Genomic DNA, 72,089 nt, shown 5'->3' on the forward strand with positions numbered 1-72,089 from the left:
CTCCCTGGTTCATGTGAACGGCACGAGGCTGTCAGCCAGAATACTGCAGTCCATGTCCTGAGTGGAAGATTTATGTGTGTGTAGTTTGCTTTGCTTTGCTTTCACTCCCAGCCTTGTTAACTTTGGGGACCAATATTTAAGGAAAAGTAGTAATGGTTTGGATTTAAATATACTTTGTTTTATGTTAATCCTCCTTTAAAAATTACACTAAATGGTTCCCAGTCCATAGAGAGAATTTTTTCATATGTCAGTAATATTCTCTTCTAGTCCCTTTATCACATTTTTGTAACTTTACACAGTAGAGTCTACACACTGCACAACGCATAATTAGTCTACACAAAGGTCATTGGCGCATATGAATATGAAGATTCCTGCACTGATATGCCTATTAACTGCCAGTATCTGGAGAAATTAAGTGTTTCTGGTAAGTTACGAAGAGCCTGAGGTGTGAGTCGTCTGTCATTCAGTGGATGAATCCAAATAGAACTAATGGTTATGACACTGAGCGCTTCTGTCCAGACATTGTGTCCAGCCAAGCACTTAATCAGAAAAGTTTCCGAGCCTCCAAAGGTGAAAGAAAGCCAAGTAAAGCAGAGGATTATTGCAATGAGTTGTTACATAAGAAAGTTTGCAAACAATCATCTCACTGCGTGGTGTCAAATACAAGCAGTCATTACTGCCGAAACATTCACCGCCGCACTCGAGCCTCTCTCAGGTCTGTCAAACTCAATCTCGTGTAGCTAAATCAGGCTATACGGGCTCATCCATTCATTCAGAATCAGGTCATCAACCACCCACGATGAGTCCCTCTCTGTCTGTCTTTTTTTTTTTTGTCTCGCGTCTCCCCGTTGTGACAAGACTGTGGACAGGTGGGTGTGCAGGTGTGTCCATTGATCCACAATGACAGGTGGCCTCTGAGCCTGTTGCCTGGAGACAGTGTCTTGGCAGGCTTGACAGGGAGGGCCAGCTGCACCTCAGGCAGACAAGGGACAGGCCAGACCCGGTGCCCAGGTGGCGTGACTGAGGAGAGGTCGGCGATTGCAATGTATCGTGAAATTATTTCTTAACAAGAAAAGGATTCCTGCAGCGCTTCGCATTTATCATGTGTGCATTTATTTGTCAGCAGGCACACAACAGACATTGAGCCAACGGACAAGATTTTTTGCAAGGAGAAAGGACAGACAGCGGGCTGATGCAGGATTTCAGTGGAAAAAGGTACTCAGTGAGGCTAAAAACAGCCCTTCAGAGAGCCTGGAATATCTCTGTCCTAATCCACATCCTCAACAGGAATGTAAAACAATAAAGGACCATTTAAATAAGTCTAATTTATGCCACATTTCCATGCACTTTTTGTTTTATATTGCTTTTCTCATTTTTGCCTCGGTACAGATGATTTGACATTGTAATAATGTATTTCCAGCTCGGCTCTTATTAATTCTATTACCATTCCCTCAGAATTAAACCATATCATGCAGGGAGACAGCCATTGTAGAGAGAAACAGAAGCTCCAGTGGACTATGATGCAAACACAGCTTGAACCTCTACAATATTCTACAATAGCATTCACTGATTTGGACTGGAGTGAAATTTAGTTCTTTAATGAATCTTTCATTTTTATCTTTCATGAATCACATCCCAAAGTCTTCACAGAAGATCCTGGTTTGATGGATCAGTGAGTTGATGTCTCGCTCACCCCTGGCGTACAGCTCGTCATCCATGTACAGGAAGTAGCTGATGTTCACTCCACTCCTGAATCTATAACTACATCCTTTCTTTGCAACGAAATGGCTTAAGGGGTTGCAGCCTGTGTAGCAAAGCAGCAGGTACAGTACATTACGTTGCTATACTCTACTGATGCTTCTCACCTTCTATGTTCACCCTACTTTTATCCTCCAGACTGTGCCCAACAATGCCATCATTGCCCACTGGTGCTGAAAGCAAAATCCTGCAAAAAAAAAAAAAACATGTCAGTGACATGTTTTTAAATTATTTTTTTTTATTATTATAGTTTTTGCCCACATTAGGAAGCATCTGCCTGCAATTTCTCTGTGCCTGTTTTGTATTATCTGTGCCTACGTTTTTGCACTCTAGCTTTTAATACATGCATTGCACCCAATGGGCAAGTGTCAATTAAAATAATCATGAACAAAATAAATAAATAAACATTGTTTTGATCTATCCGTTTTCTAAGCCTTGTGTAAAAAAAAAAATTAAAACACAATTGTTCCCAAAAGGCAGGCACATCTACACAGCAGGAAAGTGCCTGGTCTGCCAGATGGTTACCTTCCACAGTTATTCACTCAATGGCTAGATACATCTCAACCTGCTGGTGGTACCAAATCCTACAACACTGAGACCAAAACTCAAAATGGGCTGCAGCATAAATGGAAAATAACTGGAGATAGAGGCAAACACACCAAGGTCGTACACAGAATAAAAGTGCGAAATGCATTGTGGCACAAACTGTACTTTCAGTTCTTAGACCACAGTCTGAGGGAACAGTTACACACTCTTACTCCCAGTGGGAAGAAACTGTGTTTCAATCTGTTGGTTTGGGGCTTATTCTGAATCTCTTCCCAGAGTGGGGGGGATGGGTGATGTTCTGGATGGGAGTGATCCTTTATTGGCTTTTCTGTGGTTTCCTTTGGAGTCAGCTAGTGCAGATATCACCATGGTAGAGGTAGAGTTGCATTGATGACATGTTCTTCTGAACTCACTACACACTACAGGTCCTTTCTGTTCTCTCCTGTGCAGCTGGTGAACCATCAAATCAGTAGCTTCTCTACTGTTGATCAGTAGAAGCCAGTAAGCAGATGATGAGGAAGGTGAGCGTGTTTTAACTTCCTCAGGAAGTAAAGGCTTTTGTTTTCCCTTCCCCACCTGATCAGAGATGTATGTGGTCCAGATGAGGTCAGCTGAGATGTGAGTACCAAGTAACCCTAACAGCCCTCTATCCTCTCTACCTCCTGTCCATGTACACAAAAGTCAGAGTGGTCACACTGACCACTATAAATTTCTTGGTTTCTGTAGAGTTCAAGTCCAGGTTGTTGTGATAACCCCAGTCTGTGAGATGCCTGACCTCATCTCTGTGGGCTGTTTCATCATTGTCTTATATCACTCCTACTACTGTGGTACAGCCAGCAAATTTGACAGTGTTGTTGGTAGTGTGAATGAAGGAGCAGACATTGAGGGAAAGTGGGAAGTAGAGGAAGGGGCTGCAAACACACCCCAGTGGTATGCCAGAGTTTAGGTTTAGAGTGGATGACTTTCATCCTGACATCCTGTGGTCCAACTGTATAAAAAGCTGAGCTGAAATCCACAAAGAGTATTCGTACATGGGAGGGGGGGGAGGGGGGTTCTGGTCCAGGTGAGTAAGAGATGTGTGGAGAACTGTGTCTTCTGTTGATCCGTTTCTTTGAAACAAACTGTTGCAGGTCAAGGTCAGCAGTGATGACAGTGTTAGTGGAGAGAGAGGATGAGTCTTTTAAAGCAGTGGTGATGATTGGAGCTTGAAGCCAGTGTATCAAGGCATTTTACTGTACTTTTCTTCAGCCATTAAGACGGCAAAGAAATAAACAGCTGCAGAGATACTACAGAGCAGTCAACTTAAGTGTAGTGATTAAGATGGTATATGATTTGAATGTGTCGCTGTAAGTGTGCTCGTCCATCATAGTGTTTATGTATCTGTTTTACACTTTAAATATGTGATAAGTCTTATTGTTCTAAGAGGACTCTCTGTGTTTTGATCATTAAATGCTAATACAGGGAATCAGCAGATGTTTTTGTGTTTGTAATGTATCTGTGTAGATGATGGTGGTTTATGTTTCTGACACCAGGACAGTTTAATCTGCTGTGAAGGCTAAAAGTGAAGACAGATGCTTCTTTGATCTCATTCTGTCCTTCTATATTATTTGATATGATATGAACTCTAAATGAACTACATGTGCAGCATTGTTTACTTTGTTGTGTATCTAAGATGCCACTAGTGTGTAGTAGTGGTCCTCTGGTGCTAACATAGTATATTAGAGTTTGCTGATATTACTTCTTTCTAAAAATCTAGTTACATTTTGTCACTCTGCACTGCAGTTAGAACAAACTGAGTAATGCGCTCTTGCTTTTGTATTGTATCCTGGAAGTAGATCATTAAAGACTGTAGAGGGCTTGTTTTCTGTATGTAACAGAATGAATATTTAGTTTTTGTTTTGCACTGAGTGTTGTCTTGCTTTTATTGCTTGATCAGCAGCCAATCACCTCCCGTCTTCTTATTATAAACAGTTTCTAGCCGCTGTCTTAGTGTCTCCCTTACTCTCTCGCTCTCCTGTCTTCATTTTAAGTGGTTACCTTGGAACATTTTATTGAATTTAGGCCAGTTTATCTGTTCTTCAGGCCTATTTAGACAAAATGTCAGTGGTATGCATGTGCGCGCGACATCAAAGGTTTTGCCAATTTGATTACAATTTCAAAGCATTAAACAGTTTGCTGCTTAGAGTAAAACGTGTGTTTGTCTAATGAAATATTGCAGACACTTAAAAGTTAGTTAGTCAGGTGATTTTTTAAAAACGTATTCTTGCAAATGTTATTGTAAATGTTTTAACAACACTGGAAGGGGACCCTTTTTACCACTATGGATCATCTCCCATCTCTCATAGCCCATCTGGCCACAAGTAAACTCAGCACTGAGTCGATATTTACATATGAATAGATAAAAGCCCCCCTTTTACTCATTCTTTTATTATCATCAGTAAACTAACTTGTAAACACCTGTGGCTACTAATTGTAATGCACCTGAATGCCTTTTTGGTTGTTGGCAGTGGTTTGAAGTGAATTTTCCGTGGGTAGTATTCCCAGGTTATTTGTGCTGGAAAAGTCGCCATGAATCTGGGATGCTCTATTTTACAGTCATTGCTATTAATTCAGTGGTTTCCTTTGTGGTGAGGAATCAGATCGGCACAGCAAGACATTCGTGGAATAATGAAGTCAACTGAATATGTGGACAAAACTGCATGGTTGAGATATGCTCTGATGATATTATATATAAGTCTCTTTGAGCTTCTTCATCATTGTGAACATGTTCTTATTAAGTGCAGTGTGACAGAATATTATCAAGTAGCAGAATTATAGTTTTACCATCACAGAGGTGTTGGGAACATGTTGGGAAAATAATTTTAAACAGAAAGAAAAGGACCCAGTTTACTACCCTGTGGAACTCACATGCCACAGCAGGTGGGGTGTTATAAGAAGAGGACCTATTGGAGAAATACCAATATCACAGAAAGTAAGTTGCCATGCTGACCAGTGTGGTAGTTTAAAGCATCAAAGGATTAAAAAAAAACAACAAAAAAAAAAAACATTAAAATCGCTTCAGAATATCACCTATGAATAACAAAGATGACAGGGAGAGCAGATTATTTAGTTGGTTAGTGAGGCTTTTCTTTCTGAAATGTTGAAATTACTATGAGAAAGGTTATTAGACTGCTGTCTGAAACAACAGTCGGCTCCTCAGATTTAAAAAGTAGGGGTAATGTGAGCAGTTTTACAGCTGGAGGGAAAAAAGAAGCCTGATCCAGAGGATAATTAGATGGGGAAAAGAGGATATTTAGGCATCAGGAGAAGTCTTAAACAAATACACATTTTAATGGTAAATATTTCAGACATGACAATTTGTAAAAAATTTCAGGCAGGTCAATTTGTGTCATCTTAAAGACAACTGCTAGGAAAAAACAGGTAGGGCTTATTTAACAGATAGAGCAAATCAATCAATGAAAGTCCTTGTATTACTTTCAGCCTGAGTGACGAGAGCTTATCAAGAAAACTGAAAAAGTAATTTTCATCAGTGATGACAATAAGTGGCTGCCATGACGTTTTAGGTTCAGAGGTTCTTTGAGTATTTGCTTTTGGAAATAGAAAGCTTTAATACTGACCTCCCTGACCTCCACTGCTAGCTGGCTAAACAGTAACTAGGCAGCTATGACAGTTTACATATCTCACAAACCGCAAGGGTCAAATACATAATCCATTAGCATAGCATGCAATCAATGAAATGACCACAGTCTGACCACCAAAGGTGGAAAAAAAACTGCTGTAACTCCAAATACCAAAATTCAACCTTACTGTGATTGTATGGCATTTCTGCGCTGACGACAACATGTGTATACAGCCAGATCGGTGTGTGAATGCAGTTGCCTGTACACGCTGTTACACTAGAAGACTCACCTTTTCCCATCTGGTCTGTGATGTGAATGGCCAAAGTCCAGACGCAGTTCAGATTTGCCAGCTGTGAGCACCTCGAAGTGGCACAAGAAGCGCCATCTGTACCTGCTAATAGGAATGGGATGGGAGGTAATGTAGTGCTAAATAATGGTGCTGGGATACTTGGAATCCCCCTTCCCCCAAACCTCCCACCGCATTAAAGCACAATCACTTTTTCAAAGCAAGCAATAATGTGGCCTCATCATTTCGCAGGTCTCACTCTGTTTACCATGCTGCAGCTGAGGCTGGTAAAGTCGGGGAATATTGATGTTTTAATCAATCATCCAATCACTGTGTGAAGGTTCTAATAATGCAGTGTGCATTGTCTTGTATCTCATTAAGGTGGAAAGAGTAAATGTTTTTGTCTGACAACATCTGTGACCCTGATAATACAGTGGCAGCCTGTCTATACTGTCTTACACCCCGGTGCTTGTTGGTAAAGTCCTCTGAGACCTGAAAAGATTGAGAACTGTGTGTCTTCTATCGAGCTCTTCCTATCCTCTTCCTACGTAAATCAAAACCTAACAAATCAAAGGTAATTTATGCTTAAAATTGTGTTTCCAATCATTTCATAATTGAGCTCAGTATCTCCCAGTTCTCGCAGTTCAGGTTGTATTTACGCACCATTGTTTCCTCAAAGGATTTGTCTCAGTGGGGAGGCAATGCCTGTAAATCACAAATAAGAATATTTCATATAAACAAGGATTTTATGTTCTCATGCAACCAAATACTTCTGCTATGAGCCACCATTTATAATTTTCTCTTTTTATTTCTGCGGTAGGACTGCAGAAATAAAATATGCACTCACCAGGCATTTTATTAGCCCACCTGTTTAATACAAATATTCAATCAGCCAGTCAAATGGTAGCAAATCAACAAATCTAGGCACAAACCAAATAGGAAGGGAAGATGGTTTAAGTGATTTGGTACACGGCATGGTTGTTGGTCAAGTCTGAGTATTTCCACACAACTATCTCTGAGGTTTGCAGAGAATGATCTGGAAAAGAAAAAATATTCAGTGAGCAGCAGTTCTGTGGTCAAATATGCCTCATTGATGCCAGAGGTCAGAAAAGAGTAGGCTAACAATCAGGGTCTGCAGAAGAGCATCTCTGATCGTGCAAAGCATCAAACCTTGAACAGGTCAGTGACAGCAGCAGAAAACCACACCGAATGTCACCACAGCCTATCAGAGTTGACCATGTCCATCCACATATTACCACAGTGCATCAGAAGCCTGATGTTACATAATAATGAATAACTCATCCACAAAAAAAAATGTTATTTTTTTAAATAATGAAGAAGCAAAATACAGAATGCTGTTTCAGTGAGTCACTGTAGGTGTTGCCGACGGGCACATCTGTGACACAGTCAGTGTTTTTAAATGATGCTTAATGAAGAAAACAAAACAAAACAAATGGCCTTCAGTGCAGATTTCCTTCACCGAGCATATATGTATTGTGACTCATGGCTGGGGATAGCATATTGACATCAGCCACAGTATGATACTCTGTGCTTGTGGTCAGGATTTCAGTAAGACCACAGTGTCAACAACAACTGCCTGCAGCAAACACTTCTCCAAAGGTCACCACCGTACATGAGAAAGGTCGCCACTGTACAGCAGCAGCCTGCGGTTTGTTGTCATGCCTTTACATAATAGTTTATTATATGAAATATTATAGCATTCAGGGAAAACAAATCCTGGTCTGCTAAATGCAAAGAATACCCTGAAGTTCTACAGAAGAGAGTCCAGTGACAGTCACATGTAAATAACTCATTCACAAACCCTCCTGCATCTAACTTCATCTCAGAGTTTGTCCCACATTCTCAGACATATGTTCTTTTTCATGTCAGTAAACCGCAACAAAAAGAGTTTTATCTTCATATATTCTTTATATAAAAATATAGCTTTTCAAATCTGATTTGCAGATCTCACACAGGTTCACCTTTTTATGCTACATTAGCCTGCCTACAGTTGCATCTGCAAGCAGCTTGGCAACCCACCTCGATCTCAGCTGTTCCTCTTCAGTGTCTCGTCAGTGTCAGTGAATAATTATCTTCATTGTTTATTACATAGGTCATAAGTGTGATGTTTATTAGCCCTGTGACAGGCTCATGACTTGTCCCAGGTATGGCTTACATAACAGTTTGAAGCTAATGAGAAATTACTATGATAATGGTATAAGACAAGAGCATCGAATAACTACGATACTGTATGTTAAAAACTCAAGTGACAGTATCGAGCTTAAACTACTCGTGATAGTCGCCTTGAAGGAGATGCAAAGGTCTGTGACAACCACCAGCTGAGATGTGCAGTCTTTGCGGTTCTGGCCTGGTGCCACTGCCATATGCAACGTTATTTTTAATATATGGCATCATTTATCACAGGTGATTTTTTTAACCTGACCTCCTCCTCTGCTTTGTAAATGGCAATGTTCCCTTCTATAAATCCAGCCTTCATCTTGTTATGCTGCCATAAACCTGATTATGAAATTGTACATGGCAATAACAAAATAGCTGCCAGGGTTGGAACCTTTTCAATAAACATAAATTGTGAAAAAATAAATAAATAAATGCCTCTGGTCTGTGTCCAACCCCTGATCTGTGTACATTAAATAAAGTAAAGCTTTTAAAATCTGATTATTTTACAAACACAGTCTTTAGAAAGCTACTAATTCGAATGGGAGTACATGTAACTTAATGTGTATTATTCATTCGTCTCTGACCCTGAAGTCAGTTTATTTCAGAGCCCCTCCACACACACACATTCATCTCCATTAGAGTCAGTGAGGGGTCTGCCAAGCCCTTCGCACCTCTGTCAGTCCCCATACTTTGGATGACATTGAGCCCAGCAGTAGTCGAAGAGCTACAGGGGAGGTGAGGGTGACTCAGTGGGAGTCCTTGTGGTGTTGGACTCCTGTAACTGCATCAACTGCTACTACCTTTATGACTACAACTACTGCTTCCTCTGCTACTTCTGCTGTCCTGTGATTTGTCTTCTCTTACTGCTACAACTGCTGTACATCCCTGCTATACTACTACCACTGCATGAATAAATAGCTTTGCACTTTCACTAGCTGTAGAGATGGTTGCAAAGTGTAAAGGGGAGGCAGCTCCCCCTCCTCTTTACCCTTTCATCCACCATTGCCCATCAGACCCAAAGTCATCCAGGAAAGTGGAGGCCACAATTTTATTGGCACTTATGACCCACAGCAGACCTGCAGTGATCAACAGGGGGATGGACACTCCGACATGGCATGGCCAAGGAGGCCAGTGGACCATGGTAGCTTCATTAACACCGGTACATTAACTTTAAATCCATGCAAAACCACCCCCAGCCCCTGGATATCAGGTGAGAGGCCTCAGCTACAGCTTGTGAGGGTCAATCTGCAATAAAAGGCATCCGTTTTCACAGCCTGCGGCAGAGAGATTGGAGACCTCCCACTCCTATTTGAGCCATTAACTTCACCCTTTCATGGCAGACAGAGGGACTTGTGACTGAGCTCCCATAATCCCTGGCATTACCTTCACCTGACCTTCATATGCCCAAGGAAAGAGCAAGGATGTATGAAAAGATGAGTCTGCTGAAAAGAAGCTGCAGCTGTTGAAAGAACATTAGTAAAAGAGATATAGAGGGAGTATGTGTGATTTCCAAATTTGTGTTTTGGAAGGAAGTTACTGTGTTTCTGAAGGTCATACTGTAGTTTAATACATACAAGAAATTACCCCCGATATCTCTAGGTCTGTTCAGAGGACGTGGGCTTAACAAACAGCCACTGCATTTGTACTGGTCAAAGTTAGGATTATGGTTAAGTGTTACATAATGACTAAATGAGTTAAAACTGAATAGAAGTGCTCCCACAGTTTCACACTGTGCTGCTTTATCTAGTAATCATTATTCAGTATCTGCCCACGGGCCACACTTTAAGATAGTGGGGAAGTTCTGAAGGCTGTCGAAGTACAGCAATGGCTTTCTCTGAAAACTTTCAATAAATCTTTCAGCCCTAATGAAGACAATACCAGTCAGGTAGCTGTTTGGTTCACTGAAAATTAACTGTGGTCCATTTGGCCAGTCAGTGCAGAATGTTTGTACTGCTGAGAAAGCTGATATTTGAACTCTAGTTCAGCTCAATCAGCTTTCTTCTAAGCACACTCATTTGTTCATCACATGAAAACCTAAAAACAAACCCACCAAGCACTACTAATGCAGAGACATACAGGAAACCAAGTGATACATGCATGTAACTAAAGAGTTTCAGTTTATGTTCACAGAGAAAGAACATTAAACTTTTAATAATTTTAAATAATTTTTAAATTTTCTCTGCATCTGCCTCAGATTATCGCTACTGTCACTACACAAATCTCAGATATATAAGTTCTCCTGATAAGGGACACCAAGTCCCTGGTCTTTAAAGAAAAACGCTTGTTGCACAGTCGAGTTTGCCTCATCCAAGCATTGCTTTCTCGGACAGCTTGTTCTTAACAGACAATAGGTTTTACATTTCTGGTTGGGGGTGCTCTTGCAGTGTGGCCTGCAAAGCCAGCTTCCTCTCACTTAAGATGAGCTGCTCCTTTCTTTGTGGAAATGGGAAAGCTCTCTGAGGACCAGCTGGGCTCAGCTGCCTTTGTAGGAAATCAACCAGCCATATACCAAGGAGGTTAATGTTATTCGATTCAGTACTTCCCTTTCCATACTTTGTTTCAGCATCTCATGTAAGGGTGGCTATTTGTACCCTATTATTTTTTTAATATAATGTAATAGTGGCTGGGTTTGAATCCACCAGCTGCACCAGCTGGCCAGGACCTGTGTGTGGATGTTTGCTTCCTCACACAGTCCAAAGACATGCAGTTAGTAGAGTTCAGTTAATTAGTGATTCTAAATTGTTCACAGATGAGCAGTGGGGGGCACAACTTTAAGCCTTTAAAACAAAACTAATATATATATATATATATATATATATATATATATATATATATATATATATATATATATATATTAGGGGTGCAACGATACACAAAATTCACGGTTCGGTTCGGTTCGATACTTTGGTGTCACGGTTCGACTAATGTCAGGGTTTACAACACAGTATTGCACATTGCCCTTTGGTTGGTCTGCCACAGAGCACTTTGTTTAGTCTTGAATTCTCAAAGGGGAAAAAGGGAACATACTGGAAGAGGGCATAGAAATAGAATGAAAGACTAATTCAGTTGGGGCCCTTAAAGGGAAATATGGATGTCCTGCTGGGTGGATACTAAGAGTCCCTCAGCACAACAAAGCACTTTGAGTTCCAGTTGCACTGCTCACCTTGCGTTTACGCAGACAAATGGATATGCATTAGTAAAAAGGTGTGCGTGTGTTTGGGGCAGCGGTGAAGTCCTGGCTTGATACTTGTCGGCCTCGTCAGTCTAAGAATACAAATACGCTGCCTCTATTTGATTCCCAGAAACATTTTTTGGAATACAGAACCCGAAGAAATAAATGACATTTGGACATTTGCTCATCTTGTGACGTCTTGTGTTCTGTGCTCTTCTGCAGAGCTGTGAGGATTCATGTTCTGCATACTCTTGTTTTAGTACATGTGGATATATCTTTTTGTACATCTACATGCAATCTTCTGATTGCACTTGCAGTGCACTTGCACAGCGCAGTTGTCCCTGCATCAGCCCAGGAGCCTTCCAAGTTCACACCTTGTTAAATTCTTTATGGAGTATTTCTGACACTGAGATCAGAGTGACTGTGTTATCAAGAGCTTGACTTGTATCATATTGAAACTATGCCAGACTATAAACACATGCAATCATGTATTCTGTTTTTGTTTCCTTCACAGTATCAGGGTTAACCTTTGAATACACAATCAAATGTCATATCTGAGGCGTACACAGAAAAGGAATATCTGAATAGCTATCACAGAGCTGGATTCTTCTCTCTTTACAAATAGGACATCTATAATAGAAGCTGTGATAAATCTGCCCACCTACATCTATCCTTCATTAGTGCCGAAGGGGCTATAGCTGCTATTGATTTTGGTAAATATGAATGGAACAAAACTATACAGGGAAAAAAGCTCATGTCTCACTTGTGGCAGGTTCTTATCACTCAATTTGCTTCCTAGTTGTCTATTGCTAGAGATAACAAAACTACACTTATTCCAAACATCGCTTCTCTCCACAGAAACACCGAAGCAGTGTTAAAATGCAGCATACAGCTCAGTGAAATAGGAGCTTTGTGCACAGAAATGCTGGAATCCCCTTAAATATCAAATGTGGAAGCAATTCAACAGCTTCCCTACAAGACTTCAAAGAACAGATTTTCTATTTCTGTAGCATATTATTATCTAACACCTATTTACAAACACCATTTTGACATTTTAGTACATTGTATAGTTTAAGTGAAAAGTGCCCAAACAACCTGCTAGGCGGTATGTGCGCCCCCCCCCAATTCAGATTTTCCTAAGAATATTGTTTTTCAGAAGCTTGAAAAACTGCTTTTATGTAACAAAAATTTGTTGCATCATTTGAGTCACAGCAGTGCATAGCAATTCACTGAGCTACAGTACAATGTGTGTGCAATTGACAGAAGAGACGATGGCAAAAAGAGCAGAGCCACGGCACCCCCTGCAGGAGACAAGAGGAGAGGATTCATTTCAACCTCCTGTTAGCTTGTGCTGTAAAAATGTGTTTATCCTGGCATTAAAGATAATAAAAGCTAAAACAATAATTTGATCATGTAAGACAACAGAAAAAGGTCTGCATGTGCATAATGCCTTTAAACTGATACTTAACCTGCCATCGTGCTCCTGTTAGAAACCTGGTCATCTACAGGCATTCTTTGTTACTGTTGTATTACACAATGAAAGATTTGCTGATTATCCTAATGTCGTAAGAGCCACACTCTGTGTTACAGTGTGATAGTACTGTGCTCCAGTTGTTATTAAGATAAATACGCTGCACAGTGAAGACAAAAATGCCTAGTTACAAGCACAGAAAGCGCCTTTTATTGCATAAAGCGATACACACTTAAATGCCGGCACATGCTGACATTTGGAACCTCTTTGACACATTTTCAAAATCCTGCTGTCGACTGAAAATCTAAAAACTTCAGTGATTTAAAAAGACTTGTTACTCTAAAAGTACTATGTGTTCCTTTGTCAGACTTATGCTAGTCTCTCCCATCATTGCGTCACTTTTTCATTGGTGCAACAAAGGCAAATATGCCTGTTAACTCCAGGAGGCACGTAGGATTCACTTCCAACTTGGAGCAGATCAAAATCACAGAGGGTGGCATTCTACACATACTCTGTAATACTCGTGCAATCAATCATCTTTCTTTACCTCTCCTTCTCTGTGTCTCTCTTACATGCCCATCATTTGCAACCCAGCTCTGGCTTTGCAGGAACTTCTTCCATGAAAAAGTATGAAAGGGTATTGTTTGAGCTAAGCACGATGAATGAGAGATTGAATGCACCGCGGGGAGCTTTTGCTTACAGTACATGGACTAGAATAGCATCCAGGGCTCAGTAAGGCAGCACTAAACCGTATGTGTGCGGCACAAAGAGGGGAGTGGGAGATTCAAAGTGAGAGGTAATGATTTTTCCTCCTAGTGAGACACTGCCCCATACAGTGCTGACTAATAGAGAAGAGGAGATAAGAGAAGAATAAAAGGAGGGAAAGGGGGGAAATCTTTTTCTCTTCTAATCAGTCCAACTTTTAACCAGTCTTAAAACGTCTTTTGACTGATACAGATTAGTGAATTCGTTTACTTAATTAGTTCAGCGGCTTCATACTGTGCAGCATTCAGTTTCATGATTCTTCAAATAGCTTTAAAAGCTATAAGAAGACGAATAAGTTTCCCATGTGAATGCACTGGGCAAACATCATTTTAAATGTTTTGAAGGGTCATATTTTAACCTTCTGTTTTCCTAAACTAAACTAAGCAGTTAGTAAAGACTTGACTTTTTCTACCAACAACTTCCCAGCTGCCTAAAGAGAGCTTTACCACACGTTAAAAGAATCACTCAACTTCTAATATCATAAGCAAAGATGCCAAAAGCCGTTATTTGCATTTCTCAGTAATGGCAGCAGGATATTTGAATCCAGGTTATCAACAGTTATTATCCATACTTTTACAAATAGGATGCAGGTTTATAACCAAACTAGCATATTACCAGTGGCTCCAGGACTCCTACTCTTACCTTTCAAAACAATATATTGTAGCTGCCAATTGAAAGGGAACTATGATCTTTGCATAATCTCACACATTCAAAAAGAAACTTGAGTTTAAAAAAAAGCATTCATCAAAAGAAATTTCAGAATCTATCTTATGAGCTACAAATTAATTAAAAAAGACTAAGGAATGAAGGCATTCATGCTTTTCTGTGGTAACACATTTCAAGACCAGAATGTTAAAATTTCTGCAATTTGTATGAAACTAAGCAGTCTACATACTGAGGGGTCTGACACACTGACACTGTTGAATTTAAAATGTCTTTTGTAAAGAAGGCACAGGCTTTAATCAAGCTGTGTCATTCTGGAGGGTTTGCATGTTTACCCAGTATCTACCTGGAAGTCCTCTGTGTGCTGTTCCCAGTATTGTCAGGTCAGGTTCTTCAGAAACTCAAAATTCTCGTAGGTGAGATGGAATATAAATGGATTATTAGAAAGCCTCAGTAATCAAAGACTTCTGCTTTTACCTTTCATAAATCTCAATGATGTGGTTTAAAAGTCTAATTTCCCTCCAATTGGGGGAACAGCACATAACTGTTTTTTTCTTATTTTCTCTTGCACAATTTTATGTCATCTTGTCAGGTGCCACCCGCTGCAGATATGTATATGATGTCCTCTTCACCCCCATAGATAACTGCCCCATTTTGAAACCCACAAAGTCAACATTAGGAGTTTGGAGTGGTGGCAGAGGGGCATTTATCCGTTTCACTTTTTTTCTATTTGCTGATTTGTTTTGGTTTCATTCACACATGAGTTTTACTCACTGGTTAGGTTTCTGTACTGAAAACTATTTGGTTAGGTTTAAAAACAATGTGCAAAGAAACATTCATAATATTAACTCTGCACATTATAAAAGACTGACTTAGGGGTGACAGAGCATTCTCATCTATGATGTAACCATCAAAAATACAGCTTTTGTACAAATGAGCCACTGCGACAAAACAGCAAAGTTACACACTTGTAAAAGAAGCTGTGCTCTTTTATTGAGCTCTCAAAGGATACTGACAACAACACCAATATCACTGGAGAAACGAGCCTCTTTTAGTAAGCAAATAGCATCTGATAGGACAAAAGTATTGAAATTTGATCTCAGGTGGTAAACTGCATGAAGGAAGCTCAAAACTATGTCTTTACTACCCAAAACTTGTATGACTTTATATTAACCTCCAAGGTGAGGAATGCTTTGGGCTTAGGCAGGATTCACCTCCCAGATGAATGTGCAAGGCCCTGTCTGCCTCAACCAGCCGTGCACATTCGAGATCTCTGAGCTCGAAATCAATCCCACTTTAAATAGTGAGAGCAGCAGCTTGTATGTAGATTGTCTTTGTTGCGATTCATGGACTGCTTAAATTCCAGCACAGCCCCCTTTAACGCAACAATCTGACAACAATACAAAACATCAGTGCCAACATCCCAGCAACCCGTTTCTCAGTGTCACGCTCTGTTTAAACTTGATTTGCAGCAACATCTTCCTCTTGATGTTCACATTTGATGCTGCAATCCAGGGTTATTTCTCCCTAACTATAATCTATAGTCAAACTTTAATGCAACAAATGCACTCACTAAGCACCTGTGGTTGCTCCTCTCTGCTGGCTCTTCTCCATAGTGAAGCGTCAGCTAGTAGAACAAACTTTCCAGTATTAGAACCCACTCTGGCAGCATTAATGACGTCTCAGTTCCTTTAAATAATACTTTCTACAACAGTGGATGTGCATTCCATACAACTGAAATATTCGATGGCAGAGTGGAAAATCCACTGACTTCCCCAATAAGGTCTGAAACTTACACTGTCTTAAGATGAAAACCCACAAACAGAGACTACTACTAGTACTTACTCTCACCACTCTGCTCTTATACAACACCAAACAGAAAAACGTTCCCTCTAAGGAAGAAGAGAAAGAAAAAGGAGCACACACATAAAAAAATCTCTTAAAACATTTTGTTATCTCAGTTGTCCCTTCACCAAATCACTGAAGAACTACGGGAAAGAATATTGGAATCTTATGTTGCAGGTTTGTCAGAGAAAATCAAGAAAGACATTCCCAGTGCACTTCAGACCCAGCAACACCCTTTGACAAAATCTAGTTCATCACAGGGGCAAAACTCCCAAACACAACCCTAACAACACAGTGAATGCTGTGCAGTGAGATGTTTCTACATGGGAGAAACAAAACAGCAACTCCAGAAACTCATGGCATGAGATGTGATGGCTAACCCAAGTGGGTCGCAGATTGGATGTCCATTGTAAGCCCATGGTCACTTGGAACCCCCATAGCCCAAATAAAACCCATGTGGGGCCCACATACACGTGTTTGCTGGGTGAAAACCTACACATTCGTCTGGCACTAATAACCATTATTTGCATCATGCTCTCAGTAGGAGATAAAGTCAGCTTTATACTCATAACAAACACGTCAAAGTTAAACGTGTGAAACAGAAATACGTTTGAATGCTTTCAATGCCGTTGCTTTCTTTTGTTTGTATTTTTATACAGCATGCCAGTGGGGGTTACAGTGAGACTGAAAAGGCTGTAACCTTGGGGAGCCAGAAGTGGCAATGACAAAAGCTCAAAGAAAAACAAAAAAGAATGGCTCCAGTAAAAGAGTGACTGAGGCAGCTCGGGGAACTGGGAGATTTAGAAGCTCTTTGATCACTCATAAAGGTGTAGCTATCTAAGTAACTCAGCAAGACAGCTTTTAAAAAATCTGTGACTTTGACAGACATTTCAAGTGATGTGAACAAAGGCTGTATCTATTTCCATACCGCAAAATAACTCCCTGAATTACACGGTAAACACACCAGACAATAATCCGCACATTGCTTTGGGAGTTCCTTTACACTTGTTCAAAGCTGTTATTATTATTTTTGACCAGTGAGGCTGGCTGCCACTTTCTAAAGTTGCGGCTGCATAATTTTAAATGCATTAAAGGAGAGTTGTGTCAATCAGGAAAAATGTGAAAGTCATTAATATTTAGTCTTAATAAAAATAGTAAAATAAACTTGTTATACTAAACTTTGGTCCAGAGTGGACCCAGGGACAGATCATATAATAATAGTGGATTGCATTTATATAGCACTTTTCTAGACCCTCAAAGCGCTTTACAATTCCACTATTCATTCACTCACTGGTGGAGGCAGCTACAGTTGTAGCCACAGCTGCCCTGGGGCAGACTGACAGAAGCGAGGCTGCCATTTCACGCCATCGGCCCCTCTGGCCAACACCAGTAGGCGGTAGGTGAAGTGTCTTGCCCAAGGACACAACGACCAAGACTGTCCGAGCCGGGGCTCAAACCAGCAACCTTCCGATTACAAGACAAACTGCCAACTCTTGAGCCACGATCTGCATGAATCCTACTTGACTCCTCTTTTTTATACTGTAAGGCCACAAATTTAGGCTTTTTTGTAGCTGAAATCTGATTTGTAAAATATTGTAAATAACATACTGCACACTCAAGATTATTTTTTGTTAACCATTCCTCGCCGTCAGTCCCCTGACCGTGGTCGGGAGACACGAGGGGAGATGCTTCCTCCAGGGCCGAAGTTTGTCCTCCTTCGGGGTTAACTCCCTTCACTTTTGTGGAGTAGTGAGGCAGACAGAAATCAGCCGAGGCACCGGAGAGTACTGAAGAGATGAGGCTTTAATAACAGTACTGCACACTTTGGAAACACACTGCATAGCCTGTAGCCCGTTAGAACGCTGCTCCCGGTCGCCCTCTACCCATGACACACTCTCTCACTCTCTTTTTCCTCTTTCGCTCCCCGCGTTTCCTTCACGCGCATGCTCACACACACATTACATACACTCCTTACTGCACCCAGTCACACACAAGACAGCAATTCCTGCAACACTACCCCCACTCTGGATGGCAATTAAACAATAATTCCACTCCAGCATTGTAATGCATAAAACTGGTACACAATCCCCTTTACCACTTGGAGCCCACAGGAGATAAAAGTGTTAGCCATTACCGCATATAAGGTGAGGTATAGTATCAACGAGTGCACTTCAGTGACAAAGAGGTTGGCTCAAGTAAGGTGTACATACATGTGCAAAATAAAGCATTTCAAGTGCTGTTAAGTAGAAAAGAAATTACACAATTGTAACTATTACATGGCGACCGGGAATAACCAACTTATCCTAGCATCTAGGAAGGCACAAATACAAATGGATAAGTGCATGTAGATAACCCCGTAGGTCCTTCAGATACTTTTTTAAAAAAAATGTAAACACTGGAACAATGAAAAAAAAAAATAGCTACAATGGTTTAAAAGAGTTAACAGTATAGGAGGCTGAAACGATTTAAACTTGAACCGAATCTTCAGTCCTACTTGGAACTGTCCATGGTAGGTAAACCAAGTTAAGTGATCCACACTCCATACCGGTCTGGAGCTCTGCGCCGACGAGTTGGTCGCTGAAACTGCTGGCCCAGGTGGTCTGGCTCACCCACCACACCCCCACCATTCTCATGGTCTACATGGGAAGGGGACGATGGGACAACCACAACCAGAGCGGGATCAGCTGCAACTGAGACAGAAGGCTGAGAGGAGCTGGGGCCATTGCCAGTTGCAGTAGAGAACAGACTGTGCAGACCCAGATCACGGTCTGCTGAGTCATCTTCTAAAGCTGGTGGTGGGACCTCTGTAGGGGACCACTGATGAGCCTGATCAAGGACCCAGGTATTGTCCAGTGGCTCGCGGCAGCGATAATGCTTTAGCTGGTCATGGTGGACAACTTTCACTTTAGACCTTGGGTTCTTCTGGATCCGATAAACTAGGTCATCCAATTGTCCCAGGACAAAGAATGGTCCTTCATACGATGGGAGGAACTTTCTGACCTTGTTCTTGACGTGACGTGTTCCTTTGATGAGATACCACACAGGATCTCCAGTCTTATACTGTGTGTGGCAACAGTTCTTGTCATATTGCCTTTTTGCGCGCTTGACTGACTCACCCAGGGCTTCCCTGGCGATGAGGTGGGCCAGCTCCAGCCGCTCACGCATTTGCTGCACATACTCTGGAACTGAGGGTTGGTTGCCTGGATCAGGAGGTAGACCTGCGACAAGGTCCACTGGCTCACTCAGTTCTCGGCCAAACATCATGAAGTTCGGGGTGAAACCTGTAGCACTGTGTTTGGTCGCCCTGTAGGCCATAACAGCGTACGGGATCATCAGGTCCCAGTCCCAATGACAACGCTCTGCTGTGGAGGCCAGGATCTTCTGGAGAGTGGCATTGAAACGTTCAACCTGGCCATCTGACTGGGGTCGGAATGGCGTTGTATGAGTCTTATCTATGCCAAACAAACTGCACACCCCTTGGAACACATCAGATTCAAAATTGCGTCCCTGATCACTGTGTAATGCTTGAGGTATCCCGTAGCGGCACACCCACTCAGACGCAACGACCTCGGCAACGGTTGCAGCCCGTTCATCTGGGATAGGAAAGGCTTCAGTCCACTTTGTAAAGTAGTCTTGTATCACAAGCACATATCGGTTTCTGCGCTCTGTCTCATTCAGTGGTCCCATAATGTCCAGCGCAACGCGCTCCATTGGGGCTCCTACCCGGACAGTTCCCATCGGAGCTTGCGGTGTCTTCTGGGGTCGGGCCCTGGATGCACAGCTGGTACAAGTACGGCACCAAAGAGCGACGTCTTCCCTCATGTGATACCAATAGAATCGGGTTCGTAGTCTGGCCACAGTCCTCTCGACACCAAAATGTCCACCCACTGGCCCTTCGTGCATCTGGCCCATCACTTCTGGTTGTAGCTTACGTGGCAGTACGATTTGGGGATAGAACTGGGTCTCGTCAAGGCAGTAGAAGCGACGGACCAGAACTCCATCTCTGAAGTAGAGCCGTTTCCATTGAGCCCAGTATGTCTTAGTTGCTGGGCTGCATGGTGAAACAATAGTCCATGGGGGGCGCTCACTGCTGGCCTCCATCCAGGCGCGTATGGGTGCAATGTCTGCATCAGCGTCCTGGGCTTGGCTCAGCTCCCCCATGGTCCAACCATGAAACAGAGAAGCAGTATCAAGGGTTTTAGCCACATATACTTTCTCAGTCAGCTTTACAGTGTGTGTATTAGTGGACATGTTCTGGTGTGATATGTCTGTTCTAGTGTGAATTGTCTGTTCTGGGATGTCTGTGTTGATAGAAGTGTTTTGACATAAAATGTCTGACTTTGTAAGAGCAGTTTGGTCTAAAGTCTTTGTTTCTGGTGTGGTGGTGTTATGACTTACCCCCACTAGACACACCGCTGTAGTAGCCGGTTGTCCCTCCACCCTCACCGGACTCAGCAACAGGGAGCTGGTGTCAGAGTCCAACTCGCATTGAACTGCCTGATGACTGGTCCCCCCGAGATGCTTGGGGGGGTCCTGCACTCTGCATGGACAAGACTGGCGACAGGGTCTTCTGGAGAGGCTATCAGCATTGGTGTGCACTCGACCTGGACGGTGGATGATCTCAAAGTTGTACTCGGCAAGCTTCTCGAGCCATCGAGCTAATTGTCCCTCTGGCTCTTTCATTTTTGTTAGCCACCGTAGACTGCTGTGGTCTGTGCGCACTTTGAAAGGCCGTCCAAGGAGATACTGGCGAAAGTGGGACGTGAAATCCACGACGGCTAGTAGTTCACGTCGTGTGGTGCAGTAGTTTTGTTCAGTTCTTGATAGCTTACGACTGCCATATGCCAGCACACGTTCCACGCCCTGTTGCATCTGTGACAGCACCGCGCCGATGCCAGTGTCGCTGGCATCAGTGTCTAGTGTCATTTCTCCATGGTCAAGTGGATAGCCAAGAACAGGGGCAGAGGTGAGTCGACACTTCAGCTTGTCGAAAGCTGCTTGGTGCTCAGCATGCCACTGAAAATGTGCATTCTTCTTGGTCAGGTTGTGCAGGGGTTCGGCTATAGAGGCAAAATCTTTCACAAACCGGCGGTAATATGAGGCCAGGCCGATGAAGCGTCTGACCTCCTGGATGGACGTAGGTGTGGGCCACATCTGAACCTTTTGAACTTTGCTGGGGTCGGTAGCCACACCATGCTCGGATACCACATGGCCAAGATAAGCAACTTCGCGGCGAAAGAGGCAGCATTTGGCAGGTTTCAGTTTCAAGTTAGCTTGTTGAAGTCTATAGAATACCTGGCCAAGCCGTTGCAGCATCCCCGACACGTCCTTAGCCAGCACGATGATGTCGTCCAAGTAGACCAGGCAGGTCTCCCACTGCATGCCAGCCAGGACGCGGTCCATCAGCCGCTGGAACGTTGCCGGGGCATTGCATAGTCCAAATGGCATGACGTTCCACTCAAAGAGGCCTGTCCTAGTGCAGAAAGCGGCGGCCCTGCGTGCTCTAGGCGTCAGCTCAACCTGCCAGTAGCCAGATGCGAGGTCTAATGTGCTGAACCATCTGGCAGTTGAGAGTGTGTCCAGCGTGTCCTGGATGCGGGGCAGCGGGTAGGCGTCTGTTATGGTGCGGTCGTTGAGAGCCCTGTAGTCAATGCAGAGACGGTATGTCCCATCTTTCTTACGCACCATAACGATGGGCGAGGCCCAGCTGCTGCAGCTGCGTTGGGCGAGACCGCTCTGTAGACTGTCGTAGATCTGCTGATCAGCATTTTGCTGCTTTTCCCCTGCCATTCTTCGTGGATTTTGTTTGACTGGGGCACCAGGACGGGTTATGATGTCATGCTGCACAAGGCTGGTTCGGCCCAGGTCAGCAGGCCCTGTAGAAAACACATGTCCATAAGTGCAAAGCAAGCGTTTCAGTTGGAGCTGTTCATAGTCATTGAGGTCTGTGGAGCTCTGGGCATAGAGCTCCTGCAGGTGCAGAGGAACCACAGGAGGGCTGGTCAGAGAGTCTGCAGCTGGGGAGACCATGGAGGGTTCCACGGCCTCAGCTGGCTGGAGGAGCCCGGCAATGGATCCCGCCTTAATTGTTACTGCTTTATTGCCAAGGTTAAAAAGGCGAAGTGGGACAGCTTTAGAAGGCTGTGCGTTGACTAGGACTCTGGCGATAAGTACTTTGTGCTTCTCAACAAAACCTTTGGTGGGACTAAGCATCATGTCACCTCGAGCTGCTGCACCAGGATGCACGTTGCCTTTCACCATATACTCTTGCCCCGGTTCCACCACCACAGTTCTAGCTATTCTCACTGCGTGTGACTTTGTACTGGCTTCGGTTTGGTAGTAGAGCACCTCTTCACCGAAAAGGATGATGCGGCGTTTGCCAAAATCAAGACGTGCTTCAGCTTGAGTGAGGAAGGGATGCCCAAGCAGCACCTCATTTCCTGCTATATCTGCCACCAAGAAATCAACATCCACCTGTCGATTGTTGATATTGACAGGTATCTGGGCTTCACCTAGCACCGGCACGTCCCCAGGTCCCACACCAAGCAAGGTCTCAACAACTGAGGGCTGTAGTGGTGGTCTCACGTCTGGGTGGATGGAGTTGTAGTAGGGCAGCGGCAGCACGCTCCTCCGGGCTCCACTGTCCAAAACAGCACATACCTCCACTTCGTAGAGGCGCATGGGGATACTCATTTCTTGGCTTTGGCACTTAAGGTGGAGCACAGTGGGTTTTGGGCTGTCCCAAGGGCTACTGTTCAATGTTAAGGCCTTGGTGGTTTTGTGAGGGGAAGGGCACTGCTTTTGGACATGGCCCCAACCTTGACAGTTATGGCAGCGAACCCCACTCCTTTTAAAATTTCTGTGATTGTTCGGTGTTGTCGAGGGTGTGTGTGGGACAAAACGATTCGGTGAGGGGCTAGCTGCAGGTGCATGCTCAGCAACAGTCTCATCTCTGTCTTTTTCTCTGACGACGGCAGCTCGGGGCCGGCGTTCAGCTGCGTTACGGGCTCCTTGCTGCATGGCACTGGTTACATAAGATGCAGCCCTTTTAGTGGTTTCGTGTCGGTGGGCTATTTCGTATGCGCAGGCAAGCGTGGCTGGGTGCCTCTCTAGCAACTTCTGTACTATTTCTGCATCACCCAGCCCATTGGTGAAAACTTCAACAGCTATAGAGTCTTGTTCAATCTCTGCTCTATTACCATATGCAACAGCCACTTTCCCATAAATGTCATCTCTGAAAACATGCAGGGCCTCACCAGGTTTACGCACTCGCTGCCTCAGTTCTACAGCAACAGCAGCTGCATGGTCAGAAGAAGGGCCATGTGCAGTTTCCAGTTCGTCCACCAGGTGGCGGTAATCCCATTTGGATGAGCGGGGATTTCTGTGGATAATGGCCCCTGCTGCTCCAACTAGGCAGAATTTAAGCTGAGTTGTCATTGTTTTTTCTGACCAATAGTTGGCTTCAGCGCAGCTCTCAAACCTGTGCAGAAATTCCTTCCACGGTGTGGTGCCGTCATATTGGCCCGGACGTAGGGTGGGGACTCTCTCTCTAGTGTCACCGTCCTCTTCACTGTCAGATAGGGGCTGACGGGGCACACAGCGGGTCTTGCCTGGTTTCGAGCGGGGTTTATGCTGTGCAGTGATTTCCCCATAGCTAATGGCTTCATTAAGGCTACTGGAAGGCATACATTGCATGGGTGTATTTAACATTGCGTTAAACTGAGCCGGTGTGCTGTGTACAAAACTGTCCATGTGAGCGGAGGAAAATGGGTTTGAGTCTGGATAGTGGATTTTCATTTGGGGAGTAGGAGCTGGATAATAGTTCATGCTGCTGCCTGTGTTTCTCTCACGGCCGTAGCTGCGGCATTCAGCATCAACGAAGGGATTCGTGCGGGAAAACTGCGGCCGGGCAGGACCATCGGGCGGCGCGAATACACACTCTCCATTAGCGTGTGTGTTAGCACAACTTTCGGCACACAGGAATGGGTTCATATGTTCACATTTAGTCACAGCTCTGTCTCTGTTAGCTTCCCTAATGCTCGCGGCACCCTCGGAGACACTGGTCAGCGATATGAACGGGTTGGAGTAATTGGTCTCAAGTCCGTACTTTTCACGAGAATGGCGAGCAGCGGCCATCGCGAGTTAGCTTAGCTGCGGGCTAATACACTTGTAATTACAGTCACTCGGCTTTATCGTTAGCCGCTTTAGCCTGTCGGTTTTTCTCTGTGCTCACCACTTCTTTAACAACGTGAGAGGGTCCCTTCGTGGTCGCCAGTGTTAACCATTCCTCGCCGTCAGTCCCCTGACCGTGGTCGGGAGACACGAGGGGAGATGCTTCCTCCAGGGCCGAAGTTTGTCCTCCTTCGGGGTTAACTCCCTTCACTTTTGTGGAGTAGTGAGGCAGACAGAAATCAGCCGAGGCACCGGAGAGTACTGAAGAGATGAGGCTTTAATAACAGTACTGCACACTTTGGAAACACACTGCATAGCCTGTAGCCCGTTAGAACGCTGCTCCCGGTCGCCCTCTACCCATGACACACTCTCTCACTCTCTTTTTCCTCTTTCGCTCCCCGCGTTTCCTTCACGCGCATGCTCACACACACATTACATACACTCCTTACTGCACCCAGTCACACACAAGACAGCAATTCCTGCAACATTTTTTTTGTTCACATGAAAATCCATCATTAGACATTAAAGATGGAAATTGCAGTTCATGTTCTGTGGGCATGACATGTAGAAATAGGGAGTGATTAGTACACACCCAATGGGTGGTTGAAGCAGTAGGTAGTTAGCAGTGTTGGGACTAACGCGTTATTAAGTAACGCGTTACAGTAACTACGTTATTATTGTGGTAACGAGCACGGTAACTAGTTATTATGCCAAAATCAGGAACGCGTTAGTCGTTACTGGGATTTAGATAGGGTCGTTACTCGTTACTTCGTGTGGTGGCTATCGCGGAGCTTCCACAGATTCAGTAACATTAGCAAGTGGTGGAAGCCAGCAGGTGGATGAAGGAAAAGGGACGCAGAAGGAAAAGAGACCCGAGGCGGCCGCCGGTCCAAGTGTGAACTGAACTTCAGGTAAGAAGTTATGACCTGCAGTCTCTCTGGGTCAGATATGAACCAAGTTTAGGTGAAGTTTATTTTCGTTATTCTGACTTTTTCCGTACTGCGTGCTAGCTAGCATGACGGAGTTTCTATACAGCTGGGTGGTGCTATGAAGTTAATGATGTGGAACTTTATTTTGTTCATAAGTTATTAGAGTTGCCAACCGTCCGGTCTGGTATTCAGAGAAAATATTACGCGTTTCTTATTGAGGTGAAAAGGAACAGTTTGTCCCATAATTCAGCTACAATGAAAAAGACACAAAGCTGGAGTTATTCTGTGTTTACGCTGCACAGCTGCCTCTTCTTCTCTCATCCTCTCCCCCTCCCTCTCCCGTTTCTACTTCAATCATGAAAACTGATCAATGATCAGCTGATCGGCTCTCTTGTTTGTTTATCCTCACTTTGCGCCGAAAGAGGAAACCAGCCGATGTCGCGCTAAACAACAGCAGCACGTTTAAGCTTGATCAGCTGTTGTTAGAGTTTATTTAATATTAATTTCTAGTATCAGCTGATGTTTGCTGGAGCCACAGCTGCAAAAAAGCTGCTGGTCAGGATGTCGGTTTGGATATGTGGTGAGAGGGAAACATGAAGATGAAACCAGGAGATGTCCTTACTGAATCATCAGAGCTGAGCAGGTGATGGAGAAACAGGTTTACCTTTTAGGTGACATGAATGAGTTGAAGGGAAGTTACGAACTGTTTCTGAGAGACAAATAACACCAGGATCCTTTTTTAGGTAGCTGACAGCTGGTAACTGTGCAGGGGCGGGTCTAGCAAAGTGTTGCCAGGGGGGCATGTAGGGCATTAACAGGGAGAGGGGGGCACAAAGAAATACTTTTCTTTCTTATTCTCATTTAAAATGTCTCGCTTTTAAAAAATAATTATCTGAATCTTACAACAAACGATTGATAGATTGATGCATATATACCATCAGAACAGTGTACATCACTGTCACAACAGCGTTTGTTTTCATTCAAAGACTTTATGATTTTTCCTATAATGGCGGCCGGTCTCTAGTCAAAATGCCCGGGCCGATTTTTTGTCCCAGTCCAGCCCTGTATGCAGCTCATCTGCAGTCTGGTGTTACCTACATCTTCCTATTCAGAAGGCAGAATTTTAGAGTTCTGAGTACAATCAAAAGCACCACGACTGCAGTTTTTGTGTTGGATGTAAAAGGCGCACATGACGCTGTGACGTAGGCTAGAACCATGGCAGCAGTCAATGACGGTCCAGGCGTGGGATTTCTCTTGTGGAAATGTGCACATTATCTTTTCCTTTCTATTGGTAGGTGGCACAGTGCACTTGTGGCAAGTAAGCAAGCTAGAAGACTGGCAAAGTTATGGAAGAAACACATTAACAAGAGAATTCTGAGTAAAACCAAAGTTACTTTCCCTAGTAACTAGTTACTTTGAAAGTAACGAGTAACTTGAAGTAACTGAGTTACTTTTGAGAGAAGTAACTAGTAATGTAACTAAGTTACTATTTTAAAGTAACTTACCCAACACTGGTAGTTAGTAGTAGGACTGACATTTCAGAGGCAGGAGTGGGAAGTTTTGGCAGTGTAAAAGTCTCGGCCAGTCGTCTCGCCTCTGTATTTTGTCCTTGTACTTGTCGTAAAGTCTTCGTTTCTGTTGCATGATTCCCAGTTTGACTTTGTCCTGTTGTATTTTTTGGTCCTCTGTCTCTTGTGCCTTGTCTTACTTCCTTTGTTAATGTCTTGATAAGTTTCAGCTTTGCCCTGTTAACCTGGTGTTTCTGGTCTCTCTGATTAGCTCCTATGTCTATTAAAAGTTTCAGTTTGCATCGGTTCTTTGTTGAGTCATGCTGTGTTCCTGTTGTCCTCCCTACTGTGGCCGATTACTGTCTAGTTTATTTTCTGTTTAAAGAGTTGATCTCTGAAGTCTGGATTTGCAAATCTGCTACCTGCAAGTCATAAAGACAGCAGACAACACCTTTGCAGGTGTTTGTAACACTGATAATCTTTAAACTGTTTTCAATAGTAGAAGTGTTCAAAGCCAGCATTACAAATAAGAATTTACTTGAACTGTTATATAATGTGGAAACAATCTGGATTAACAAGGCTAGAAAGAAAAATGACAAAACTGCATTGAATGTATTGCACTCTTTGTCCCGGGCATAACATGTATGTTATGCTACTCATGATTGGAGGAAAAGATAAGGCAAGGCCTTCAGTCATCCCCTTTCTTTAAAAAATAAAGTCACAATAGAGCCTTTTCTCAAAAGACAAACCTGAACTGTAAATAAGGAAATAAAGATAACAGCATGCATTGGTAGCTACTGACCCATCATTCACACAGCTGTGATAGTCAAAAGATTCTGGACTTTTTTAATGAATCCGCTTTGCAAACACATCAATTTGATATTCAAAATGAAATAACTTAATAAGACTAAAAAAGAATGTGTATTATGAAATGGCCACCCATTAAACCTCCAGGATATTATTATTATTATTATTATTATTAACAACAACAACAGCTAGAAAAACTTCTTTGACAAATCAGTCTCCACAACGCTGAGTAAAGTAAGAAAATGTACTGAACAAGAATGTGTCACGTTTTGGTTAACGGACTCAGGCGCAGACCGGGAATCTTTACAGAGTTAACAATCAGTTTATTCACACAACAACACCAGGTGATGCTATTTACAACGTGCTGGAGGGAGGGGAGGGGGGTCCAGGGTTCCGGGGTATGTGAGGGGAAAGACGGGAATCAGACGCACTCCAAAGGCTCTCTCTCTTCACTCCCCACACTGGGGAAACACAAATCCACTCACTCGTCCACGGGATGACAGGCAGGCAGGGAAAAGTCCGGGAAAGATCTGTACACAGAAACTTTAGTTAGAGGCGAACAGACGGAAAGAACTCACAGATTCTGATTCTCAAACTACTGAGCGACTGACGCTGATAGGTCAACGATCCAGCGACAAGTGACACAGTGCTGCTGTCTTAAATCGGCCTTGTGATCATCCCGATAGGCAGCAGGTGCGTGGGCCAGGGGCGGGAGCCCATAATGAGCACCGCCCCGGCAGGTGAGAGAGAGAGAGAAAGAGAGAAAAAACATGTTGCCTAATACAGGATCAGCTGGTGAGGCACAGGGACCATGACAGAATGGGTTTAATGAGTCTCCACATGTCCTGGTACTATATGGGCTGAAGCTGGAAACATGTTGGAACTGATGGCCTTATAAAATAATTGCAAATGTAAGTTTATAAAATATAACACAACAGCACATCTGGATAATTTGAACAGATGTCTGGTGCATGAGAAGAAAAATGACCCGGAAACATTTTCAGTTCTATTCTTCCTGCCCTCTGTCTCCTTCAGTCTCTCTCATTATGTATTTTATATGTGAACTATTATTTGTTTTATTTAATTCCTATTTTATTTTGAAGGTCGGGTTCCTCAGCTGTCTTGTGTTGTTACTTCCTACATTTGTTTATTGTCCCTCGTTACTCCCCACTCTCTTTGGTTCCACCTATCCCCAGTTTATTTTCTGTGTATTTAAAGTCCTGTTTGTTGTTCTTCTTCTTGTCAGTCAGTCTGTGTGTCACCATGTGGTCTCTGTAGTTGTCATTCGTGTTTTCTTCTGCTTTGCTTCTACTGTTTTATTTCTAGGTAAGTATTAGCTTTCATTAAAACTGAGATCTGTATTTAGATCCTCAATATGATCAAATATCAAATGACAGTGGAAAAGACAATTACAGCATGTTTTTGTTCTCAAAGTGTCATTTTGGTGTTTTGTCTATGCCTCTAGCATCTCAGCGATTTGCATACGGTGGCCTTGATACAACAGTCGTGGCAATATGAGACACCAAGAGCACAAAGGCTGTGTCAGAAGGAATAGCTGTGGCATAAACTAGGATGTGGGCTGTGTAGGAGGGTTTCTGTTGTTGTTTTTTGGTGTTTGGTGAGTTTTAGGCACCAAAGCTTCTTCCCTCAGTTTTAGAAAAGGTCATACTTCACTGCATCAGTACTGTTGTCTGGCCATTTGGCTGCAGCAGACACAGATTTTGAACAAACGACTGATGTGAACTTGTTTATCATTTCTAGTGGCATTTCCATCCAGTAAATCCAAATCATACAGTGACTTCTTTTTTGTCTTTGTCATTTGGTGTTACTATGCGCTTTTCTCTTGATTTGTATATATTCCTCCTGTCTGTAATTTATTCCTGCTGTCTTAATATTTATATTTTATTCCCGCACAGTTGGTGAGGAGCACCCGCAATTTTATTATACAAAACTATAAAGTGGTATTCTGTTGTATTCTATTTTATTAAGAACAGATTGTTCCAATGTTTTAATTTTTCTGAGAATTCAGCTGAAACCAGTGAGAGATAAGCTAGTAAGCTGTTGATCAGATGAGTAAATGGTGAGTGAACGACCCCTTTCACAGTATTTTTCCCACCATTCTCTGGTTTCCCTGGGGGCATCAGTTAATTCCTTTTTGTGAAAGCTGGTGTGGGTACAAGGTGCTTTTAGTTCTGCAGTTTGATGCAACGGGCTATGACATCAGTGAGGCAGGTCTGTCACACTCTACTTTATTTCCACCTTGTGAAGAAGAAGTGTATTTGATCCCGAACGTCAGTCTTTTCCTAGCCAAGAAGTTTTTAGTGCCTAGACCTACAGTGGTTAAATAATAGACCTGTTTTGGCATTAAGGCACAAATACCAAAGGGCAAATGGGGAGGTGGAGATGGACAACATCCAACAAAACAATAAATAATGCTGTGGCATGAACTTTAACATTATTTAATAATTCACTTTTTAAAGTTTAGTTAAAAGTTTACGGTTTATGCTACAGTTCGGATACACAATCCACCTTAGTTTTCCGATCACAAGGAGACCATCTGTGGACCTAAGATCCCGGCTTGGAGAGTAGGGGTGGTGTACTTCAACAATATAGTTGGGATCGATGCCTCATGAAGCCAGATTGATGGGAGGGAAGTTTGGATGGATTTTCAGGCAACTAACAGACACTATACACAGACATGAAAACATTTTGCCAACACAAAGCAAACGACACTAAACATCCACTAGAGCTTCAACTACACTGGAAACTTTGCAGTGATTTAGCAACGATAAAAAGTGGAGCAAATTCACCAACTTCAAGGGACAACGGGTGAGATCATCACTATCGATGTGAAGTGGGTAGGACCCAAAATAAACTGTTCTCCATTTCTTCTCCACCGGCAAGCAATTGAAGCAACTACCATGAAGATACTATTGACTGACATATGACCTTTTAGTAAATACATAAGAGTGTTACCCAGGCAACCAGGGCCTGGAATGTCTTCAAGAAACCAGCCGCCAGTTTTGAAGCAATGCATGATGGGAAAATTGCTTCCAATATGGAGACAGCTTTATCCACTCTTATGCTCTTTGCTCAGTGAGTATGACTGATCAGCTGAGCGGTGATACCATGACCATGTGATTCTTTGGCTTGTAAGTGTAATAAAAATCCAAAATGATTTGGACTGAGCCACAAACTTCAGATGACCATCTTTGTGTTATCGGCAGGTAGAGTCTTCACAGCCTTCCTGTTAATCATCCTCTGAAACTGCAAATGGGAACCTCGTCAGACATGGAGGCACATCAACTGCCCTTTTTGTTCTGTCTCCGCTAACCAAGGAGACCTGGGCATCAAAGTTGGTCTCTCTGCAAAGTTCACATTTGCATTTTGTATGGCAGGGGCCACTTTCCTTTCCCAATTCCCACTGCTCTTCTGAGAGTCGGAGGGGAAAAGTGTGCACCAAATAAATGAGCTGTTTGGTAAGAACATTAAATTAAAACACATTATGTTTCACTTACATATGCTTCTCTGCAACAACAAAATGTGACTGAGCTCATTGTTAACATGATGAAGAATGTTGGAAACGAAATAGATCTTCCCTGAAACCCCTGATCACCTTTTAAATTTCAGAGCAAGGACAGAGTCATCAAGAATGGAAATTCATTCATCCTTGTATTTTTCCACCATTAGGGATACAATTCTAGCACACGGGTGAATATAATAATGACATATTATTGAAAAACATAGCAGGCTTCGACTTCACTGCTCCCAGAGAGTGTCTGGAGATTAGAAAAATGGGGCACAGACAATTTGCTCAAAAACAAAAAGAGATAAAACTGTGCAGTTTGCAGGTTAAGCAAGTGAGCCAAGAATCTGCCACTCCTTTTTGTTCTCTCATACCACACTGAGGATTTTATTCCCATCGCTCTGGCAGATGAAATACTGGGTGAAATATTGCAGGACTCCGGTAAGACAGGTGGCTCATTATCCACATCATCAACAAAGAGGGAGAGAGGAAAAACGACCACCGAGGTTTTAGCAACACCTCTTCCTCCTCAGAGGTTTCTTAATGTATGTAATTAGAAGCAAGGACAGAATAAGGAAATGCTAATGAGGCATCTCTTTTGGTTTTTTGATGTCTTTATGCTTATAGCAATGCTTTTTGCATTGTACAGTTAAAGGTTTGAAAGGTAAGGAAAAGGTCATCCTCGAAGATTTCTGGATACTATAAGCTCAGTTTTTCAAAATGTCAACATGCTGAACACTCCCTGCTGGTGGACGCCTAGTTTCTTTATTAAGTGGGAGAAAACAAGTGAGGATGAATTGCTTTGGAGAGATATGAAACTGTTGGGAATATTTGTGATGAATGAGCAATGATCCCTATGTAAATGGCAAGGACATTAATAAGGCGAGTGGGGTTTGGTAAAGGAAATGTGGGTTTTCATCTTGGTGATTTGAGTTAACCCAGTTACAGCCTGGTGCTTGAGGAATGATGTAGTTAGTGTTGCCACCGGAAAGTGTTTGATAATGAGGAAACTGCAGAACAGAGACTCATGTAAAAGAAAGGAAAGTAAGGCTCCTCTGACGCGAGGTTAATCAACTACAACTGCCCTCACATTATGAACTCTAAATCACACCCAGCTGTTAAACAGTGTTTAGCAATATACATAAAGTTGTACATTTTGCTGCATAATAGAAATAACCAAACATGTCTCAGACTGTTTTTAAATAACCGAGCCTGTATGTGAGCACTTATGGACACCCCGGTGCTATTACACTGTAGATGACTATAATCCTCCCAGACGTTTCTGGCTGAATTAAAATACTTATGCATGCAGAATCAGCTCTGTCCTAGAATGCTTTGGCTTTTTTCAAAATAGGCTTATTCACTTTCTTGAACAGAGTTAGCTTATCGGCTCAGCCTTTTAAAAATGAAGCTACAGCCAGCAGATGATTAATTTGTTTTAACTTAAAGGCTTCAAACAGAGGAAACAGCTAGCATAGCATCTCTAAAGTTGGAATGTTAGAATGTCATATTTTTCTGATGCTGATGACTTTCCTAAATATTAAAATTTCCTTATATGGTATGTCCTTTGGATTAAAGAGCATATTTTGTTAAACTTGGCATAATTCATCCAACCGGATCCACAATCCTCCTTCTCTTTGTCCGGCTGCTCGTTTAGGAGTCGCCACAATGGATCATCTACCTCAGCGGTCCCCAACCCCATGGCCACGGACCAGGTCGTTTGGTGTGACAGTTGCTCGGATGTCATGTGGTCACCTCAAACAAGGAAAATCTCTGGCTCTCACAGACCTGTAACGTCTTCTGTAAGAAGCTTTTCTGTCCCCCACTCGTTACCTGTATGAATGGCACCTGTTTGAACTCATCATCTGTATAAAAGACACCTGTCCACAGCCTCAAACAGTCAGACTCCAAACTCCGCCATGGCCAAGACCAAAGAGCTTTCGAAGGACACCAGGAAAAGTATTGTAGACCTGCACCAGACTGGGAAGAGTGAATCTACAATAGGCAAGCAGCTTGGTGTGAAAAAATCAACTGTGGGAGCAATCATCAGAAAATGGAAGACATACAAGACCACTTATAATCTCCCTTGATCTGGGGCTCCACGCAAGATCTCATCCCGTGGGGTCAAAATGATCATGAGAACGGTGAGCAAAGATCCCAGAACCACACGGGGGGACCTGGTGAATGACCTGCAGAGAGCTGGGACCAAAGTAACAAAGGTCACCATCAGTAACACACTACAACGGCAGGGAATCAAATCCCGCAGTGCCAGACGTGTTCCGCTGCTGAAGCCAGTGCATGTCCAGGCCCGTCTGAAGTTTGCCAGAGAGCACATGGATGATACAGCAGAGGATTGGGAGAATGTCATGTGGTCAGATGAAACCAAAGTAGAACTTTTTGGTATAAACTCAACTCGTCGTGTTTGGAGGAAGAAGAATACTGAGTTGCATCCCAAGAACACCATACCTACTGTGAAGCATGGGGGTGGAAACATCATGCTATGGGGCTGTTTTTCTGCCAAGGGGACAGGACGACTGATCCGTGTTAAGGACAGAATGAATGGGGCCATGTATCGTTAGATTTTGAGCCAAAACCTCCTTCCATCAGTGAGATCTTTGAAGATGAAACGAGGCTGGGTCTTCCAACATGACAATGATCCAAAACACACCGCCCGGGCAACAAAGGAGTGGCTCCGTAAGAAGCATTTGAAAGTCCTGGAGTGGCCTAGCCAGTCTCCAGACCTCAACCCCATAGAAAATCTGTGGCGGGAGTTGAAAGTCCGTGTTGCTCGGCGACAGCCCCAAAACATCACTGCTCTCGAGAAGATCTGCATGGAGGAATGGACCAAAATACCAGCTACTGTGTGTGCAAACCTGGTAAAGACCTATAGTAAACGTTTGACCTCTGTTATTGCCAACAAAGGTTATGTTACAAAGTATTGAGTTGTATTTTTGTTATTGACCAAATACTTATTTTCCACCCTGATTTACGAATAAATTCTTTACAAATCCTACCATGTGGATTCATGGATTTTTTTTTCACATTCTGTCTCTCACAGTTGAAGTGTACCTCTGGTGCAAATTACTGACCTCTCTCATCATTTTAAGTGGGGGAACTTGCACAATCGGTGGCTGACTAAATACTTTTTTGCCCCACTGTAAACCGGTCCATGGCGCAAAAAAGGTTGGGGGCCGCTGTTTTAGAGTAATGGTAAGACAATGCAGTTTCTAGTGAAGGTCTTGCTTATTTCAGCAAGATGACACCAACATTACAGCTTGTTAAAAAGGGACCAGTTGCTTAGGTGGCACCATTGAAAACGTTCAGAGCATTTTGAAACAACGCATATAACAGAGAATTGTCCAAAGTGTTGAGAAGCTGAAATTTTACATGAAGCCAGAAAACACTACGTCAAGTGGTCTCTTCCATTCTCAAAGACTTGCAGGGCCCCCTAATGGCTCAGTCACCTTAGAGAAAAAAATATGACAGCATCTTCTTTGTGACTGGGAAAAATCTGGTTCACTGCACTGAATCTTTTTTTGCAGTTGGAGGCTGATTACAAAAACAAGCTGGGTGCGATTGTTTTGATCCTAAGACAGTTTGGACAGGTCACCTGCCTCCGACCGTTACAGGTATGACAGGGAGTGATTGCAATCACTCTTAGACAGGCTGGTGAAGGCGTGAAAATAATTTCTAATTTATAAAACAGACTGTTGGGTCTGTGTTTCCACAAGCCCCGCTAATTCTAGAGACTTATTCATCATGAAGAAAACAAGACAGTCGATCGATCGATTATTTGCGCAAGGGAGGCCTCGTCTGTGTCCACCACGAAAATGACCCCCAGATCTGACCTCCTCCTGCTACCTTTTATTGAGAGACAGTTCACACAAAACACGTCAGAACAAAGCCACGCCCCCTTGGTTCTAAGACAAAGCATTTTATGTATATGTGTGAACTTCTGTAAGAGTGTGTGTGTGTGTGTGTGTGTGTGTGTGTGTGTGTGTGTGTGTGTGTGTGTGTGTGTGTGTCAGACCTCCTGCTGACCAAAGGGTCGTAAACCCAGGAAGTTTACATCAAAAGAAACAGATCTTTCAGATAGGATGTATCTACCTCCCCCAGCACAGAGTGGTTGGAGAGGTGGTCAGGATCAAAGGAATGGCTTTGGTCCTACTGCTTGAACTAAGACTGTACAAATTTAAGAAACACAATGGCAACATTCAACAATTAGACTTAACACAGACAAATTGCCAACACATTCCAGTGAGTCTGAGCCAGTCTGCGCCAATGACTGCAACTTGTCTGTGATGGATCTCAAGTGGCTATCAGCTGTTTGTATTCTGGTTAAATTCTTATATGAAAGTGAGGTTACTGAGCAGTTTTGTCATTTTGCAGCTAAATTGCTGTCCTGCAGCAACTACATTGCCATGTATGGAGGAATTTCTTATTTTGCCTTTAAATTCTGTGAGGTTCTGGCTGCACTCTCACTGTAAGCAGTTAATGTGAACTGATAGATTCATGATTTTCCCAATTTCATTGCAGTTTATTGCTGTGTCATCACAAAAAGATAGATATATAGACTTTCATTCAGAAAATGGCACCAAATTGACCTTATTGTTGTTTTTTGCTTGATGTCTGAAGTTTCTGTGACTCTGAAGCAATAATTTCAAAGGCAACAAGACTGCAAGTTCATTGCACGCGGTTGCAATCATTTTGGCTGTGCTGTGGTCTCCAACCACTGTTTGGAAGCTTATCATGATGCAACACAGTAGTAAACATGTCACTGTCACAGCTTTAATGAAACATGCTCCAGGCATCAAATTCAAAATGAACATTTATATTTTCAAAAAACTGTAAAATTTCTTAGTTTCAGCATCTGATATTTGAGAGTCTGTCAGCGTGTACAGCACATTGTGTGCAGGCTGTTACATCCTATTACTTACATATTACACAGCATGCCATCTTTTTTGGAAAAACTGATTGTAGAATAGCAACAAAAATTGTATTTTAAAGCTTAGAAAAGAAGAAAAGAAGAAAATTGTAATTGTAATATCTTGTAAAATGAATTCAAAATGAAACAAATGTAAGCTGAAACAAGAACTGAATATGAACACCCAGCATTATAAAATTGTTCAGTTTAATTGTTTTGATCTTAGGAAGAAAAAATTCCATTTTGCATATAAGTAAAAGTAAATGGGTGGATGGCTTCAGCTGTAATGTACAGTGCACTGCAAATTAGTGGAAGACATGTTTTGACACAGTTTCACAGTGAGCGGTGACACGCATACGGCACTGCAGGAAAACAGAGGAACACCTAATGAGAATGAAGAAGAAGAAGGAAAAAAGAAGCTGCAACCAAAGAAAATAATGAGATAGCTAGGGATTGTTAAGTGAAGTCGGCAGACCAGTGTGGTCTGTATCTCAGCATCGTTTCATCATCTGCAGAACAGACTCTGGTGTACTTTTACTGTTGTACAATTCCCTATGCTATACATTCAGATTTAAATACATCTCAACTAGCAGAGTAGTTAGCAGGCACATATGTATCGTGTCACTTTATTAAAACAACAACAATAACAATAACAACAACAACAACAGCAAAAGACAAGTTGGTAAAAATGAGGTTAAATAAGACACGTTTGCATATTTCTATTATCTTCAGCGTTTCTTTGGTTTGTTTTGCTAAAATCATGCTTTCATCTGTCCCTGTTTATACTCAGTCCTTGCAGTACTTGCAAGCCTTCAGAAAGTCGGGCTACACCATCATTCATTATATGTTGTGCTTTAAAGTCTTTTAAAAATTGTCTCACGACTTGTTATTAAAATGGACATCATCTCTCTGAGAGTACTGGAGGATTTTGTGTAATGAGGGAAATTGGCCGGCAGTGTCCTCCAGCTCAACTCATCCTTAATCAGTGCTGCTGGAGATGTCTGCCTGTCCGTGTAATGATAAATTTAGCAGTGGAGCAAGAACAGCAACTCAGTCTGCCCTTGTCTGCACTGTACATGATATCAACATCACTTTTGACACCGGCGGAGGAACAAGTAGTTCTCCTATGTGTTGAAAATGTATTTATGCTACAGTCAAGACATATAAAATATGACAGAGACACGATAGGTTTAATTAAGAAGGGCAAACAAGTGGATTAATAAAAATATTATTTAACACCACTGCACTGTACTGCACTACTTATGAGGATCTTTTTTAGTACTGTATGGAATAGAAGACCAGAAGAAATATAAACCCATAAGCTAATTTTTTTTTCGGTATAGCTGAGAGTACTAGCTAATTTAATACTACTAATACTACTAACAACACTAGCTTTGTGGATATAGCTGAAGAGGTGAGAGAAACTGCTAAGAGGTGTTGGATGTACCTTCTGGATGGAAAACAAAGGAACATCAGACTGGGTGGTGGAATCAGGAAGTACAGTAAAGTGTTCAAAGGAAGAGGTTAGCAAAGAAAACGAAAGATAGGGTGATGAAGAAAGTAGATGGGCTACTGGGAAGCTAGGTGTACAGCAAAGAGAAAGGTGATGAAGGCAATGGAAAATGGTTGTAGTGGGTGTAATGTGAGGCTGGACACTAAGGAAGGAGCGAAGGACTTGTATCAATTCAGTAGACAGAGAGACTGAGCTGAAAAAAATTTGCAGCCGGTTAGAGCGATTAAGAAAATAAATTTACTAAAAGTGAAGAGAGTGTGTTTAGATGATGGAAGGAGTACTGAATGAAGAAATAGAGGGAGAGAGGGAAGGACAGATGAGGAAAATTAGTGAATCAGGAAGTTCAGAGGATTCATAAGGAAGAAGTGAAAACAGCAGAAAAGCAAGTTGGTCTAGATGACATACCTGTGGATGTTTGGAGATCTAGAAGAGAGGGCAGCAGACTTTAACTAGATTGGTTACCACAATCCTGGAGTGTAAGAAGATGCTTGAGGAATGTTGAAGAATTGTGCTGGTACAGATTTTCAAGAGTAAGGGTGATGTGCAGAACTGTAGTGACTAGAGAGAGATAAAGCTGGTGAGCCTGACCATGAGGATATGGGAGAGAGTTGCTAAATCAAGCAAGAAAAGGGAGATTATGGCCTGTATTTGTATAGCGCTTTTACTAGTCCCTAAGGACCCCAAAGCGCTTTACACGTCCAGTCATCCACCCATTCACACAGACATTCACACACTGGTGATGGCAAGCTACATTGTAGCCACAGCTGCCCTGGGGCGTACTGACAGAGGCGAGGCTGCCGGATACTGGCGCCACCGGGCCCTCTGACCACCACCAGTAGGCAACGGGTGAAGTGTCTTGCCCAAGGACACAACAACCAAGACTGTCCAAGCCGGTGCTCGAACCGGCAACCTTCCGATTACATTATTATCAGTGAGCAGCAGTATGGCTTCATGCTGAGAAAGAGCTCTATAAATGTGATGTTTGCTTTGAGAGTTTTGATGGAGAAGTATAGAGAAAGTCAGAAGAAGCTGCAGTCTCTTTGTGGATATATAAAACAGGTCATTTGGCTGCCAAGAGAGGAAGTCTGGAGTGGCAGAGAAGTATGTGGGGGTGGTGAAGGACCTGCATGAAAACAGTGAGGTAATAGTTAGGTTTGTGGTAGAAGTTACAGATGGGTTTAATGTGAGGTTGAGATTACATTGGGGCTGTGAGCTACTTCTTGCTTGAAGAGTTAATGGACAGGTGGACCAATGAGGTCAGGCAGACCAGAACAGACTGGATCAGAAATGAGTATATTGGAAGGAAGCCTCGGGTTGAGTGGTTTGGGCACAAAGTCAGAAAAGGCAAAGCTGAGTTCGTTTGGAGATGTTGAAGATTTAGCTGCTAGGCAGAAGATAAAGAGGATGATTGGAAAGAAGGTGAGTAAGAGATGCAGAGGGTTGGTGTGATGGGAGAAGAAGAAGAGATCAGTGACAAACTGAGATGGAGGTACAGTGGGGCAAAAAAGTATTTAGTCAGCCACCGATTGTGCAAGTTCCCCCACTTAAAATGATGAGAGAGGTCAGTAATTTGCACCAAAGGTACACTTCAACTGTGAGAGACAGAATGTGAAAAAAAAATCCATGAATCCACATGGTAGGATTTGTAAAGAATTTATTCGTAAATTAGGGTGGAAAATAAGTATTTGGTCACCTCAAACAAGGAAAATCTCTGGCTCTCACAGACCTGTAACGTCTTCTGTAAGAAGCTTTTCTGTCCCCCACTCGTTACCTGTATGAATGGCACCTGTTTGAACTCATCATCTGTATAAAAGACACCTGTCCACAGCCTCAAACAGTCAGACTCCAAACTCCGCCATGGCCAAGACCAAAGAGCTTTCGAAGGACACCAGGAAAAGTATTGTAGACCTGCACCAGACTGGGAAGAGTGAATCTACAATAGGCAAGCAGCTTGGTGTGGAAAAATCAACTGTGGGCGCAATCATCAGAAAATGGAAGACATACAAGACCACTGATAATCTCTCACGATCTGGGGCTCCACGCAAGATCTCATCCCGTGGGGTCAAAATGATTATGAGAACGGTGAGCAAAGATCCCAGAACCACACGGGGGCACCTGGTGAATGACCTGCAGAGAGCTGGGACCAAAGTAACAAAGGTCACCATCAGTAACACACTACAACGGCAGGGAATCAAATCCCGCAGTGCCAGACGTGTTCCGCTGCTGAAGCCAGTGCATGTCCAGGCCCGTCTGAAGTTTGCCAGAGAGCACATGGATGATACAGCAGAGGATTGGGAGAATGTCATGTGGTCAGATGAAACCAAAGTAGAACTTTTTGGTATAAACTCAACTCGTCGTGTTTGGAGGAAGAAGAATACTGAGTCGCATCCCAAGAACACCATACCTACTGTGAAGCATGGGGGTGGAAACATCATGCTATGGGGCTGTTTTTCTGCCAAGGGGACAGGACGACTGATCCGTGTTAAGGACAGAATGAATGGGGCCATGTATCGTGAGATTTTGAGCCAAAACCTCCTTCCATCAGTGAGAACTTTGAAGATGAAACGAGGCTGGGTCTTCCAACATGACAATGATCCAAAACACACCGCCCGGGCAACAAAGGAGTGGCTCCGTAAGAAGCATTTGAAAGTCCTGGAGTGGCCTAGCCAGTCTCCAGACCTCAACCCCATAGAAAATCTGTGGCGGGAGTTGAAAGTCCGTGTTGCTCGGCGACAGCCCCAAAACATCACTGCTCTCGAGAAGATCTGCATGGAGGAATGGGCCAAAATACCAGCTACTGTGTGTGCAAACCTGGTAAAGACCTATAGTAAACGTTTGACCTCTGTTATTGCCAACAAAGGTTATGTTACAAAGTATTGAGTTGTATTTTTGTTATTGACCAAATACTTATTTTCCACCCTGATTTACGAATAAATTCTTTACAAATCCTACCATGTGGATTCATGGATTTTTTTTTCACATTCTGTCTCTCACAGTTGAAGTGTACCTCTGGTGCAAATTACTGACCTCTGTCATCATTTTAGGTGGGGGAACTTGCACAATCGGTGGCTGACTAAATACTTTTTTGCCCCACTGTATGTCCGACAATATTCCCGCGGCCTTTAAGGTGTCGCGGATAAATACAACAAAATAAAACCAGTAGTAGTACCAAAAAAAGAAGATTTATTCATAACACACGGGAAAAGACCCAGGAAACCGAGTTAATGATAAAAACTATTAAAAAAAATAACACTAAAAACCAATAAAAACCCTGAAAACCAAAAGACTCCTGGGGTTTGGGGACCGCTGCTCTTAAACATGTATGAATTATATACAGATGTACGAGTTTCATAAGTTGCCCTTTGAATTCAGCATTAACAAAAAGCCGGATGGTCTGTCAACAGTTTCTACATTTCTAGAACTTGTGGGGGGGGGGGGTTTCTTTGTACGGAAAAGTTATAATAGCATTTGTTAATTTACTGAAAAACTGGTTTACTTCTGTGGATTTAAGAAGTGTTTCTGAGGCCATGCAATGATGATTTGGGCTCAGGTGTTATGTACCTTCTGTGCTAAAATGAAACAGGTGCTGTTTTTAAATTATTCTAATGTTGTATCAAGCCAGTGCACTTTTATTTCTGTCTTTTGTTACCTCTGTCCCAACCTTTTTTTTTCTTTTAGTGTGTTGCTGGCATGTAATTAAAAATGTAATGGGTTGTTTTGTGCTATTTAATTAAATATAGGCTTTATTGATTTGCCAATCATTGCATTATTTTTTTAATGTACATGTTATACAGCATCACAACTTTTTTGATTACAGGCTTTTAATAAAAGAAAGGAAAATGAACTGCCATAAAGAGACTCGTTTTAAGTTAAAGCACCATTATAAAAAATTACACTCCAATGACTAATTAATATAAATTATGTCTGAAGCTGAAAAACAAGAATGACTGGAGTAGTTTTAATTATTGCAGCAGAAGAGAATCAGAGTAGTGAGTGCATGCACTCAGTGAGATCCTCTATTTACTCCAAACCCAGCTCATTTCTACTTTATTCTCCTAACACAGGAACAAGTCCCAGAGCTGTAGGTAGTAATGCCCTGTCTGTTTTTCCTAGCGGACTTACATTTCAGACAATATTGCGAAATAAAAATTATTTTCAGTCACTGCATATACATATTCTTTGTGCAACTAAAAACAAATGAATCAATTTGTTTCAATAAAGTCCAAAAAAATCAAACTTAAAAAAAATGCAGTGTGTTTTGTAGTGATGAGTAAACACAGTAAGCAATGTGCGTTCATCTGATGTAAAGAAACACATTTGAAAATCAGCTGACTGCTGTCTTCTGCACTGCTGTCACAGAAATAACAGCTATATTTAATACCGCTGCGTAATAACATTTGTTTTCCTGACATCCCAGTCATTACAGCAAGCTGGGGACCACTCTTTGCTAGCCAGTAACGATCAGGATGCATCTTCAAATGACATTACAGTCATATTGATGTCAGCCATTACCCGCTAATCCAGGCTTTGCTTGTGTGCACTTGTTGTGGCCTCTGAAGAGTAGAGAGGGAAGGCAATAAAGACCACTCGCAAAGATGTATGCTCACAATTTCAATTATTTTATATTCGTCCATTCTAAGTGCTCGAGGCTAAAACTTAATTTTTCTGAAAAGATACTTTAAACAAATTTCCCTTGAGCCCCCAAATTAGTCTGGGAGGTTCTTCTGACAGTAAGTGCTGCCATTATTGATTATTCTTGTCTAGATTGAAGTATAAAGGCTGGTAGTTTTTAAAAAAATCTCTTCCTCTGATCTGACTAAAACTAAACCAGAGGTTATGTAATCCCAAAGTTTTAAATGTAGGTTCTACCAGGTACAGATATTTGCTTTATGTTGTCACTAAGACAAATGCCAGAATCTTTGCAATATAAACTTTTTCTTAGGGAAAACTGTGATTGTGTTTGTAAAAGTCATTAGGAAACACTTGCAGAGCTGCTTCTTAGTCAGAAATACAAATACAGCCCAACAAACTCAACAACAAACTTGTTCTAATCAGGAAGTTAGTAAGTGTTGTTTCAAAGTGCGTCTCATAGTCTGAATTGTTTAGTCAACAACAGGTTATGGTGAAATTTGTCACCTTGCTGAGAACGTGTTGGTACTCAGCCCTTTAGCTAAGCTCTTATTCAGGCTGTTGTACTTAACTATGTTGCTAAAATTGTTCTACTGTCAAAAAGAATCCAAAGAGATTTCTAAACCTGCATTATAGGCACATTTTTTGAGATATCAGTGATCAGTGCTATCTGTAGAGCTCATAGACTGTATACAAAACACTTAAGCTGCCATAACTTCCCATTACTTTCTGAAGCCCTGTTATGCAGCCCCATTTTTATAGTGGCCGTGTTGCTTCATTAAACTAGAACTGACCATGTTTGCATTGGAGGCTCAAGCCCTAATTTATTGGGTAATGCTAGGAAGCTGGATTAGCACACTAGCTTCATAAGACTGTCTGGGTACTTAGCACGGACACAGATACTTCCTACTAAAAGCCAATTAACATACAAATAAAAAACAATCTAATTTTACTAACCAAAACTGGTGTTTATTAGATTAATTGTTAGTACAGGCATACCATGTTATTTGCTAGACAACATCATTAAAAGCATTTCAAAAAGACAACAACACCACAAATGCCTGAAACTGTTCAGTGGCCCAAGCAGAGAAGCCAGCTTAGTACAGCTTTGACTGAAATTAATTATAGTTTTGAAGATGGTGGATAACCATCAGGTAATGATTTGCTTTGTAATAATATCACAAAATTTTTTAATAAAAAGCACAGTGGCTAGTATCTACTAGTTGTGAATCATATATCACATTCTTTTTTCTTCCCTACATCTACGTCCCTGTTATTTTTAATCAAGCATATATTGTTAGAGCCAGAGCCAGACAATTGCATATATTTCATTTATTTACATTCAGCTTTGCGTTTTCATTATCTTTGTCCCTCTCCTGCTGAATCCTATTACTGCTGCTTCTGCAGTGATCTAAATCCCCACAGGGCTTAAATTAGGTTTCATCTTATCTGTCATTTCACACTTCATCACATTCGTTAAACCCATGTGTCACCTCTACAGAGCAATGCTGCAATTTGCAACAAGTAAAGACTACAGCTGGACTTTTTGGCTCCTCTAAAAAGGAGTCTGTTTGCTTCATATGTTCTGAAATAAGGATTGTTTTTATGGGTTATTATGTTAAGGCTTTCCATAGATGATATGCATTAATTGTGAGTCAATCCAAGGGCACAAATATGCCCACCCAAAAATCTACTAGTTCAGATAGAACAATGAGCTTTGACTCCATCTGGATTCATGATTAATCACTATGGCAACCCTATTAATGGTCATATTATTGCTGTCGCCACCTGGGAGGCATCAACACGTAAAGCTGCAAGAGGATGGAGAGAGGGTTTCTGAGGATTGAGGTTGAAGAAAATTAAGTCTCTAGACAGTTGTCTGCAATGCATTATGGGGGCCCCAGCCACACATGGCGAGACAAGGCATTAATCAAAGGCATGCCAGAGACCAGGAGAGCTCTGTTTGTTGCCACATATGCCTACTTTCCCTTCTAGTGATTGATTGGTGTTCATTATCCATTGATTTGTGCTTTTTCTCCATAATCTTTCATCTCCAGTTCCATCATGTCCTCAAAGGAGATCATTGCTGTAAGCCAGTGAGAGGAATGCTAAGAGTATAGTATGACAACCTCAGGAGAGAGTGAATGTGACAAGGATGGAGCTCTCACCAATCAGTTACCTCCTACAGTTAGGTCCATAAGGTTTTGGACAATGACAGAATTGTTGTAGTTTTGCCTCTGTACGCCACAGGCAGGATTTTAAAATGCACAATCGAGATATGATTAAAGTGCCAACTTTCAGCTTCAGTTCAAGGGCTTTAGCAAAGGATTGTATTACATTTTTAGGAATTACTGTCATCGTATGTAGTCCCATATACTCAGAGAATCAAAAATAACAGGACATTTGACTGTTAAGTGTTGGAACTTCCATTTGACATCTTTTCACTTGAACTCAACATGAAGTCCAAAGAGATGTCGATTCCAGTGAAGAAGGCAATTATTAGTCTGAAACCCAAATTAAACCCACGCAGAGATCAGAGACATCATTAAAGCACTGTACACAACATGTTTACACTGCTCTGATATTTAACGTCTTAACATCTACCAGGTCTCTGGTGACCTATGATGGCTGCAGTTACAGCCATACAGTGTAGAGGCTTATACATAGCACTGCATTCACATTTGTCTTTAAATAAGGAATTAATTCACAGGACACTAAAAAACTGGTTTTGGTTTAGAATTAATTCACATAGCCTACTCACCTGACACTGTATTCTAAAATAAGTGCGCACATTTTAGTTTACACTGTTATGTATGATTTAATCTCTTTGTTTTCGGAGTTACCGTAGTTACAGCTGCTCCAGTCCTTTGATTGAGGAGCCAAGAGGTGGAAAAGGGGCGGAGCAAGCTGCAAATTGACACATTCCATAACTTGGGATCATGGGGAGGAGTTGGAGTTTGTTATGTTAGTTTCAGTTAAGTTTTGTGTGTTTTACCCCTTTTTGTGTTTTTTGGGCTGATCAGCCACTATTTAAGTTTCCCCTTTGTCTTGTTTAGTTAGGTCAGTTTGTTTGAGTTACCATAATTGTTTGAGTTCTGTTATTTTCTTTTATGGGCCCACGCTTTAGATTTTTTTTATTTTTTTTGTATGATTTAACCAACTATGTTTTGGGGTTAAATTAAAAAAAAGAAAAGAAAAAAAACTTTGCGGGGGACTTTAACTTGTGCCCGACTTTCTTTCACTGCTCGGTCCATCACATGACCCTTCGAGGAATAGTAACAAAAGGATGCAGACGGAATTTTTCATATAAACACTATCATATGTACGTATCATATACGATGCTACCATCACAATATTTGACAGCATACAACTTTAGCTCTACTGAAAATTTGCATACTATGCTTATCTTATCTTTCTGTACCAAAAAGCTAACTATCTTTAAGGAACTACAAATTCTGCTAAGGAGAGTGAATATTCCAACAGAATTTTGCCAGAAGCTTGTTGATGGCTACTAAAGGAGGTCAAGATGCAACGTGCTAACAGAAAATTAGTCAAATATTACTGTGAGTGCTTAAAGTAATTAAACATGTGTGCTGTACAGTCATTCAATCTTGGAAAAAGAACAGTTTAAAGAAATCAACATGACATTTATGTTAATGATGAGTGTATGTAAACTACTGACCAAACTATATGTATTTGTAAATGTTTTCACAATTTATATGTGCTACTTATGTAGCAGACTAATGCTTACCAGCTAGGTAAGGACTGATTTGGAACAATGCGTGTTCACATTTAATATACATGATCCTGAGCTGTTCCTGCATCATCTGTTTGTTTTAATACAGTCATTTACATTCATTTAGACGACATCTGAGTCTGGGTGTCTCAAATCTCTAATTGCATGTAAGGAAATTATCCATCTGATACTCTGAAGATTAATTTAATTTTAGGTGGAGCATTACCCGAAAGGTAAGGAGAATCTGTGTGAAGAAAACCAATTAATGTAGGCAGAGGAGTTTCCTCTCTACTCCTGCTTGATCGGGATATTCGGGCACTTTGGGTTTTATATTAGCTTCACATCTGTCAATGTTTTGGTTCCAGTTATGGAAAAATCTTCCTCTAAAAAAACTTTTCTTCAGACACTTCTAGATAAATAAAAATGGTTAGAAATTAGTAGTGCACTTACGCTGTGATTGTGGTTTGAAAAAAGAGGAAATTATGCCTGCTTTTAATTTTGCATTTCCATTAAGCAGAGAAAAATATTGTCTTTTTGTAGCTGTGTTTTGTGAATGAGTTCAGAGGAAGTGTGTGGTGGTGGAGAGGTGGCGGTGGGGGGGTGAAAGCTCTGTTTTGTCTTCCAAAATCAATTTAAATCCCTCTTCTGTAAAAAACCAGCACATTCTTACTAATGCACTAAAATCACTCAGGGACTAATAGTTAAATTAAAAAACAAACAATTGTGATTTTTACTTGTCAGACTAAAATGCTTTCAGAAACATTAAAAAATTACCTTTTGATTCTAGGTCTCCTCCTTGTTAGTGCAGACCACTTGCACCAGCCTGTTTTCATTCTATCCATCAGTCTATTTCTCTGCTGCTTATCCAGGTCCACATCACAGGTGGGGAGTCTTGTCCTTGCAACATTGGAATTTCATAAATGCACGAATGGCTTGGCGCGCCAAAGAATAACGTCACAACAATGTGAATGGTCACTTGCAATGTTGATCCTGGAACAACATTTACTATGTTGTCCCAGGAACAACACCAACATGACGATATCAGATCATCCAGTCTAAAAAGTGGCCTCAGCACAAATCGAGGCAGGGTTCTCAAGCCAAGAAACATGATCTCATCAGTGCGTCTTTGGTCTGCCTGGGGCCTGCGCCCTGTGGAACATGCCTGAAGCAGATCATGTCGGATGCATCCCAGAGGCGGCCTCCTAATCTGATGCCCAAACCACCTCTGCTCTGAGCGCCTCCAGAATGACTCACCGAATCTCTAGCCGAGAGCCCAGACACCCTTTGGAGGAACCTATCTTCCATTCCTTAATGTACAGCACAGAGATGTATTTTTAACCTATATGTGTTGTGTGGGTGGTGTTAGCCTGTACATAGCTGAGACATGTGTTTGGTTATTGAGAAGAAGTCTTTTCTACATTGCTTTGCCTACATTCTAACGCTCTCTGTGCAATCCACACACCTTAAGGGGTTTGGTACAGTTAATGTAGCTTTCTCTTTGGCAAGATGTCGAGGCATTGTCTGATTTTTCCAAAACAGTAGCGTTGCCACCACACTATCCAGCTTGTTACGGCCCTAGCTGGGCCTCCTGATACTGCCCTTGTGTGGGCGTGGTGTTTTTCTCCACCTCCTCCTCTTTTGCTCCACCCCCCGTCTCTCTCTTGCTCTTCTTTCTCCCCAGGACACAGCTGCTGCTCATTGGACTCATTTACCACCTGGGCCCAGTCAGCAATCACCTCTCGGAGGTCATATAAGCTGGGGATGAGCTGTGAGCAGGGTGTGGGGTGTTCTCTGGTGTCTCTGTGTTGTGTGTGGTTAGCCTGCTCAAAGTGTGGAGTTGTGGAAACGGCATAGCTGCTTTGCGTGAGTGGTGTGGGCTTGTGGGCCTTGGCAGCAGTAAAGCCAGCTGCTGTTAGTGACAGGGTGAGCTTGTGGGCCCCTGGAAGTACCTCCTCGTGGTGTGGAGTTTTTGTTTGGTTGTTGTGTTCTTTGTTGTTGCGTTCTTTGTTGTTGCAACCCTTTTTCTCTTTTTCCAAGTGTTATTGGTAAAACGGCGTTGCCGGCTCTTTATGTTAAGATGATCTATAATAAAGACTATTTTATTTACTGAAAACTCTGGTCTGTTTTCCTTTCATTCTGTTCTGGACTCATTTGTTACTGGTCCCCTCACTCACATGCCTAGACCCTTTCGGGGGGAACGTAACACAGCTACACTACATCAAGGTAGCTACTCTATGCTTCCTGGGCAGAGTCGCACAGAAAAAGAAAAAGCATCAGTGAAGAGGTAAGCAAGGTCAACCCCAAAGCTACATTAACACTACCGAATCCCTCTCTGTCAGGGTTCCACAGAGAGCAGTGAAAGTAGGCAAAGCAGCGCTAAGTGACATAGAAACAACTACTTCTCAAAGAGCAAACACACATCTCCGCTACGTAGGGACTACCACCACCCACACAGACCATATAGCCCACGTCAGCGATATGTTGCTGCGCTGTGCTGAATTTAGCACAGATTTACTGTATACATTCCTCTGTAATGCCGACGTCACCACGAGGAAGTTGCCGTTTGGCTTTTATCCCCAGTCTCATTCTTTCAGTCACTACTGCTCACAGATCGTGGCAATAGATTATGACGGGAATGTAGGTCACTTTTGTACTCAGCTCTCTTTTCACTACGATAAACTGGTACAACAGTGTCTGCTCCTTTCCAGTATCTTGACCTACACCTTCCTATGCAGACTGAGGAGTGTGATCCCCTTAATTTAGAGCACACCCCTTATTTGTAAAGTACCTTTATCAAGCAACCAAAGGAGACCACTATTCCACTTTGTAATATTGGGTGAAAGTCAGAGGATTGCTAGGCAGAGCTTCTCCTTCATAGGGTATCAACTAGCTCTGTCTTTTCCTTGTAAGGTAAAGACCCTTAAATAATACAGAGAACATTCCAATAATCTGATGACCCCTATAACAAACACTTGTGACAGTGGGAAGGAAAAACTCCCTTATAACAGGAAGAAACCTCTGACCCAGGACCAGGTCTGGCTGCTGCAACCGGTTGAGGTTGAGGAGAGGAAGATGGGACAAAAAAAAGGCCAGACTTGAATAATAACTCAATGCAGAGTTGTGTATAAAAATGTGTCAGATTTAAACACAAGGTGTCTTTTGGAGTCAGGGCATCACATACTGGGCACTAGTGACATGAGTTTGTCACTTCCAACTCTATAAACTCTGTTTTTAAATCTGCTGTCCAAATAAAATGATAAGTGATTAAACCGGCTATTGAATGGTCAAGTGCTTGACAAGAACGCAACAGTGTTTCTGTGACTTGTGCCACTAACCATCTATTGTATTTGTTGGTCCTTCACACAGAACTGTGTGGCTAATATTGCCACAGCCAGTCTGTCAAGGTCAGTGACAAAACACAACTTGTTCTTAACAGATCTGTTAATCTATTAACTACACATGATATGAAAAAATACATATCATGTATTAAAGTGCTGTAGTGGCTTTGGTTTAATAATGGTTTATATTTATCCAGGTAAAAGTCTCAGGACACTTTTAAGAGTCACCTGGTCAAGACAGCTGCAACGATGCTGAACGTAAGAACACAAATTTGCCCATCACACACTGCAAACAAGTGAACACTAATAAAAGATCATGACAACAATTACAATGACCAAGTGTTTTATGTCTTCTTTTAAAATAACTGTAGAAACAGCTTAAATTCCCCCATAGTATCCATCTGTGGCAGTTTCAGGTTGTCCTGCAAATTATTCCAGGAAATGGGGACAACAAAAAAGCTGCTTTTTTTAACCCAATTCTGTTTTATCTGTGGAGAAAAACATTTGTAAAATATATTGAGATCCATACTGGATTCATTTTTACACATGTATGTATACAGATAACATGAACTAGCCAAAGAAGAAATTTATTTTAAAAACCCAACAAATGGGAAAGTCTCAGAAAGACAGATACGGCCACCCAGCAGCAACACATACATAGAAAACAGTGGTGTGTGTGATTCTGCTGCTTGATAACGATGGCGACTAACAGATCTAACAGATTACGATGACAAAGAAAGGCTACTAGCACTGCCCAGACCTGCTGTGATTACAAGAAAGCATGGCCAGGCCTGATACGAGATTTTAAGGTTTTAACCAAATAGGTTTTTCTCTTTCCAATTTTATAACATCCTTTCATTTAAGATAAGAGCACAACTTCGGGAAAGCTCCACTCTCGAGACTGCGGTTTGGCACTTGACTCATCCCAGCAGCCTTATAGATATTTGCTCAAAGTGGGCTCTGTTTGTCAGTTGATTATCATTTTTATTGCCACAGAACCCCCCCTCCAACTCCATTAGAGTGACAGTGAGTGTCACAGTCTTACCTGGAATGGGGACACACATGGGCATGAATTAAACATTACAGCTGCACACAGAGTTAGCTATGAGATGGCGCCTGCTAAAAACCATGTATTTTCAGTGCATAACTGAATGGATTTCAAGGAGTGCATTGCTATTGTTTTTAAAATGATGGTGAAATGACTGTACACTTAACTCACCTGATACTTCGGGCTTCATGAAAAATGTACAGAGACTTTGTCTTGTTTTTACATACAAACTCTGACTCTGGCAGAAGGTGAATAAGCACATTCTCAGTAGTTATCTAAAATTTAATGTCGATATTCTGGATTATTTGAGTTTACAAATAATCTTTCTGCTACTTTTCAAAACTATTTTCTGTTTGGAAATTATCAAATGGGACATTCTGCACACTCATTTTCTTTTTAATCCACTGCTACATAATCTGTTTACCTTATATACCTCAGATTTTCTGCAACGGACGCTGGAGCAGTTGGAGTACAAGGAACTGGTGAGGAACTTTATGGTGGTGGTGTAAGACAAAAGAGATGGTGGTTGACTTCCAGATGAAAAAGACTGTGACTATGCCCACCAACATCATGGGTCAGGAGGTGGGAACAGGTGACAAATACAGGTACTCGGGGGTTCATCTTAATGACTGACTGGACTTGAGGACCAACAGTGATGCTATGTACAAGAAGAGGATGAGTAGACTGTACTTTCTAAGAGAGCTCAGATCCTTTGATGTGTGCAGTAAGATGTTGGAGATCTTCTACCAGTCTGTGGCAGTGAGAGCATATATTTTGCTGTTGACTTCTGGGGGGTCAGCATCAGTGCCACAGATGCCAGCAGGATCAACAAACTAGTAAGGTTGGAAGGATCACTGGTCAGAAAAGGCCAGTGAAGGCATTTGAGTCTACGAGGAGGTCAATGAACAAACTGCTCTGCATCATGAACAACCCATCACATCCACTCCACACCACACTTCTGAGGCAGCAGAGCTCCTTCTCTCTCAGACTGATTCAACCTCGCTGTCGTTAAAAATGCTTCAGGAAATCATTCTTGCTGTTCTCTATGAAGCTGTATAATACGTCTTCATGCTGTTTCTCATTGGTTTAATGAAGAGGTTTTGGAGCCTTTTTCTTTAGACTTTTGTTATTGCCGTAAACACACTGTGAAACAGATCAGCACTTTCCATAGTGTTAGGAGGGTGTGTCAGAGTTCGTTGTGTTGCAGGATTTCTTCAGGGAAAATTTCAGATTTAATGATCTGCTTCCAGTTTCCTGAAGAAAAGTTTTCTTGTCCACATATTTCACTGCTTACAAAAGTTCAGAAATACCAAACTGGAAGACACCTTTCTTTTAATTATGTATATCTCCATCTCTGGTTTCAGACTGATGTCTGTGCTAAATCACCACCTCAGAGCCAGTTGTTATTATGAATAGTTGCTCTGAATCGCAGTGTGCAATAAAAGCATTCCATGTTGTTAGTCTGGTCTAATCTGTTTCCCTTGTAATTTCATACTTTCATAGATGGCAAACGATGAAATATAGCCAAGACAGGAAGGCAAAGTGCGTTACACAGGCCCTGGGTGGCGATTTGTTGCCTAATGAAGCCATTAACCTCACACTACTAAATTTGATACAGGCAAAATAATGGCTTCATTAGAGGAAAAAATTGCAGCCCTGAAAGGAAGAATTTCAACGCGCATGTGTCGGCAATGCAAATTATCTCACAACCCAAGAGAAGGAAGCTCACAGTAACAAACACAAATCTTCGTTTCTGTTAATAACAAAACATAAATGAGCAAGTAACCGAAAACAGCGTTAAACAGAAGCTGTTTCAAGTCATAATCCATATTCTGTTCAGCGATTCATTTGGAATGATACATCCTTTTGTTGTGCATAGAAGTCATAATCATAATTATTGGGTATTATTAAGTTTATCTGCAGAGACAATTGTGTCAGGGTATTTACTCACATTGCTCATTACACATGCAGCTGTGTGACTGTTGTGTGCTGCGGTTCAAAGAGCAACGATTGACAACTTCAACCGTTATCCATCTTCATCTCTCCTCCTTCTAATATGCACGGCCCATCACTCAGTTCATTATAATTAAGAGGTGTTAATTAGCATGAGACAGATTTGACCTTTGCATTCCTGTGACAGCACTTAAAAGAAATCACACATTAACACCCAACCAAGTCCCTGCTCTGTTGAACCAGCAGTGGCAATGTGTGCAGTGCATCACCTCCTTCCTACCTTGCTTTGCTCACATGGGTCAAGAGTTTCTCAAGTAAATTACAGGCTGTGACTTGTTTGTATCTCCCAGCTCATTCCTTCAGTTCTCCAAGGTTCCCAACTCAGTTTAATGCATCATTCATTAAATTATGGAAAGCCATTAGTGTCAAGATTGGAAACTTGCAAATTCTTTGTGGCGTCTTGCTTAGCATATAAAGCAGAGTGTGCCGGCTTTTATGCCCAACTAAATATCGATGACGGTTCTTGTTACAGTTGATGGATGAGCTTCATAATTAGATGGTGCCACTGCTTGCGACTATTAATGAGGGTTGTGAATCAAGCCCTCCCCCTCTGCACTGCCCTTATTCCAGGCATCTCGTATTTGCCCGTCAGAGCCGACCTGCACACAACAGTCCCTCTGGAGGAGGCATGAATAACCATCAATGTGGTCGACGTAGCTGAAAAGAAAAGCTCCAAAGTCACTGTTGCACATTATTTCTGTTGTTTTTCCTGGCAATCAAAGTAATAAAGACCATTTAACAAACTGACTTGTATAAATAACCTTTTCCACTTAAGACTGAGGAGTTAATGATAAAATTATCCATAATTGTAAAAACACATTAGGTAACTGTACATTGACAGAGGCAGGTGATGAATGATGTTAAATCCAAAATTAAACTTTCAAACTCAAACCCAAAGTAAACAAATGGCACTAAAAATCAATACAAAAATCTCAACCTTAATGTTCGCTCAGAACTGAAACAGTTCTGTAGTTAACAATAATAAATTAAATAATGCAAAGTACAAATAAGAGCAAACATAAGGCTAACTATAGAAAAAATCAAATAAAAACAACAGAAAGCATGCTTTAACTTTGCATTGCACTACAGCTTAAACAGGGCCAGTTTGTACTTGTTTAGCAGGCAGGTCATTGTAATGCTAGAACCCTGTGTAACAGATTCAATCAACAAGAGTACTCAGAGAGCACATCCAGTGCCCTGCTTTGCATATTTAAAGAAAGTGATACATATTCCACATATCTAGCTTGTCGCATAATCTTGCTGATTGTCCTTGTGGACAGAAATAAGGGCATTTGTTGAGAGCGGTCCACTGCCACTGTCAATGAGCTGGCTTTTTTTTTTTCTTTTAAATGAATGGCCCTGACAGGTCAAACACACTTGCAACTTAAGAAAAAAACAGCAAATAGAAAAAGCTGCAAAAGCACACAAAACACAACAGAAGTGTTTTTTGGCGAGTGGTTCAGGATGTGCTCCACCTCTTGCCCTGTAACAGTTGAGAGAATCCGGCATTTGATGAAGTCAAAGCACAGATGTCTCAGTCTTTGCTTTGGAGCTTGTTGTGTTCAGTTTAGGCTCATCATCATCATCTTTAGGTTAAACTAAAAGCCCTTTTTTTTTATAGATTTTCCTATTCGTTGCTAGAGTTCAGAACACTGTGTACAATTTATTTAGAGCCCCACATTCTAACTCGAGGTTCCCACTTTGGAAACCACTTTGGTTAGCGACCAAAATCAGTTTCTTTAAACATACAGTTGCTCCTGCACTCCTACAAAGCTTGTACACTGATCAAACGTGAAACCCCTCAATCTCTTCCTACAGCTTGGTTTGGCTTCCCGGCTCTGGATCCAGAGAAAGGACACCAGAATAAAATAGGTTTATGTTTATGTGACTTCAGTGCATCTTTGTCTCCTCTTCCTCTCTGTCTCTCTCATCCTGCTTCCTCTATTTTATATGCGGTGGTTGTGGTCTTATTGTTACATTATAAAAGCTAAGAACATTTCTTTCTCGTTTTCACTCTCATTCAGTGGGCTTAGAGTGCTATCTTTTTCTCCTGTTTATATTTAGAAAAAAAAAGCAAAGGACAGATCCAACAGTCAATGCCTGCTAATAGTCTGCCCCATGCTTCAATAATAACAAGACTTCACCCACTTACTTAAACTGATTCAAAATATTCAAAGCTGCTCTCCTTTCATCATTTTCTGATTTGAAGAAGCTGTTTGTGTGTCGTGGGACATGTTTTGTCCTCTGCCCTGCACATGAAACATGTCTCAGTCCCCGCACAGAGATGTGACAACTGGCGCTCGTCCTCTTTCGTTTTTAATCATATTTGAAGCCAGCATTGTCTTTTTGACAGATGAGTGGTAGTTGCATAGCAACATAATTTATTATTCCTACAGCACAGACTCGGCTTGAGTCTGCTCAGCAGTCTCTCTCATATTTGTTGTTATTTCTCGTCATTCATTTCCTCATCATAATTGCCCTTCAGAATCTCAATAATGCAGCTTTAAATCTATCAATCAGTGGCAGTACTTGCAAAGTATATCAATCAATCAGTTCATATTAAACTTCATCATACTGGCATATTTTACAAACATAATGATTTTCTGTCCCTTAACAAGAAAAATTCCCAAACTCTATTACTTTCTATCACAGGCTCTGACAGACAGATGTTACAGTGAACAGGTGCCATGCCTGTCAGAAAACTCTGACTCATGTTGGTTTTACAACCATCAAAGAGGACACGAAGGCACACTGGAACTACAAGAAACTGTGTGGGGGAGCAAAATGCAAATCCTCAGAGTAAAATGTCTAAAGGGAATTTGTTAAAAAATCAACAAAGCTACAATCTAAACAGATTTATCCAACAGGGCTAATTGTTGACCCTCAATTTAACTATGTTCCCCTTTTTTTGAAAGCTCAGTAGATCCAAGCAGTGAAATATACACATTGGAACTGTTTTGTTTTTTTTCTGAATTTAAGTTTCAGTATCAGGAGAAACAAATAAAGAGAAATTAGTCAAATATACCTCTCAGAGGTGGCTCAGCTGATTCTCCTGCCTGTCAAAAGGAGCCAGTAGACGTAGTTTGGGCATCTGGTTAGGATGCTTCCTGGGCATGCCAAACTGGAAGGAGACCCAGGAGTAGACCTAGAACCCTTCGTATCTCGTCTGGCCTGGGAACATTTTGGGATTCTCAGGGAGGAACTGGAAAGAGTCCCTAGGGGAAAGGACATCGGGAATATCCCGCTTACCCTGCTTTTACTTTTTACTTAAAGTAAAAAAAACAAACATTGAACTTTAATGGGTGGCTGTAGCCTTTATGTGTGGATTTTGTAGATACTTGCTTCATGTGTCTGTGTGAGGTCTCTCAGGGTACTCCAGCTTTCTCCCACAGTCCAAAAACATGCTTGTTAGGTTAATTAATGATGCCACAACTGCCTTAGTTATGAATGGGATTCTAAATATTTGATTGTAATGTTTGATTCTAAACTGCTCATAGTCACAGTTGTGATATAAATAAGGTCTGAGTGGGCAGTAAGAGTAGAAAAGCACTAACCGCCTATTTCCAAGTCTATCAACGATTAAAAATGGTCCTGGATTCTTTACATTTTTACATTAAAGTACAAAATTCTTGCTAAAAGTTTAAGACTGGCTGCTATAAAACTGAAAGTACAATAAGGTACTTTATTTTCTTGACAAATCTGATGTTAACACTGGGGAAATAAGAAAGGAATCGGTGTGGCTATAAAAGTCCAAAAGACTCAAGCAGATCAAAATTCATTGCATCCACTGAAAATTTCTGTATTGTTCAGAAACCATCCCCCTTTTATGGAAACCTCAACACCTGCTGCCAAGTTCAATGAAGCAATTACAAATCACTCTCCTTTTGAGCCTTTATAACTCATATTAAAGAGTCAGACCTATTAATGTCTGCTGCAGTCAAAATCTTCCTCTAACCCTCAAACTATTAAAGTTGGAACCATTCTCAATCTAGTGGGAACAATTTCATTTATTTGCATGATATTTTTGAATTGCCACTAGTCTATTGTAGGAGTCCAAATTTTAGGTCACAGCATAGGACTGGAGGGATGAAATATTCAACCTACTTGTTCTTGCTTTACTCTGTGTCCCATTACTTATTCATGACTTACAATATAATATGCACAGAGGAAAGTTACCTCCCAATGGGCCAAAACATATTGTGGGTTAGAGAAGGCTTCTCTTTCTGCCTTGCTCTATTCACCAGAGACCCACTGGAGCTATTCTTTGCCAAACTACATTTATACATAATAAATAGAGAATATCTCTGTGAGAAATTTGCATTTATCAAGCTGGAGCCACTTGTTTCATGTTCTGCCACATAAATGAGGGAAGTGGGATGATTATGGAACCTACAGTATATGCACTGGATAACGTAGTTAAAAACTTAATCAATTAGTCATAAGTCACTGAAAAAGTGGTGCAGAACTTCAAGTATCAATTGGCAGAAGAAGTCAGAAGAAGAAGACTTTTCAGAACTTCTCCACCCACAATCCTATTTTATTTTTAGGCCTTTCTGTGTGGAGCTAGCATGTTGGCTATATGGGTTCTCTCTGAGCACTCATAGTTCAAAGACACATGTTAGGTTATTCTAAATTAACTGTAGATGTAAATGTGAGCATTTTTCCTCTTTCTCTCAGTTAACCCTGTGATAAATTGGGACCCTGTCCAGGATACCCCACCTCTTCCCACATGTCAGCTGGGACAGGTTCCAGCCCAACTGTAATCCTGGATGGATTGATGGATGGAAGGATGGATGGATTAAAACCCCAAAACAAATGAAACTCCCATCGGTCTCAGTTGTATTTTGCTCCATGCACCATTAACAAATGTCAGTCAATTAAATGATAAACATTATAGCTATTCTAAAGGGGGTTATATATAGTTTTTACATTTTGAGCTAATCCCAAACGAGAGTTAAAAAAGGAAAACACAGCAACATAAAACAAAAAGATTAAGACATTTATACCTGTTGACCCCTCTGTAGTTCCCAGATATAAGGAATGAATAAAAACCTCAGATGTGTCGATAAATATTTGGCAGATATGATTGCTACAAGTATTTTGCAGCAACACAGGCTTTAACATTAAGGATTCTTTGTATTCTTGATACGCATCCCCCACACATTTTGTCCAAAAATATATTTGTAAATGCAAATTACTTGCATATGACTGTTATTTTTTATCCACAGCATTCAATGCCAAAATTCTCTTGGCAGATGAAAATGAAAAAAATAAAAAAACAAAAAGCAATGCAGCTGTTGCACTCTCAGTAAGCAGATTGCCACACTAATTATCTAACGTTAGGTTGGATGGCTTTATAGCTTTTTTTTTTTGTTCTTAACTGCGGTCTGGCTTTATTTCCAACATTACCTTCCTGCTAACAGAAAGTATACACAGTGATAGGTGCTTGTTTGCATCCATCACTTTTTACACAGTCAAGAGTTGCTTTTGATCAAATGTTCACAGGAACAGATGTGTGTTTCATGCATAGAAGAAGAAATCCAAGACAGACAGACAGCAAGAGCGCTAAAAAAAAAATTGTAAATTCAGGCATGCATGAGCTCAGTTTTATTGCTTGAATAAATGCCTTGTGCTGTATGAGCTCTATTCTTTTCTTAATCATTCAGAACTACTTCCAAGAAGGTCACAGAGAACTGTTTCCCATTAAACAATAGCACAATAATTCTGTAACAGTTGTTCTTTTATGGTAGGACCATTGACATGCTTATGGCTGTCACATCTGCACTGGAGGTGTCAAAATTTCACTTTCTAGCTAGAAAAAGTTCTCTGCATTCTCCTGCCAGAGTGTTCAGATAGTAATAAGAGAGATACAGACAGCCGTACAGAGACCCAGACGATCTTAAATATGAGATCCAGACATTTATTGTACTCTCCAAGATAAAAGTAACAAATTACAAAACACATTCCTCATAAATAGACATCTGACCCAGGGACACCTTCATAATAAAATCCTTCACATCATCATCTCCTCCCTTTTCTTGCAAAGCAGCTCTACAGAACGATCAAACAGGTTGCATAACACACTTGGCCATGTCTGCAGAAGATAAAGCAGAGAGATCACGAAGAAACCAGTGGGCACACCAAGCACAAATAAAACGTGTCAGCTACTTTCCTTTATATTGAATGTTTAAATGGCAAGTTGTATTGATGAAGTATAATTGGCCAAGAAATAGCAAGTGTGTGTGTGTGTGTGTGTGTGTGTGTGTGTGTGTGTGTGTGTGTGTGTGTGTGTGTGTGTGTGTGTGTCTGGCAGCTTGACTGCATGCTCGTCTGTACAATATCAGGCGACTGCAGATACTGTACAGCTTAAGCTTAATAGCAAAGCTGCCTGAATTATATAAGAGGTGTACAATAACTGGTAATAATGTTAGAAATTGACTACTTTTATGTGGCATTTTAATCCAAATTGTTTGTTTTTCTTCTCCTTTTTATATCAGTAATAGAAAACAGATCTTTAACAATTTAAAGCTATGCTGAATACACATTATAAAATCCTCATTAAGTCCTTTACAACATTAAACTTGTCTTCTAGTAGCAGTAAGAGTCGAAGCATTGTAGGGACACCTTTGATATGTTTTTCTTTTCCAGACTTTAATCCTCCTTTTATGCAGAACTGCCAAACACAGAGATACCTTTTCCAGTAATGCACTGCCAGTACACAGTTTAGAATCATTTTCACACATACCAGCCAAAAAAAGGCTGGTGCTGTTTCAAAAATCAGGCATCAGAGTGGCACAATAATATTGAAACCACTGATATTATCACCAAAATTACAACAACCTCTGACAGCAATACTATGAAGTAATCATTAGTCTATTCCACATGCATTTTTCCATCCTGCTACTTTAATTTATTTTAGAAGAGGGCCATCCAAGCTGTGAGCAAAGCGGCAGAGAAAGCCACAAGGTGGCTGTGGATTAAGAGGGCTGATCCGTGGGTAGCTACTGGTACACAAGTCGGGGTCTGATCACCCCCGGTTGGGTCGCCTGGGGGAAGGTGTATGATGTTGCGAGAACGGAAACCTGTATCCTGATGACCCCAGGATACATCTCTGAGGATGTGTGCCAGTGCATCCAGGAGATGTTTCTTGCATAGTTCCTACATGCAACCAAGTAATTTTAAGACACTGAACCTGAACAGTGAGTGAAACCAAAAGTAAAAAACAACCGACCACTTAAAGACACATTTACTAACAAAGATGTACAGCACTTTATTCTATGCAAATTAAGCACCTGATTTACCTTGCATCCCCACCTACAGACATTTTAGAATCACCTACTGACTTAACGAGCTTAAGGATCCAGAGTAAATTCTGGGTGTGTCTCAGTAAATATGCAAACAAAAGGCCTCCTGTCTAATAGACCTGTTACTTTGCTGAGTTTTGCTGTTGCTGCATTGATGGACCTGCTGCAGTAGGGTACTATGGCTCTGTTTTATAAACCTACAGTGTGGTATTTGATGTCTCTGGATGAGAATGTGTTGACTGTGTGTTTGCAACATTCTGTTATTACTTGGCTCTGTATAGCTTAGTGTTATATGACGCAAGACGCTCCAGGAAAAGTCACTTTATACTGTACAAGTAACTCATGTATAAGTACTTCTTTTCTTCACTCCCTTTTTCAATTATTTCTGGCACAATCTAGAGTTGGCCGGTCACTCAGTAATTGCATGAGATTCACTTGACCTTTAGAGGAAATAACTCCAAGTTATCTGCCTTCACTTTGTGTTTTAAACTTTTATTAATGAACTCAAACAGAGAGCCCTTTGCCTCCTATCTAAATGTCATCGGACATCATGAAACACTAGGGAAACTATTCCACGCTTGATGACTTTTAAAACAAGTTTTTGTTTTCTTTTTCCTTTTTTTTGGTCTTCCCTAGTGATGAGGCAGACTTTTCTTTGGAGGATACAGTGGCACAGTCTGCCTCAGGCATACGCCAACTAAGCTCCTGCTAAGGGCTAGCATGCAAATTACAATGTGAACTCTCTTTGGCTTGTTCTGCTCATTTTGGATCGAGTTTCTGAAGCAGGGATTAGGCCTTGTGGTAAAAAAAAAAAAAAAAAAAAAAAAGTGCCCTTGAAAGCCAGATTATTAAAAATTTGAATCATTTTAAATTAGTACAGAGTTTAGTGAAATATTGCATAAACTTTACTGGTTTCTTGAATGAGATTAGAACACCAATCAGGACAAAAATGAAGATTTAATCAAAGGGAAATTTGGTGAAAAGATTGAAATGAATGCCATCAAGGTTTAGATGAATACTGTCTGTAGATGTAAATAAACGGTTTATTTGCTCCACAAAGACCAGTGAGTTTCTGTGCCGAGACAAGTGCTCACTAACAAAATCAGGCAGCTCAGCCGTTTTAATTGAAACAGTTTTTAAAAGGAAAATTCAGCCAAGGTCTTTTTTTCTCTGCTGCTGTCTAGACTCTGGGAAAAAAAGTTTGGATTTGCTACTGGCAAATGTTTTTTTCAGAATTAAGTCATTATCATAGATAGACTAATTTACTGGCTGACAACACGATGTCACTTGTCTTAGTTTGGAATCTGATTCAATCTGTGTTTTTTCTCTTTTTTTTATATTTCCTGACGTTTCCATGCAGTTACTGTAAGTCCCTTTTCATCCCATATGCCATTCTTTACCCTATTCTTTTACGTGTTAGAATAGAATGTTGTGTCTCATGAAGTGACCTGTGACACTGAGAAAAGTATTGCCATTTACTTGATCACATAGCTCCAGATAAAAGAGAAAGACACATTCCTCTTGCACTTTTCTTGCGGTTTCCTTAAGACGTGAAGAATTAAGCATGGTCATCTTATTGAATAACAGCATTGACGCTCGTGGCTAAGCACGCTTGTGATCTTTCAAATTAAACTGATGGATTGTGACAGCACATTGGAAAACGGATTTGGGATGTCAGGGTAGAGGCACGGCACAGCCATCAGAAGAACAGTTTCCATAACAAATGTGACGGAAAACTCGTAAAATTATGGTAATGATTGGGTAGTGTAATAAAATCTGTATATATCAAATCACCTTTTGAATTGCTTTGCAGTGCTTTGGGCTATCTGTAACTATAAAACACTGCAAAAATTGGGCATTAGTAGCAAACTTCTTTTTTTTTAAGAACAAAAGATAAAAAATTCCCATGCAAATGAAATCTAAATGTCAGCCATTTTTTTTATTATGGTATATAAGCTGTGATTAATCCTCCTTGAGATGCCTGGCATACCTGGTAAATATGAAAAGCTGTCTTACTTAAAGCAAACATTTTTACTGAGTTATTTGTGTGTTACTGGTGGCAACATTATTATTATTAAAGTGTTATTTGCGGTGATTATAAGTGGATTTTTGTCTTCTTTTTTGGTCTGTAGACAAGTTGCCGAAGACAGAAAAGGAAAATGACGCAATCAAAGAAGAAGGAATAAAAGACAGATGTGTGGGAATTACACCCAGAATAAATGTTTCATGGGAGTGACAGGTCTCATAAGTTTGTTTTTGTGTTCTCCTAAGAATCCGGGTTTTCACAGGTGTCAAAATGTAGGAGCTGGAGATGAAAAGGGTGAAGTGATTGTGCTGGACTTTAAATAAAAATGTGCCAGGGGTTTAACTAATTAAAACTGAAGACGTGTACAAGCACAATGTAGTAATATTACATGTTTCACTGTAGTTGCATGGATTGCAGTGTATCACACCCGTGCCCTTATTAAAATGATTTCCCTTGAAGCTGTAAATATCATGCAAGCAATAAATGTCAAAGAAGATATATTAATTGAATCAAGCAAAGAAATCCTCAGAATGCCTCATGTTGCTGCTCATGCAAAGACCAGGTAATTGCAGTTACTGGTCTGTTTCTTTTATTACATACAATAATTTTCTTGATGTCACATTGGTGCAGTGGTTACCGTTGTTGCCTCCCAGCAAGGCTGCCTCCCATAGACTGACAAGCTGTCCACAGTGTACCCTAACTCCTTCCTTCTGACACCACACAACCGCAGTCTGCAAATTATTGGAATACGTTTTGCCTCTCCAAAGTTCCAGTAAGCTGCAGTAACAGCAGAGGAAGATATTTTATTTCCAATCAACATGAAAATAATCACATGAAAGCGTTTAAATAGACATTATTAACACATTTACACGTATATACATATTAGCCGCCTAATTGTACTTCGGTAATGCAGGGGGAGAGAACATTTTGGAGAGGCAAAGCATGAGGCAAAGTGTGAAATGGACACGTGGACGTTTTGCCGTGATACTGGGTTGGTGGGTGGTACGTGTTAGAGTAGCATCCCAAATGTCAGGATAAATGATCACCAGTACATAATTCACCTTTTAAAGGTTTTAGTGTTTCGGCTGGTCGGCGTGTTTGAGATTTGGAGCCACCTGGCATCTGGCTGACTCATTTAATTCTAGTACGTAAACGGATTATCTGAGCAGTTCCCTGTCATTTACCACTGCTTGTCAAAACCTCATAAGGTTGGCAATTTCATCAGCTCTAATTTAGATTTACCTCTTGGCTAATAAATGATGCTAGAATGGAGTGAGAAGATGAGTGTGGGGTAAAAATAAAAACATTAGGAGCACTGCAATTAATGACTACACTGCAGCAGACCATCAGAACGTTCCACTTACTTATTACATCATTTTAACAACCATGTAATGTGTGCATTCTACAGAAGTACAAGTACGAATGGCATAAGCAGAGCTCTCTCTTTGCAGATGGCACCGTGTTGTCAGATACTTCCCTTTATCTTTGTCGTGTCATTAAGAGAATTTTTTTTAAAATGAAAAATAAAAATGTTCTTGGATTGGTTCTGGTATGTAGACATGAGATTTTAAATGCCTGTAAAATGATGTTTCTCTGCAGGGAGCCTTTGAACATGCCCAATCCTTTCCTTTAAGATCTCAAGAAGATGAAATATCACAACAGCTGTTATTGACAGGAGGCGCTGCGGCTGAATTTGAGAAAATGTCAGGGCTGTCAGGAATCAAACGCAAGCCTCTGTGCAGGGGAAAAGATGAAACTGACTTGAAAGAATTGTGTTGTGTCACTGTGAACACTTGATCTTGCACAGAAATCAGCTCTTGCAAAGGAGCCTAGAATAACACTTCACGTACAGTATTTTACCCCTGTGGGAACTTGAACACCTGTGTCTCCCGTGTTGTCTTTGCCATAAAATCTATGTACGTAGAAGTTTCCCTTATTGGAAATGAATGTTAAAGCAGGCACCACTTTAATTCTTAACCAACAAAAGCAACAATTTTTCTCACAAATGAAACCTGCAAGTCATGGCGAACACAAAGACAACAAAATGTAACTTTACAAAGCCTTCATACCACGATCAACAATGAACTACTGTCTCATACTAAGCAAAAAAAGAAACTATGTTGACTATGTTGACCCAGTTTTATACTTTTGTAGCTTAAATCACTACCATTGTTTTTTATGTTCTCATCAGCTCTAATCAAGCTAATAACTCATAACTAATTTCTAACAACTACACATCCCTCAGGAGCTGACACAGACAAAATCAAAGGTATAAACAGTTACAGATATTTGTTACATGAGTGTTAATGTGATTATAATGTGAACCGCAGAAATATAAAAACAAACAAAAAAAAGGATCCATGTTAAACTTTGTGGAGAATATGGAGAAAAAAATTACAAAATTAAAAACTTACACTAGAAAATCCAAACACATGGGTACCTTTTTCATGAGCCCCTACCTCCACTGAGTACCTGTGTGACTTCTATGTCAGAATTTCTATTGTGACCTGTTAAGATGATGACCAAATCAAGATGTCCGCACCCTTGAAGAGATTCTGAAGCCTTCACCTGCAGCTGTTACTTGCAGAAAAGATGCAATGTTAGGAATCTTGCATTATTCATTAGACAGTATTCTCAATGGCTGAAGGTGTGGCCCCAGGGTCCTCTCAAGCCCACAGGAAGAGTAGGTGGTCATGAATCATGGAAATTTTATGTAAATAGTTCTGAAACAACCTGCTGGAGGACAGTGGGAAAACATGCTTGCAAGGAATGATGGATGTAACACATACAGTATGCTTTAAAATAGATACTCATTTATAAAAATGAGCAAAAACTGGCTGTGGCACCACATCTTTATGAAAACAACATGCATTTTGAGCCATTTCACCTAAAGCAAAAGGTCTCCATCCACCAATTTAGTTGGATCAGAAAACTGTACGCAGCAAATAGACCATGACAAGCAAGCAGACTGATTCCAAGAAGAGATTAAGATGTAAAGCTGAACAAAAAGAAAAGAAACCTGCTGAAAACAATGGCCTCGAGTCTTATTTGAAACTCTCTGCACCTGAAAAGGATTATTTAAAAAATAGGCTGGGCTGTTCTGACCCATTTAAAAATGACTTCAAAGGATCTCCTAAAGTGATGTATAAGTCATTCGCAGTGTGAGACATACAGTATGCTGTATGTCTCATTTTTAATTTGTTTCTTTAAAGAGTCTGACTGTGGTTCTTTTAACAATTTTACTGCATCAGATAACAAGAAGAACTGTTCAGCTTGAAGTCACTGGATTGAATGTAACCAAGAATGTCATTCACTTGCTCAAATACCCACGCAAGTCAATATGTCGATAAAAGGAGGTGTGTGTGGGGACTGTGTGTAGTTGTGGGATTCATTTGTCTTCTTACCTGACAAAGAAAGAAGTTTGATCAAAAGATTAAATGAGTAGTCGCCATGATCTTAGAAATAAATAAGTCATTTACAATTGCAATTTACCTTGTTACTGGGCATGTGAACACCTTTGGACCTTTAAGATCAGCTGGTTTAAAAAAAAAATGCTAAAATTGTATTTTCCAAAGAACACACTGGGTGTCTTTGATGGATCCCAATCATGAGACAGGTCTCTGAAGACTAGTACGGTCAAGAAGTCAATCTGCTTCATCAGTGGATATTCATATGGACCAAATGCAGCCTAATGGAGCTTGTTGGACGCTCTTCCCCTGCTCGCATTGATCGACAGCGTGTGAGCTTGTTGGGTGGGGAGCTGTTCGTTGGCTATTGCAGTGGTATGTGTGTGCATTATAGCTTTGGCAAGTACAACAAACCCGAGGGGAAAACAAGCAAGCGCTCTCACCTTTCTTCAACCTCCACCCGATTAAAGGGAATGAAAAATCCATGAGTGCTCATTAGATAGGTTTACAGGTTGCTAATGAACTGATATTTAAAACTTGTCACTTGTCGTGTCTCTCCCTTTCGCTCCAGTTTTCTCTCTTTTTTTTCCTGTCTTTGGCTGCCCTCCAGGACAGAGCTCCAGCAGGTCTGCAGGGGTGCCAGTATTGCTCTGTATCAGCAAAATGTCAGCCAGGAACATGCACACACACACTGGATCCAGGCTACATATCCCCAGTGCCTATTTCCATCAAATGGAAGGACACATTCAAGATGTACGACCTTAATTTGACTCTGGTAATATAGGTTTATAATAGGGTATGCTGTATAACTGGAATGAACTATTTCACTTGTGTCTGTAACTGTGCATAGTAGCTGTTCAACCTCTTATGGCCTCAGTTTGGTGTGAAACGTTATAATAGTTGTCCTCATTAAAAATCACCTCACCTTTTTAACCACTGTGTGATAAAAAGGGCAATTTCACCACAAGTCAATGCCTCGTCTTTCATACCGGTCGCACCTCTGTGGGCAAAAGCTGCGTCAGGTAGATTGCCTGCAGACCATAACCGCTCTAGTTGCAGTCCAGGAAATATTACCTCAGTAATCTGCAGCAGGAGGCATTTCAGCAGGAAATGGCTCCCTGTGCTGGGTTGTATATATGTTCGGGGCTGAGTTGAGCTCATAATTCAATGCAGTCATTGGCACTTTTCATCCTCTGTCTGCTGGGGCAGGGTACTGGCTAAATGACAGTGAAAGCCACAGTGGCACTTCTGCCATTGCTTTACGACTGGCAGAGACCCCGGGGCACCATGACTGGAGTGCTAAGCGAGAACATGGCTGCCAATCACTTGATATTAATCTCCCTATGATCACGAGAGACAGCCGACATGCGGTGGGAGGGGAGGAGGCAAACCTGGGGTGGGGAGGAGCGGGACGTGGACCCAGCTGGTGCGTGGCCAACAGAAATTAGCTGTGTGCTCCCATCAGAGCGTTCAAATGCCTCACGCTCACCTGCACATGCACACAAACTCAGAGCCACCTACACAAAGGCAGTGAAGGTCAGCTGTGCTCAGCCTCTTCTGTACCGTACCACATAATACGACCAGACAGGAAAGCTCAGTGCATTTCACCTTGATGGATTCCTTGGAGTGCTATGTTTTAAATCTCATTGCCTCAATATACTGTATAAAAAGTCCAGAGTAAATACATCAGCGACCAAACTGAGAGGTCAGAGGTGAAACTAGCACAAAGCCTCTAAGGTAGTTAGTGTTCATGCCATAAATATACTATTTTTACCCCTAATTTTGTCATACAGTTGTTTTAATAAGACAAATTTAAGATTACATGACAAAAAATAACGATTATTCTAATAACTCACTTTAATGGGCTTTTTCAACAACTTAGTATGTTATAACTGGATCACGCTCAAGGGAGCGTTTACAGACAATTACACTATATTCCCAAAAGGATTCACTCAAGCATCCAAATCATTCAGTTCAGGTGTTCCAATCTGTGCAGTCTTACTGAACAAAATCATAAAATCAAGCACCTAGGCATGCAGGCTGCTCAATCAATTCCAATGTGCTGCCTTGATAGGATGCCACCTCTGCGCATAAAATCCAGCTGTAAAAATACCTCATAGTCAATGTTAGTGGTCTTATAACAAAGTAGAATCGACTGGAAATGACAGGAAGTCACTTACAAAGTGGTAGACCATGTAAAATCGCAGAGCAGGCTGTGGTTACCGACTTTCTGCATTGTCAGTCGTTACAGACCTCCAAACTTCCTCAAACTTTGTCTTCCGAGAAGAGCTAAAGCTTTTACAACTGCAAAGAGTGAACCAACATTGCCGTATGGATTAAGAATGGGATGTCACTCAAGTACATATATATTTGAGTAGGCAGACGAGCAAATACCTTTGGCTTTATAGTTTAACTCCAATGGTTTGAGTAACTTTATTTTTGGGATCATTTTTTACTGCATCACTAAGCTTTCTGCTGAGCTACAGCTGGCAGGCAGCCACACTGAAAGTATTCTGCAAGATATCTTGGTGAAGATGGAAATTAACGACTCCCTCAGTGATTGCTGTTTGTCCAGACCCAGAAGTAGTTCTGTTTTTTTAGATAAATGCTGCTGCGTGATATCCAAGGTCAAGATCCTCTTTTGGCTAAATCAGCTGAGCTTAGTCTTGAAGGTAAGTCTTCAAAGATCTCTTTCTCCTTTTTTGAGGCGCACATCAGGAGACACATTTTCTAATGTAATATAAATATAAACCCTTGTCTAGGTGATTAAAATCCCTGATTCCCAGAGACAGTGCTGAGACATGACCTCTGTGCCTTCAGCGGTAGCTATGATCCTCTGATGGTCATGTGGCTTCATGTCCCAGTGGTAATCCACACACAGACTTTTGATTAAAAAAAAAAAAAACCCTGCTCAAGTTGTTTATTGTAAGACAAAAATTGTTTAGTTATGTTCTTAGCAAGCTTCACTCTCGTTTTTGTGTTGTTATTGTTATTATTGTATGCTTCCTGTACTTTTATAATACTCTGTTGCTGGAGTACAAGCTGTGTCTTTGTTTAAAGTGAATAAAGAACCTGCACATTAAAAAAAGGAAGATTCAGCTTATTTAAGCTGCTTATTCAGCCTCTGTACATTCCCTGTCTGATGGAGTGCAGAGCTGCTCCCACTTTGTCACGTTTAGTTCAGACTGATGGTTATTTTGTGTGATATATAAAATGAGATTTCTAATAGACCCCCTTGTTTGTGCTTCTGTGTGACTGCTTTGAATGTTTGGTGTGGGCCACTGAGATGTTTGTGTAGCAAGTGAAGACTAAAGTAAAATGGACAGAATGTTAAGACGTAGTTTTCACTTCATAGAAAAGGATGACTGACACAAAACTAGAAACTCCAGTTGAACACTTTGTCATACACTGTTAACGCCCTGTAATCATGGCATGTTTGTTGTCAGAGCAAAGGTGTTGACCTTAATGTGACACAGCCAGTGATCGCGAGTAATGAGGATGTGAGTTAAAATTAGAGGGTGTATTCATCTGATGAAGGCTTTGTTCACTTTCTCAGGTTGTTGCTGGCTGTACAGTTCTCTCAGTTCCCATCTCTTCTTCTGAAACCTCTTATAAAAGGAATTAACTTTTTCGGTTATAGATCTATTAAAAACAATATACATACTGCTCAATTATGGGTTTTTTAAAAAATTATATTCACCAAGACACTTTCACTTTGCTAATTATCTGTTGTAGCCTATATAAGTATATATAAGTTATTAAGGAATGTAAAGTATTCTTTTTCAAAATGAGTAAAAAATAATCAAGAAGATTATTCTAGAGTCATGTGGCAGCCCAGACACAGTTTGGCAGAAAGAAACAGCCAATGCAAAGTTCATCTAAATGTCAGAGAAGAAGATGAACACATATTTCATGACTTTCAAACAAAGGCCAAACTGTTTCATTATATTCTTACACAAATAAGTAACAGAAACATTGCGATATGCAGTTTATTTAAGACTTGTATTTGTAAATTTAAGTCGTATTGTTGCTTATTGTAACTTATAAACAAATAAATTATTAAGTATGAAATTGCCATTGGTTTCTCCTAATTGCGAATTATAATTCCTTTATGGTTTTCTTGTTTAAAAACAGCCTGGAAAAGAAGAAGAAGAAGAAGAAGAAGAAGAAGAAGAAGAAGGAGCATGATCTCTCTCAGACAGTCATATGACAGTCCAGTCACCCAGTCACAATTTGGTGGTTCCTTTAATGGTCACTTTGGCTCTATTGGTGATTGAAAGTCATTTGACTAGACCAAGAAAATATAACAAAGAGGGTGAAATGCTCCACAAACTTGTTTTATAAAGTTAGAGCAGAGGTAAAATCAATGAACTGATTATAACCATATAATTTTGACTTGACTTTATTTAAGATACAGTGGTTTAATTTAACTTGATTGCTTTTAAACTCTTTTTGCTATTTAATATTTATTATTATTATTGAAATTGTGCTGTTACTTACTGCGCATATATTTCTTATGAAGTAAGATAATAATAACTATTTATAATTTGCGCCTCGTCTCCCTTAAGTGTAACGTTAATAATTGTAATATTTAATTATTTGCCGTGTTCTTGTTTACAAACAGCTTGAGGGAAAAAAGAACGTGAACTCCTCAGACAGTCATATGACAGACCAGACACCATTTGGCGGAAAGAAACGTCAGCGCTTTCATTGGTGTACTGCGCACTTTACGTAGACTTAAGGACCACCCCCACGAACTCCACGTAAAGTTCTCAGCAGGCGTTGGTGAATGAGCTGGTCTCTCGTGCGTTCACGTAAAGCTGGACGACTTTTTTTTTTTTTTTTTTTTTGGTAACGAGCGGAGAGGAGATGCACACGGCACTCGAGTGAGGTAACTATATAAAAAAACCCATTTGTTATCATTCACTCCCACAACATGGACCCGGGCAGCGTTATCCACGGCTCGTGGATTTTGTTCGCCGCTGTTGCGAACATTTGTAACGAAACATAACACCGTTCTTTATATCGTTGGTCTTTCTAGACTGTGAGCTAATTTCCTGTGAGTCGTCTGCTAGCTTATGTTAGCTGGTTGGATTGTTGTCTTCCTTTCCAGGCTAGCGTTAGCCTTCCGAGAACGGGCTGACTGTGGAGTGAGGGGCTTTGAAATAGTACCTCTGTGAGGTATTCCGGTGTTTTGAACATAAGCGACTACTTCAAGTGTTCATTTTTGTGCCTTTTAACGCTGTCGTGTTGAAATCACGTCTCAAGGACGCGGAAGTGTAGCACGCTTAGTCTGATATTCGAACCACGTGCGGATTTCAGCCCTCCCTCTGATCAGTTTATTGATGAGTGATTGGCGATTTTACTGCGATTCCTCAACAGCAGACGGTTCTCCCTAGTCTAACTTGTGTGACTGGTCTGTTTCTGATTTTTATTGAACTTGTAGACCTTACACGGCTTTCACCCACCTTGCTGAACACTGCATGCGTGGGGAGCTGCCATTGTGGAGCGACTGCATTTGGTGATATGCAAATATGGCATTCAAACAGTACCCTCCCTCTCTATAAATATTCACTCTATTGTACTAAATTTCTGAGCATCACCACAAAGTCTTTTTATAAGCTCTTAATTGAAATCAGCATCGTCAAAGTGATCCGGGTGAAATGTCCGCGCATTTGTTCATTTTCTCATCGTCTGTCTCGTTGAATCAGTGATCCCCTTTTCAGCGTCCAACATTTATTTTCTTCCTGTTGCCAGCAGAGTTTACTGACCCGCGTAAAACTAATTTAAGTTAATCTGTACTACTATAACGATTGGATATTTGTTTTAAAAAACTAAATGTTCAAAGTAACTAATAGCTAAAGCTTAAAATGGATGCAGTGGAGTAAACGCCCCCCCCTTTACTTTTCTTGCAGTGCTGATTTTATTGCAATTGCAACTGCCATGTTTGACCGTCTTGATTAACAGCCAGCTTGAGTAAAATATTGCGTGCGTGTGTTTCCTCTACATTCGGTCCAGCGGCAGTGCTGTAACCTAGTTCATTCAATATTAAGTTGCAGTTTTAAAGTGTACTAAGTTGGTATAATAATACTTTGGCATTTCATTTCTGCCTATAAGGAATCCTGAAAGGGGAAAAATGTTCATTACTGGGAATCAATTAATTATTTAATTAATTCATTTATTTATTTATTTTTAACACAGCGAGTTCTACCTGGCAAGGATCCGAGTGTGTGGCTGGTGGTGTTTGGAAGGTTGTAATACCTAATCTGAAATCCCTAAATCTTGCACTTGACAAATGCCATCTATGATATAGTAATTAAATAAAATAATTAAAACTAACCTTTATAGAAAATTAAAAAAATTAAGGGGGAAGAAAAACGAATAAACGTAATAAGTTTGAGGCAGACAAATTCAACAAATTTATTAGATTTTCACCTTGGTCATGGTCCTTGTGGCAAAATAGCTTCTAGTCTAACACTTCTAAAAATATTATGTAATGTTGTAATGTGGGCACTATGAAAGTGATGTCATGAAGTTTAATGCAACTCTGAGTTTCACATCTCTATGTAACCAGAAAGGCTAAAAATACTTCCTAGCACAGTGCCTTATTTGGTGTATGTAACACAATGAGTCACATTGAAGTATGTAGTTATGTACTGAATCATATTTACTCTCTGCTTAAAATATATGTGTAACATTTGGGTGGAAAATTGATGAAACAGCTACTGCAGGATACACACTCATTTATTTAGGTGTGCTTTGGTCTGACTTAAGGCCGTTGGCTGAATTGCTAAAGCTGGAAAGGTTGGCTTATTACATCCCCACCCCAATGTGGTTCCACTGCATTACATGCCATATCCAAACCAACCACAATTAAGGGAGTAGGTTAAAGATCTCACAAGTGC

General features: G+C 41.2%; 2 protein-coding genes across 3 annotated transcripts in view; one reads left to right on the forward strand and one right to left on the reverse strand.

Moving 5' to 3' along the window:
* Positions 1-18,089: 18,089 nt before the first annotated feature.
* On the reverse strand, positions 18,090-24,956 carry LOC146691293 (uncharacterized). The gene has a single exon (XM_085434656.1). The coding sequence runs from the start codon at positions 24,438-24,440 to the stop codon at positions 18,828-18,830; it is 5,613 nt and encodes a 1,870-aa protein (XP_085290782.1). The 5' UTR covers positions 24,441-24,956; the 3' UTR covers positions 18,090-18,827.
* Positions 24,957-70,042: 45,086 nt separating this feature from the next.
* The window catches only part of slc39a10 (solute carrier family 39 member 10), a 42,637-nt gene continuing 40,590 nt past the window's right edge, over positions 70,043-72,089 (forward strand). The window contains exon 1 of one of the 2 annotated variants that reach the window (XM_085434658.1): positions 70,043-70,075. The gene's annotated coding sequence lies outside the window, so the exon portion shown is untranslated. The remainder of the gene's footprint in view (positions 70,076-72,089) is intronic. The other variant, XM_085434659.1, reaches the window with a different exon arrangement.

The sequence above is a fragment of the Copadichromis virginalis genome, linkage group LG16 (genome assembly GCF_057382275.1).
Source record: "Copadichromis virginalis isolate Kocher_CV1m ecotype Utaka linkage group LG16, C_Virginalis_male_GT1.1, whole genome shotgun sequence".
Taxonomy (NCBI): Eukaryota; Metazoa; Chordata; class Actinopteri; order Cichliformes; family Cichlidae; genus Copadichromis; species Copadichromis virginalis.

Coding starts and splice junctions, on each gene's coding strand:
- LOC146691293 (XM_085434656.1), bottom strand. CDS start 24,440: ATGGCCGCTGCTCGCCATTCTCGTGAAAAGTACGGACTTGAGACCAAT.